This window comes from Pavona decussata, unplaced genomic scaffold, assembly GCF_977016875.1.
Source record: "Pavona decussata unplaced genomic scaffold, jaPavDecu1.1 SCAFFOLD_129, whole genome shotgun sequence".
In the NCBI taxonomy this organism is placed as follows: Eukaryota; Metazoa; Cnidaria; class Anthozoa; order Scleractinia; family Agariciidae; genus Pavona; species Pavona decussata.
Window position 1 is genome coordinate 195,491 of NW_028145543.1, and position 72,089 is coordinate 267,579.

The window sequence follows — 72,089 nt, forward strand, 5'->3', positions numbered from 1 at the left end:
CCGTCAAACAGCGGGAGAAAGAGCAAGGCGGATCGCGGCGGGAGAAACAAATCGACTCTTTTAGCAGCTTTTAGAGGCGGCACTTCATAAACAGCGGCCGAATCTTGAAGAGAAATTATAATTTTACTCTAATCCGGCGCGATGAAATGAAATTAAGATGCGATGGATTTTTCCTCTTGAAGTGAAACTTAACGTTGTAAACGAACGAAAAAATCAGCAATCGAATAAAAATACTGGTTATTCTCCAAAGAGGCGAGTATATTCATGTGACTTTGTTGACAAAACTTTGCTGTTTTTGCAAGATATTTTTTTCTTGTAGTGTTGACACTGCAACTTGTTTAAACTCAAGGCAGCCTTTTGAGCTCATTTTTCGGTCCATGCTCGTTATTTCCCTTGGAGTTTTATTTTCTAATCTCAACCCATTTTGCTTCATTTAAAAAAAATTGATTCTGAGCTAAAATAGTCAGTCAAACAAACGTCTCCCAACATTGTATCGTTGGCATAAACTACTTTCCATACATTTGTCTGTAAAGCGAACCAGCCGTGAACTGCTACTAAACAAAGTTCGCGGGAAAAAAATACAGGAAAATGTATGGAAAGTTCAAAACACGACTGGACACTTTCTGGCACAGTTACATTCCTCCAATTTTTTTTCTTAAAATCCTTTTCCTTATGCCAAAAGTTTCTAATTCATGAATTTTTCAGCGACAATGTTTTATGAAAATTATTTGCCATCGGATTTCTATTTCAAGCCTGTTTGCCTACTCGTCAAAATGGCGTCGAAAACCGTTATAAGGCCTATATTTACATGTCAGTTTTGATGTCGACAATGAGATTTCAGAGTTCTAGTAGAAATTTCCCTAGTTTATTGACGGTATAAAACTATTAATTTTCTTTACATTACAGCACTAGTATTTCAAGAATAACAATTGTCTCTCAAGTATTTTGAATCTATTTTTTTGTCAGTTAATGCGTCTTTTTCGGAAAGATTTCCAGAGAAATGTTCTACATTCCATTCAAATGCCGAGCAGTTACAAAGGATTCGAGCGCATGTTTATTTCATTCTTGGAAATAATAGTCACGCGTGACATGGATTGACTGTAACAAACGAGCACGATCAAGGAAGGCGGCGGGGGTGTTCATAGTAAGTTCATGCACATTCTAGTTCAAGAATTTGTTAGTTTAAGGAAATATATTGTCTCGTATCTTATATTTTTTGCCTCATTTCGTTTCTTAGAAGAATAAAAGGTGGTCAATTCACGGAACCAATGTCCGCCAGAATACGGAACTGCATCGAGTGTTGTCACCGATGACCTATCCTAAGCTAGTAAGCTTTAGAGACTTAACTGTTTTAAATTAGCTTTAATCCTTATTTGACCCACAAATGACCTGTGATGTTGAAAAGAAAAAAAAGAAAAAAAGAGACCCCGACCCCGGCCCCGGCCCCGCGTTTTACTGACACCCCAACGACATATCCGCGGCTCCGTCGTTGCTGATGCCTAGTTCCAGTTGTATGTACTCCGAGTCATCTAACATATTCAGTGTTGACATCCGAGGGATATATTTTCAAGACAGATCTTTGTTGTCGTCGATTCTAATCTGTGGTTGGTCCATTAACTGAAATGAAAAACATACTGTGAATATAATTGTGTTGATTTAATTAAATTATGCAGCCCGGCATTTGTTGTCTCTGCAGGTATTTAAAGATTATATTGTAAATGCAGCCTAAAGATATCTAAAAAATTATAGTGTTAATGCAGCTCATGTTCATAACAATCAAAACTAACTGTAAAAGACTTAACTTTTAATGGAAACCGACATCAAATTGGAATAAAACTGAAATTTTCGTCCCCTGAAAAGTGAATATGGGGGAATTATGAAGGTTAGATGGGAACTATTAAGAAAAAGCATTAATTCTTGACAGCAGTACTTTTTTATTGACACAAAAATCCTAGCGGATGTCCTATTTTAAAATCCAAAATAAAAATCGTATTTCCGACTTGCATGAGAAATAATTTGGGAAACCCCAAACACACTTGATTGAACTTATTGGTAGTTACTAGTAATGCAACAAATATTTCTCTTACGAGGACAATTCAATCAACGTACCCTTATGTGCTGTCCTGATGTTTTAAAATCTGTAACGCGTGGGCAGAAAACTAGAGAAATAATAAGCCTGTCTTAACTTTTGGTGCGATTTGGATCGTAGTCGGTCTTTGTCGTACGACCAATCTTAATGGACATCGCAGGGCGTTGGATGTTGATGTACTTATAGAAAGCTGTTGTTCGAAAAACAGCTTTTGAAAAACAATTGTTTCAAAGCAGTTTTGAAAAAACAACGTTGCCTTGTGCAACAATTGTTTTAGTCAGTATTGTACTGGTATGCGTACGATATGGGACTTAGATTTTTGTTTTCTTGGTTCGTTTGTTTTTCTTTTTATTGTTTGGTAATTTGTTTTTGGGTGCAGTGTCGTAGGTTTAACAAGTAATGTTTGTGACCACAGGTAATTCAGTTGTGTGTTGTTGCGGGCGTTACCAAGATGGACGAGAGCAGCAGCAATGAAGAGGTTTTTGTGACTCAAAATTACTTCTAGTAAGAAATCTTAGAACCCAAATCATACATTAATTGTATCGTTGATGAAATACCAGATATTGTCAAGTTTGATACAGGAAATTTATGCGCAGAAGATTTGAATGAAAAAGTGGTGGAGCAAAGGTGCAGGAGAAACTAATTGAATCGTGCGAAGCTTCAAGAGTCCATAGAAACATTTCTATCAATGATGATGACGAACTTGAGAAGAGGAAGGAATCGCGAAGCCGCGCAATACGCAAATTAGCTATCGGACGTCGCGGGCAGTGCACGCGTGGTGTATATGGGCAGAGGAGCGAAATGAGATGATGGGAATCATTAGAGACAGTGGAACATAGGCTCGATTACCAGCCGCTGGGAGCGGCGGAAAACGAGCGTAGGTGGAACACTTCCCAAAGTGAATCCCGACGTTTTTAACATCACTGAAAACGACTAACTGAACTATTGGCTGAGAAAATGGGTTGTAGAAGTTCGTGAGAAAAAGCTAAGGATCTGACATGGAGTGTTTACCCACCCAGAGCACTCTTTATCAGCTTTGCTGTGTTCTTCAGCGACCTCTGCGAGACAACGGACGGCCTGAGCTAAATGCCGGGGCTAAATGTGTTCACGGATCCATCATTTAAGCGTTTTTAGGACTATCTCGACGCCGAGATGAAACATTTGATAGGCTTAGGTGTTGGCTCGAAGGTAGAGGAAGCACACGCATTTTCGGAAGACGAAGAAAACAAGCTTCGGGATCTCGGTCTGTTAGGAGACTCATCACCTGAAATGAGGGATTTATTATGTATAAATCCCTCATCGATAGCCACAAGTTCAGTTCATCAGCCTCGCTCTTCCCTGTTACGTTATCAATCTCTCCCCAGACTTTCAGTTAGTTTAATGTTCAACGGGTCTGTACGTAAAATAAAGGTTGTTGAATAACAAAAGAAAACGTGTCAATCATGAAATAATTTGGGTTAAATAATATATTAAAACCGTCAGCTTACGAAAAAATACATTCTAAACACTGACATGCCTTCAGAAAACTGAAAATGTTTTCCCCCATAGAAAGCAACGTAAGGTTAATTACGGAATAACTGATTTTTCTTGACCTGTCTTCCACGAAACAGTTCGCGACACGAAGATAAAATTCACTCTCTGGCAAAAATGATCAACGCCTGTTCATACTGAAATGGCTTTTTCAATCTTAAAAGCCATTGTCAATAACTTTCGAGAATCCGGCGACAAAAGCGAAAATTCGAATTTCTTTTTCTTTGCCCAAAAACACCCTTTTGGTGAACTATTTTCAAAAATAATTTTCAAAAGTTCCAGCAAATTTTTATTTTGGCAAAAATTGGGAAAGTTCGAAATTGGCCAAAACGTGCCCAATGGCCCGATTGAAATTATGCAAATTAGTACATTTTCAAAACTCTCGTTCAAGACAAGGCAACGTTTTCTCGAGTTGATACTTTCACAATCGTTTTTACATCCCTTGTGCTTGCTTCCAAACTATATTTTATCTCGACCTGAACATTCTTCCATTTGAAGTTGTCCACGTAAAGAATACAATGTTTGCTATTCCTTAGATAGAGTGATTTTTGCCATATTTCAGATCACCATATCATCGGGGGTATACGAATATACTGGTAATGAAATAACTCTTTTGAACGGGCAATTTTTCTTATTCATCATGTTAAAATATTTAGTTTGGCCCGTGAAAAGCGAGCGCGCTAGGTCGAGATGTGTGGAATGCACTTTGACACAATTCGCCATTTCAGTACTTCATGTTCCTGCTGTTAGGCCCCGTTTATATGGAGAAAAGTTGTCCCGGGTAGAAGGGTCACCCGCCTACCCGAGCTACCCTGGGCGAGCCAACTTTTCCTACATTTCCTTACAAAACTTGGCGAACCGTTTACATGAGAAACAAAAAGTTGGCTCGGCTAGAAGGGTGACCCGCCTAGCCGGGTCACCCTTTTGCGATGGTAGGGCCGGGCCAACTTTTCTCCATATAAACACTTTGGCTCGCCTAGCCGGGTCAACCCCGTCAAGGCGAGACAATCAGAGCATGCGCGAGCTCTGTTGTCATTGGGAATGTGCGAGTTCAATGCCACCGACTTCAACGCCGACAAAGTCAAATTATATGAAAAGGTATATAAATCATTTGGCGTTTAGTGTTATCAAGTCATGCCACAACAAACGCTTGTATCTCAGTTTTGTGTGATTACGGACTTAACGACAGGCGAAATTCAACGCGAAAAGAACTTGAAGTGTCACGCGGTTAGATTCAGTCAACCACGACTTGTGTAGCCTTCGCAAACCGATTTTGCCCGGCAAGTTTTAACTTCAGAATTGTTTAACTTGGTTTCAAAAACCATAGGAACCAGAATTTCTTGGGTATAAAAAGGCAACGTTTGTAAACTTAAGAAAAACAACCGATTTGATTTGCAGACTTCGAGGCGGTTTTTTTTTTTTCGCATGTTTTCATGATCTCTAGACGGTCAGCTTGGCTCGGGCAAAAGGGTCAACTTTTTTCTCATATAAACGCTCGCTAAAGTTGACTCGGCTGGGAGGGTGACCCTCTTGCCCGGGACAACTTTTCTCCATATAAACGGGGCCTTACTTTGCACGTGTCAATACAGTTCACGGAAGCTTTTACATAAAAGCCAAGGTCTCTGGTTTCTTTTCATGCTTTTATACACTTAAATAGCTAGCTTTAAACTTGAGTGCTCCCCATATTAGCATTAAGTTATCAAATGATACTTTTCAGGTGAAATTTTCGAGTTTATATTGGGCCGTTCAGCGAGATGAAGGAGCCGTTCCCAGGGAAATAACTTGAAATCAGTGAAATTAATACCCTGTCTCTCATATCATGCTACACTTCCAAACTACCGTTATTTTTAAGCTAGAAAGGGTAAATGCTCCCTTTTTACGTGACCTAAAACAAAATTTGCCTAAAATATTACGAATGAAGTCCACCGCAAGAAAAAACTGAAAAAATCGCGCACCGACGTAAATGTAAACATCAGCCGTTTCTCAACTTGCCACATGGATGAAACGCGTCTGTTGTTTTACCTCTGTATACATTTATGACCAGAAAGTAGAAACAAAAATTCTTCTCTATGCCCATCTGTATAAATACACTTGCCAACCAAGGTTTTTTTTTCTCTGCGTGTTTGTCGAAAATACTGAAGAATATATAGTGCAATATTGTCAGTACTGACCACTTGACTCATTCACAGCCGGATAACACGACATAAAGAAATGCTCTTACTTGTCTGTTATCATTACTCACATTATTTCTGGCGATATCACATCCCCGATGCAAGGCTGAAAATTGTCTCAAATTCCGCATATTAGAAATTCAAAGTTTTGAACAACGAGAATAACTTTCATTGCGTGACAACTGAAATGTGATACACAAGCGCGCGAAAAGCACAGGAATAAACAGTGCGAAAATAATTTTTGAAATTACGAGAAGAAATTGAGGCAAGTCAAGGTCTGCAAGGTATATTTAATGGACTGAAACGGTTATTCAATGCAATAAGGACATTCACCATCAATGGAACGAAAAAAAAAAAGGAATTCTTTTCAGGTTAACTTGTTAAAATACAATTGCAGTCAAACCTAGCTTTAATTTCTGTTTGAGATGGGTCGCTGATGGTAATAAAATGTTAACTGGAAATACACAACATTATTCTGCATTATTGCTGACGGAAGGGCTGATGGAATACGATAAGAGTTTAACCTTAATTTATAGTCCGACTTTGAGGAATTTAAATGCTCTTACTTGCCTGCAGCCCAGATATTTGTAGTAGATCACATGTGACGGCGTCAGATTCTTTGTAAATCAAGCAAAATTTTTTGTCCTCTCCTTACTCAATCCTACTCTAAGCCAGTTGTCACTCGACTCAGGTTGCGTGACAAGTATTATCGGGGTTACACCAGTAGGACAAGTCCCAACATTTGCCCATGAAAAGAAAAAAAAAATGAAGTAGGACTAAAATTCCAAAATAAGAAAGGTAAAAATCCTGAACAAAACCACCGCAACTGAGATTTTTCCTTTGTCTTGTTTCATTTTATTTTCTTTTGCTGTGTTTTTGCTATTATTTGGTAGGATATAGGAGGGAAGGGAGATTGGGTAGGGGTAGAACATGGCAGTCAAAACTCAAGTTGACCAAAAGCATAAAGCAAATGCATTTGGTGATGATTGTTAACAAACACGCTACTAAGTATAGTATGCAGGTTCCTTCCCTCTCAGAGGTAGTTGAGAGAGATAGGTTTCTGAAACTCTAGTAGGCAGCCGCACTTACGTCGATAATGAAGTAGGTAATGAAATCTACTTTCAGGGAAATAAGACTCTGATAGCTTAATGGTCAAATTTATGAAAGGCAATTAAACCTAAATTGAGGACACGTCAGCACCTGAAAGAGGTTGAGAATTTTATTCCTCTTACTAACCGAGTTTGAGGTTCGTACTGTAAGCTACGGACCGAGTTTTTTTCCGTTGATTTATGGCCCAAGCGCGGACCGCGCGGGCCATAAATCAACGGGAAAAAAACGAGGATCGGTAGCTTACAGTACGGACTGAGAAAACGAGGTTAGTAAGATATTTATTATATCTCTAAGGTTAAACGGGCGCGCGCGAAATGAAACTAGTTGAAGTTTAGCGGGCCGTATAGTGAAATACGGCCCGCAAAATTGACCAATTACACAGCGCGTACTAACTGAGAGATGTAATAAAAGATCTTATTTTCTAGCACTCGCACTAGTGTCAAAGGACAAGGGGCACGACTGGTATTTCTCAGATTTTTGTGTTCGGTCATAAAGACGGTGTTATCTCTTTCGGACCGTCAGAAATCAGATAGCTAAGAAAATAATTTAAAGATCTTTCTTCACTTACCTTTATTCCATAACTTTCACTGCCCGTAAGCACGATCACTATCCGCTTAGAAAGAATGTTTTTGCTCCCTGTGCCTGTTCTCTATGGAAACACGGAATTCAAGGGTCACGTGATCAATGCTTTAACTCGTCACCAACATGGCGGCCGGAAACCAGCAAAAACATCTGGAGTTCACTTTGGCTATTTCAAAGCCTTTCTTCTCCCTGCTGAACTTTCACACATTGACATAGACGTTTCTATTACATGTTAGCTGATCAGACCTAAAAAATCACGAGGCAAATCGATGTTTTCATGTACGTGACATGTTTAGAGCAGCTGAATACTTCTGTCACGCAGTACGCAAAAATCTAAAATTCAAACTGCTCTATTTTCAAAACGAAGAATGCTATCCTGCTGAAAACAAGCAAGACGATTGAAATTTATATTTTCTTTTATGTGATGAAGATAAAAACCCAAAATTGCGTATTGTTATGAACTTCAGTTTTTTATGACGTCACGTGAAAACCAAGAATTGAATTAGATTAACCCACAGTTCATGCATTGACAATGAACAACCATTCTTTGCTGTTCATTCCGCGGTCTCCCTTCGTCGTTAAAGATTTCTGACTTTTCCATTTCTCACACGAATGCCTTACTTCTCTCGGTGGTGAGAGCATATAAAGACGAATGGAAAGTTTCAATCGTAAATCATTAATCGTGGAATAAAGTAAAGTAATGCAAAGCAGTGAATTTCTGTTTAGAAAAAGTAGGGGAAAATCAGAAAAGGAAATACAAAATGTTCTTTCATGCTCTCAGTTTCACTCAAATGAAAACGCTTTACCTGCCCTTTCTAGCAACAACACTATTTCGTCCTGAATTTCTTCATAGGCACGATCTTTTGTCCCTTTCAAGGTGCAAGCGTAACACATAGCAAATCTTGCGCATTTTTTGAGCTTGATCCGCACGGACAGGTGCCATGGCGAAAGAAAAACTTCACTCTCCTAAATAGATTAGCTTTTTGTTTGAGGATAGTATTCAAATACCGCATTGAGGTTTCGAAAGCTCTTGATTTCATTTTGGTTAATTTCGGTTTTAAAGATTGTTGTTGTTGTTGATGATGAGAATTCGGTACAATCCCCGTCATGGGCGGGGGGGGGATACATGATTCTCGTTTCAATCCGGCAATCAAATATACCTTGCAGACCTTGACTTTCCTCAATTTCTTCTTGTAATTTCAAAAATTATTTTCACACTGTCATCACAAGCGCGAAAATTGACATTGTTTATTCCTGTGCTTTTCGCGCCCTTGTGTATCACATTTCACTTGTCACGCAATGGAAGTCATTCGCGTCGTACAAAACTTTGAATCCCTGATATGCGGAATTTGAGACAATTTTTCAGCCTTGCCTCGGAGATGTGATATCGCCAAATATAATGTGAGTAACGATTGCTGACAAGTACGAGCATTTCTTTATGTCTGTACCTTTCAGTCGTGTTATCCGGTTGTGATTGAATGAGTCAAGTAGCCCAGTAACAATGTTGCACTATTCTTCAATATTTTCGACAAACACACAGAGAAACAAAGCCTGATTGGCGAGTGCATTTATAAGACGGGAATAGAAAAAATTTTTTGTTTCTACTTTCTGGTCATAAATGTTTACAGAGGTAAAACAACGGACGCGTTTCATCCATGTGGCAAGTTGAGAAACGGCTGATGTTTACATTTACGTCGGTGCGCGATTTTTTCAGTTTTTTCTTGCGGTGGACTTCATTCGTAATATTTTGGGCAAATTTTGTTTTAGGTCACGTAAAAAGGGAGCATTTACCCTTTCTAGCTTAAAGATAACGGTAGTTTGGAAGTGTAGCATGATATGAGAGACAGGGTATTAATTTCACTGATTTCAAGTTATTTCCCTGGGAACGGCTCCTTCATCTCGCTGAACGGCCCAATATAAACTCGAAAATTTCACCTGAAAAGTATCATTTGATAACTTAATGCTAATATGGGGAGCACTCAAGTTTACAGCTAGCTATTTAAGTGTATAAAAGCATGAAAAGAAACCAGAGACCTTGGCTTTTATGTAAAAGCTTCCGTGAACTGTATTGACACGTGCAGAGTAACAGCAGGAACATGAAGTACTGAAATGGCGAATTGTGTCAAAGTGCATTTCACACATCTCGGTCTAGCGCGCTCGCTTTCCACGGGCCAAACTAAATATTTTAACATGATGAATAAGAAAAATTGCCCGTTCAAAAGAGTTATTTCATTACCAGTATATTCGTATACCCCCGATGATATGGTCATCTGAAATATGGCAAAAATCACTCTATCTAAGGAATAGCAAACATTGTATTCTTTACGTGGACAACTTCAAATGGAAGAATGTTCAGGTCGAGATAAAATATAGTTTGGAAGCAAGCACAAGGGATGTAAAAACGATTGTGAAAGTATCAACTCGAGAAAACGTTGCCTTGTCTTGAACGAGAGTTTTGAAAATGTACTAATTTGCATAATTTCAATCGGGCCGTCGGGCACGTTTTGGCCGATTTCGAACTTTCCCAATTTTTGCCAAAATAAAAATTCGCTGGAACTTTTGAATATTATTTTTGAAAATAGTTCACCAAAAGGGTCTTTTTGGGCAAAGAAAAAGAAATTCGAATTTTCGCTTCTGTCGCCGGATTCTCGAAAGGCTCTTAACGACGACTTTATTAATATTGAAATTTGACTGTTTACTTATGTCAGTGGGGTTCTTTCCATCTAATTAAAGTAGAACTCTTTTCATCTGATGAAAGGCAAACAAAAAATGCCTAGTTATAGAAAATCCCGATAACTGTCACTGCGTTTTATAATTTCTCAGGCTTTTGCTGCCTCATTTTTGATTGGAAACGTTTTCGAACAGTCAGCGTATCATAGAGTCAAATCTTATTTCGTGTCAGTAATATTTTAACGGCGCCAAGATAGTGTCAGGAAAGGAGACCAAGATCGATCATTTTTTGTAGATTGAAACACCCATCGCAAGCAGCTGTGTTGTACTGTTTATTGCCCAGAGGGGGTCGATCCATTGTTAGAGCTGAATTGAATGCTATTCTCTCCCGAGAGCTTTTTGTGATAAATCAGGTATTCTCGAAAGCAGGCAAACAAGGCGAGAAATGCATATTTATTTCTGGGAAGAATGAATTGACTCCGCGTAATTTAAAATCAGATCTAAACAAATTATGAATCAGGAACTTTTTAAAAGATGCTGGATAAAACATTATTCTCTTCGGTGAAATCTGAGTAATGTAGTTTAGCTTTAAAATAAGGTATAATATCTTTATTAAATTATTTTTTCTATACATTTGTCTTTGCACTTTCAAGTGGATTGAGCATTTAAAACATAACTATTCACTTCTCAGGTTTACTACGTCGTTCATGGTAAACGTGCGGCGAGTGCAAACATCGAGTTATGGAGCACCTGGGAGGTTCCTACACACAAAAGAAGCGTAAGAGTTACTCGAGGCGTATCCGAGAACAACTGTAGCTTCTTGAGTGCTTAGCAAACCTCCCAAGTGCATGCATAATTAGATGATTGCACATCTGTGGAGTTTACCATTTCTTTTATAACATATATTAATCTGGAGGTTACCTTGATATTAATTAAGATACTGGTTTCGTCCACGTTAACTTGTTTCTCTGTTTAAAGGAGAAGGTCATTCCAAAATGGCACTTTTTCTCCTTTCGTCAACAGAAAGGTAATGTAGACATTAGGTACTCACCGAAGTTTCAGCTTCCAAAGGGCTTTCTTTCCTTATGAAATCCTTGATCAAAGTAGGCCAAAGATCGTGCACGGTCGCCGCCATCTTGAAATATACTTAGCATCCAGGCAATGCTTGCGTGACGTCATTGAGTTCAACCAAAATGGCTGAGCCGTGTCGTTTCGAGCCCGAGCGTGTAGGCTGTGCGCACGCTATTGCCTGGCACGGTCGTCACAAATCTGATGTAACGCTTTGAAAAACACGAAACATGGGGATTATAGAAAAATGTCAAAGACAAAAATAAAAACTAAATTTTATGTGCATCAACCTTTGTACACGCAAATCTCAAGAAAAAGTCAAGTTTCAAGTTCAATATAAAAAAGGGAAAATGCAGTCGCGCAAAAATGTGCAAATTCGGAAATAACACCGTGGGAAAAATTACACTCAAAATTACGATTAACTAAAATATCGCCCTAATTTTTACCTTTCTGAAATGCACATTAGTTGTACTCTCATATCCATTGGCTTTCACTTTGCAGTCTTCGATAATTGAACGATAACGATAACAGACTCAGCGTTACTTGTTTTAGTTCTAAGGCGTGAGGTGATAGACATTGAAATTTTGGTTTACATATCGTTTGCTTCGTGCGTTTGAAACGTCTGAAACAAGTGTTTCAAACGTTTCAAACGTTTTACTGTTTTGGCGCGTTTCGATCGTTTCATGTCTTTTACGTACCTTTCGTTTCCTCTGCATAATTTTACTGAAGTTATTAATTCTGACCTTATCGAATTAAACTGTCAACCAACCGAAGTTGTTTCCAATGAGACCCGTATTCTGAATCAAGCAGAGGAAACGCACAGTAAAGCGCAAATAACGATAAATTTGCAGTTCCCGAGAGTATTATTTTAATTTTTTTTATCTTGATCAGATAATTAAATTGATCGATCCGCTTCAGGAATCTATTATTGACATTATTGTAGTCATTTTAAACTCAGTCGATATTGCGTCTTTTTATACTGTTGAAAACCTCATGACTTTGCATCCTGTGTTATTAAAATGTAATGTTTCATTCACAAAATTTTGCTTTTACCCAAAATATTAAAGCACTGAAATATCTTGTGAGTATGGGTATGCCATAATTCACCAAGCGGCGCTGCTTCTTGTTGGCTTTCGTAGCTGTTGGGCGTGAGAAAAACTGATTGATCGAGATAAGTCAATTTCTATTTTTTTGCTTTATTTTTGTTGCATGTTATGTAGCTTTTGTTTTTCGAATATATATCCAGTAGTAATAATTGATATCTACTTAATATGTCCTTAAATTTTTTGTAGTTATGCCGGATCTATTAAAAAGTCTTAATTCCTTCAGTAGGTTTATTTCTGGTAAAAAAAGAAGGCTTTATCGAAAACATTTTGCCTTGACATGCGAAAGATAAGCACAATGTAGTATATCAACACTCTGAATCGCCTGAAGCGATCGAAACTAAAAATGCCAAACGCTTTGAAAGATCTAAACGAACGATGTCAAACGCTTTAAACCATCGAAACGCACGTTTTTTGAACGATCCAAACGCTTGCAAACGAAACAAACGTTATCCTCAAGTGTGACGGAAGTGACCAAAATTTGAAACAAATCGCAAAGTTAATTTCCATGTTTTCTCAAAATCGCTGTTACAAAGGTCCAATTGGAACGAGAACTTGAGTACTTTAAATGTGAAACATTAAAACGGTGTAATGACATTCCAAGAAGCTGGCATTGTAGTGACAAAAAAAAGGGCCAAACTTTAAAAATTAAGCTCGTTTGCGCGTGCCAGGTAATAGCGTGCCCTCAGAATGTAGGCAACGTTGACCAAGCAAACAATGGCTCTGATAACGAGCACGAAGGTGCAGAAAGACTGTTAAACTTAAATTGGTGCTTGTGCGGAAGATGCGAAGTGCGGAAGACCGCAAGAGAGTGCGTTGGCTGTGTTGAAGAACCGGAGTCAGAAAACAAGCTTGAAGGTACTTTGTCAACCAGTATCAGGATACGACGAGTTCTTGTTCCGCTTTTCTTTCTTTCTTTGTTTTTTTGTTGTTTTTTTTTTGTAATGTTCGCTGAATATGAAATCGTATATAATAGTTGCAACTGCGTCTGTTTTTTTCTTTCTTTTGCGAGAAGATTATGTCGGTGGTCCACTTCAAAACAGCCATCAGTGCAGTGATCGGAATAAACATACAAGTGTTCTTCTTCTGGAAAGAACTTTTTGTCCCGGCCATTGCTTTGCCAAGCGTTTTCTTTTTTACTGGTACACGATGAAAGGAAATACTTTTTTTGCCGTCTCTTTGAGACCTATTTGAGCAATACCGACGGTGCTAAACGAAAAGGCATGACTGAAAAAGGGTCGAGTCGAGTGTTCAAGCTTCCGGCCAAACTTCAGGTTGAACTGAATGACGTCATGCAAGCATTGCCAGGTGGCTAAGTATATTCCAAGATGGCGGTGACCGTGCACGATTTTTGGGCTACTTTAAACAAAGATTTCATAAGGATAGAAAGCTCTTTGAAAGCTGAAACTTCGGTGAGTACCTAATGTTTACATTACCTTTCTATTGACGAAAGGAGAAAAAGTGCCATTTTGGAATGACCTTCTCCTTTAACCAGTCTATCAAATTCAAAACGTTTTCTTCTTTTTTAATAAAATATCAAAAAATGTTGGAATCATGTTTAAAGTAGGGCAATTTCTATCTAAAGTAACAATCACACTCTCTTGTTACTACTCTCTTGTTTACCCATATATCCACTATTGTAATATTATTTGGGCCAACAATTTTCCCACAAGATTGTCTAGAATTGTGACACTTCAGAAAAGAGCAGTTAGGACCATAGCCAAAATTAAGTATAGAGACAGTACAGTTAATGCCTTCAAAGAGCTAAAAATATTAGCGGAGCTCCACGCGCCGGAGGCGCGGTGCGGAGCCCCATACCTAAGAGAATTTGGTAACCCGTGAAAGCGAAAAATTTTGGTTTGGTTATGACGACACTCGTCCACCCGTACGACCGTCCGTCCGACCGTACGCAATCCCACAATGCTAATGCGCCCGTGTTTGTTAGGCGGGAAGAAATGATAAAGAACACAAAATACAAAGTCAATTTATACGTTTTCGTTGGATAGGTTGACAAACGTAGAAAGAAGAGAAACAGAGAGTAACAGAAATCAGAAAAGCGGGGACGATTAAGCAAAGTTCAACGTGAAAGCGAGCGAAAGATAGCAAGTTAGAGCGGGCCGGCCGGAAAAGTAAGTTTAAAGAAGCCTCACATTTAGGATAGATAGATAGATAGTTTATTAAAACTGCATCGCAGCCAAAGGCTGAATTGCGCAATTATTTACAAATGTTTTATGATACTTTAAAAAATTACAGATGAATCCTTGATAATAAATAAAAAACTGATTACAGTGTTAAAAATTCTATATAAAGTATTTATATTAAAATATGTTAACTTATAAAGTATATGGGGTAAAACTACAGCCTCGACATCGCATATATAAAAGTGTTTTTGGTTCTGTTTGTAAAAAGCTTCGGTATATTAAAATGGCGCTGTCGTCTATATCACCCGTTTGTGATCAGTTATGGCAACTTTCAGAACTCTAAAATAGCTTTACAAAGACACTTAAATCGCTTTCGATATCACTGATATTCGAGGAGAAGTTAATTTTTGAAAAATATATTTCGTGGCCGTGTTTTTCATTTGCACCGCACGGCTCTCATGTGATTGATTGTCTCAAGTGATTGTAAACACACGCAAGTTTCAAAGTTCTCAAATAATTCTACCAAACACCAAAGAGTATTTTTCTGTATTCTCCTTTTGTTAACGTTTATTTAGAGACTAGAATTATTAATAATTAGGAGCAGAATGGACACAGTTTTGAATTTCCAAACATTTTTCCTCGGGAGCTATTTTAATAACTTGCTCTCGCAAAAAATACCATGTTTACGTAATTCCGACGGCCGTTCAAACAGATCATTTGTAAATTAAAATAATTTTCTCCAGGCAAAAATCGATAATTTATTATGCTACGTGTTTCAAGCTTTAGACAGATACTTTAATCGTTTATTAAATTCCCGATACCTTTGATATTCGTATAGAAATTAATTTTTGAACATTTTGTTTCATGACCGTTTTTTTTTTTTTTTTCATTCGCTCCGCACAGCTCTCATGTGTTTGTAAACACACGCAAGCTCTGAAATAATTGTACCAAAAGCCAAAGACTATTTTCCCGTATTCTCAATATGTTAACGTTTATTTAGATACTACAACTAATACTATAGGAGCAGAATTGACACAGTTATGAATTTCCAAACATTTCTCCCCGGGAGCTACCTTGCTCTCCCAGAAAATATCATGTTTACGTGATTCGACGGCCGTTTACAGGTCATTTGTAAACGAAAATGCTTTCTTCCAGGCAACACTGATCGATAATTTTTCTTTATGTTACGTGTTTAAGGCTTAACTGACAGATGCTTCAATCGTCAATTACAAAGCGACGCACTGTAAATTCTCGATACCATCGAATTTGTGTAGAAGTAATAAATCAGTTTTTAAAAATATTTTTTCATGGTCGTGTTGTTTTCATGGCACCACACGGCTCTCATGTGTTTGTAAACGCACGCAAGTTTAAAAGCTCTAAAATAATTCTACCAAACACCAAAGACTATTTTCCAATATTTTCCATTCGTTACCGTTTATATAGAGACTAGAATTATTGCTATAGAAGCAGAATTGACACAGTTTTGAATTTCCAAACATTTTCCCCGGGTCGCTCAGTTGCTCAGTACACCAAAAATATTATCATGACGTGTAATTCGACGGTCGTTTACAAATCATTTGAAAACGAAAATGCTTTCTTCCAGGTTAACAATCGATATTTTTTCTTTATTTTATGTGCTTCAAGCTTTACACATTTTACCCGTGATACCACCAATATTCGCAGAAAAATTATTTTTTGAACATTTTGTTTTTGAGCTGTGTACATGCAATGCAGTTGCGCCGCTCTGCCTTCATGCGCTTGGACTGTATAAACACGCACAAGTTTTTTTTAAAAACGCTCTGATATTTCGCTCTACAACCAAGCGTTAAAGTGTTAAGATTTTTGTAAGGTCCAGAATTATTTTAGTAGGAGCGATATTGACTAAGTTATGATTTTTCAAACATTTTTATCCGAGCGCCAAATAAGTCTGGGAACCCTGTTAAGCAACGACGACGGTAGCAACAACATTTGAACAAAAACAATATAAAATCACTCTGCAATTAAATTTTGATACATTTCTTTGCCATCCTCCGCAAAACAATAACGTCAAATGACCTTATTTAAGGAATTTGTGGAGAACATGAGCAAACGACAGTGAATTTTTCTTTCTCTGTAAACGTGAACGCAACTCCTACCAATTTAGGCAACTTGCTAGCTGTTTACTAGTCTAATGCGTTTCTGATCAACAAATATACTTCAATCGCTTCGATAGGATAAATATTCGTAGAGAAACTAATATTTGAACATTTTGTTTCGGGGCAGTTTCGTTCGCACCGTACGGTTCTCATTCAGTTGTAAACACACTAAAGATCTGTGCCAAGCCACCAAGAGTGATTTCCCCGTGTTGTCCTTTTCTTGACGTTTATTTGGATTTCAGTAGGAGCAATATTGACTGAGTTGTAAATTTTACACATGTAATGAAGAGAGAATATAAGTTTAATTCAGGAGTAAACTACGATAAAACTTAATGTCAGGTTATTGTTCACCTGCGCTGTGAAGCTTCCTACTGCTTGAAAATCCGCGAAAATAGATCGATAAAAATAGCAAACGGTGGATCTACGGAGTAATTTCTTCCACTGAATTTGACCTGCTCCTTCTTCCCATCAAAAGGACACTGTTATGCTCGGTTATCATTCGTTGTAAGAAGAGGTAGCGAGATGAAAGCACTTGTTCGCCATGACTGATTTCAGTTTCTCAGCTAAACAAATGTCAGTCCGATAAAAGTTTTTAGCTTTTGCTGTTTCTTGTAAGACCGGCGAAAACTTAACGTTTAGGAATTAAACGACTCGGCGTAAACAGTCGAACTCCAAAGAACTTGAAAGAACTCGTTGTTTTTGGACACAAAATAAAGAAACCAACGAAATGTAGAACTGGCTTGCTGAGCCAATCTGGAGCGAGTATTTTCGCCGTTCGACCTATCAGGAGTATGTAATTTTGCCCTCTGTATTACATTGTTGTTGTTATTGTTGATGAACAGTTTTTGCTGCATATGCACTAAAAATATATATAACTGCAGAAAGGATGAGGAAGTGGTAACGTTATTACGTTCATACGCTAAGCAGATTTCTATAAATGCTATGAAAAAAATTGGAGCTCCGCTTTTAGGCTTGGCTAAATATATATATTAAAAGTTAGGGAAATAACTGAGCTAGAAATCTCTTTCTTTATGTTTAAATTCTATAATAATCATAATTCCCAAATACATAGCTATGATACACGACATGCAAATGACTGTCATCTTCCGCGAAAGTCTTCCAGACTTGGTCAATACTCATTGGCCTATCAAGGTCCAAAAATATGGAACACCATTGATGATAAAACACGAAAAATCAAAGCATTACATTTGTATAAGAGAAAAATGAAAAAAAATATTCTTGACAAATCAGCAGTTGCAAATATTTCCCTCTAATTAAGTACAATGTTCTATTTTATTGTTTCGTTGATTATTTTCTTGAAATCTTGACTAGTAATAATACAAGATGTGTAAATATGAATATAAGAATATATGAATATTGTCAACAATTCTATTTCTCATCATTAAAACTATTTTTAGTTAATAATAATTATCTAGCTAAGCTGCAGTTGACCTCAATCGAAAGGGATCTATAACTTCAAGCATTTTTTTGCTTTTCTATAGACTCCCTCATCATTATTTTATTTAGTATTGTATAGTTATCATGAACAACAATGTATCAGTGATGGAAGCAATAAATTGAAATTGAATTGAAATTAATGCGATGCGTCTCGGTCCATAAAAACGCAAAAAAAAGAAAAAGAAAAGAACTTGGCCAATATCCAGCCATCTTGACCGAACAAGTTTGGTCAATAACGCATATATCCTGAAACTCAAGCCAGAAAGGATAACAATTTGTGGGATTATGTTCATACGATAACCAGACTTATATCAGTTATATAAATGCTATAAAGAAGGAATTGTGGAGTTTGGCTAAATATACATCTTATGCGTACCGCGTTCCTAGGAAGGCAAGCTTTAAATGAACAACTACTATTGTCTACTATCTCTGGAAAAATTACCTCCTGCCACGACAGAAAAGAAACTTAGAAAATATGGATTAGGAAAGAATAATCTGAGTAAGGTTTTCCTTTAACCCTTAAATATCACAAAGGAAACTAAATTGATGTGAATAGCGAAACGTCGCGAGGGGGTCTAGTTTTAATTTAAGCCAACTTAACAGCGCGGTAAAAAAAATTGATTCTTATTGATAGAAACGTGTTAAAAAAAAACCAACTAAAACGGCATCTTTTGTCAACAGAATCATCCCGATAGCTAAATCAAGATAATAAAAAACCTCCTTGTCTGGAATTTCAATTCAATTCAATTAACTTTATTTAGCTTCTTTTGCAGGATAATGTAATAAATTATGGAAACATCTAACGAACAACCGTTTAGTGTAGATAGACCGCATAATCTCCATACTGAAAATTTTTTCGTGTTCGCTGTTGATTTGTCTCTTAAGAGGAGTGCAGATACCTCAGTCTAAGTATTAATTAAGTTTTCGAGCTATGCCTTCTAACAAAACAGAGCACTGAGACAGGGTCGATGGAACATTATTAAATGGCCGCTTGCACATAAACTAAGTTACGTGCTCGGTTGGATAAAGACAAAACATTCCGACTTGATTTGGGAGTCAAATGATTTAAAGGCTAAAGCGTGTCCAATGATATTAAATGTAGCCTTGAAGTGATAATAGGTCGTTTTAATTTATTTGCTTGAGTTTCTGGTGGCGACTTATCTGGAAGGTAAGTTCAATTACCAATAAGAAACATTCAGTTATTTCTTTTGTCAATTTTTGGAGGATACGGAATGTAAGATTTGTGTCATAAGCGTTTAGTTCATAGGAGCTAGAGCGTGTCCAATTTTTACTTAACAATGGTATTAAATGTAGCATGCTTTAATGATAATAGGTTGTTTTATTTTAGCTTGAGTTTCTGGTGGCGACTTATCTGGAAGGTAAGTTCTATTGCCAGTAAGAAACATTCAGTTATCAGCTGCACTTTAGTCTATTTTTGGAGCCGTGATACGGAATGTAAGATTTGTGGCGTAACCGTTCAGTTCCTTACTCCAATGTTTTCGCAGTATTCCTTTGCTGTGCTTTTCCACTAATCGCTTCCATATTGATGTCGACACTAGTCCGTAGGTCTGGCGTAGCTAACAGAACGTTCGATAATCGAACTCAATTGAATTTAATCGAACGCAATCCGTGCTTCTGAATATGTAACAATCCTTTAATTTCTATCAGCTAGCGAATCCCCTTTTTTGCGTCACTTGTTTGTTTACTACTTATTTAACTTTTATTTTAGTCAATTCAGTTGTAAACACCAAATGTATTTGTATTTAGTTTAGCATAAACATACCTACCCGCCTCGACTAGCTTCAGCTATTTGCGGGTAGGTATATAACACCTTGTAACTGTCTATTGTTAATAAAGTGTGTTGTTGTTGTTTGGGTTTGTTAATCGAACAGAATCGAACAAGGAACTTTTCTGTGATTTCGATTAACAAACTAATAGAACTCAATTGAGTTTGGAACTCAAACACAATCGAACAGTATTTATGTTACACGTTCAATTGCCGGTTTGACAATTAATTAGAAGATTGGGTGCAATCGAGCGCACACTATGGTATAGCTACAAAACCATCCTATGAGACACAAAATTTTGTCGTTCTTTAATTATTAATACAAGATGCCCCTCTAATGGCATTACACGGAATGCTTAATGTAGCCCCAATTATTCCCCATTGTATGTTTCGCAGATATTTAAAAAATATCCTCCCTTGGCCATTGAAATAATTGTCTGAATGGTTTTATTCAGATATATTGCGTGATACTTATCGTTGTGTTACTAGAAATCATACCAGAAATAACTATGCAATAACGTCATGACCCCGCTGAACTGGTCTGGCCTCCTCTAGCTCTAATCCTTCGATCTGTTTTTTAAAGCGGATTTTCTTTGCTGGGAACTCTCCCAATTTCCGCCGTTTCAATTGTCGAGTACTACCTAGAAGTTATTATTTCGATTTACTGCTTGAAAAAGGTTGGTTTTCTCTCTGAAAACGGCAGATCCGGAGTCTTAAATTCAGACATGTGGCCGCCATTGAACGAAAACAACTTTTCCAAATGATGATTTGCTTTGACGTCACACAAGTAGAGATGAGTGGGTCCCCTCCCTCGTGATATACGCGCAGATAATGGAGTTTGATTGGGCCGCTTTTGTTCAAGACAATCAAAACAATAGATCCCTTCTGGGAGAGGGAAGAATTTAATCTAGTTTTAATGAATAAATCAAATGATGATTTGACGTCACACAGAAGTGATGAGTGGGTCCCCTCTCTCGTGATATGTGCCTGAAAAATAGATTTTGATTGGGCCGCTTCTGTTGAAGACAATCAGAACAATATATCCTTACTAGGGGAGGACAGAGTTTAATGCATAAATTAATGTGCACATTTATGACACCGATGAAGAAAAAGATACCCGACCGAAACCTAGACACGTCATGCCCTGCGGGCATTCCGCGTAATAAGCAAACTTTCAACAGTAACAATGACATTTCAAAACATTCTTTGGATTCCACCGCGCTGTACATTCATGATGTTTATAGTTCAGTTGCAGTCAGCTGCAAAGCCCTTATTACTACTTACCGCGATACAGGCAACTGCATTGTGCCTATCATACCTTTTGGAAAAAGTTTGGTTCGGTGATTCTTAGGATGAAAAAATGTGAAAAACGATGTACTCTGTAACATAGGAGGCTTTTGGGCATTATGCAAGCATTTTAGTGGGCAAAAGCACTAAGCATTATTCGAGCATTTTAGTGGCATTTTTCCCAAAAAATTTCCTTTTTGGAGAACAATAATTTTTTTTTAAGAGAAAATGACAAGTGAAACTCGATAAACATTTTTTAAATGAAACGCCAATCAAGGAAGGGCCAGCGGTTTCCGACTAAAATGACTTTTATTTTGTTGTGTTACATTGTATTGATTTTGCTGCATAAATAAATGGAGAAATCGTTGATTTATTCTTGTAGCAGTGACTTATACCCTGTTGACTTAATTACTAACAATTAATAAAATAACCCGTTGTCTGACTCATTATCCGAGCATTTTAGTGACTTTTGGGGGTTGAACGAGCATTTTAGAGATAAAAATGAAATATTAAGTTAGAGCATTTTAGCGGCGAATCAAAAGAATAATGTGCAGTAGCTTACTCTGCAAGGAGTTAGTGATTGCAAAAATAAATCCAATTTAGTACGAGATTTTGCCAGCATATAAGTTCTTTAAGTCGACTAGACGCGTGGATGAAACCAAAATCTTAATATTAAGGAAACCTCCAGATTAAAATGTTATAAAAGAAATGGTAAACTCGGCACAGCTGTGCAAATGTCGAGTTATGGATACACCTGGGATGTTTGCTTAGCACTCAAGAACTAGAGTTGTTTTTGGCTACGCCAAGAGTAACTCCTACGCCTCTTTCGTGCGTAGAAACCTACGGCGTGCATCCGTAACTCGATATTTGCACTCGGCACGTTTACCATTTCTTAAAGAAATTTACAAAAACAATACACAAATGAGCTTAAGACGAGTCAATTTGCTTACAACTGAAACGTTTAATTTAAAAGAAATTTAATAGTCCTTCAGGGACGTAAAAAACCTGGTAAGTGAATAAATTTTGCTTTAAATGCTCAATACATTTGCCACTTAATTATCCTGGGGACTTAAGAGTGCTTGCTTTACAGACAAATGTATGAAAAAAAAACCCTTTAAAATAGATATTATACCTTATTTTTAAGCTAAACTACATCACTCAGATTTCACTGATAAGAGAATAATGTTTTATCCAGCACCTTAAGTTCCTGATTTATAACTTGTTTAGATTTTAAATTTCGCGGAATTAATTCATTTTTCCCAGAAATAAATATGCGTTTCTCGCCGTGTTTAGCTGCTTTCGAGAATACCTGATTTATCGCAAAAAACAGTATTCAGAGTTTAAGCCATCGTGAGAGAATAGCATTCAATTCAGCTCTAACAATGGATCGACCCCCTCTGGGCAATGAACAGTACAACACAGCTGCTTGCGATGAGTGCTTCAATCTACAAACAATGATCGATCTTAGTCTCCTTTCCTAACACTATCTTGGCGCCGTTAAAATATTACTGACATGAAATAAGATTTCACTCTATTATGTGCTGACTGTTCCAAAAAATTTCAAAATTAAAAATGGTGCCTGCCGAAGCTTGAGAAATTATGAAACGCAGGCAGTGACAGTTATCAGGATTTTGTCAGTGACTAGGCATTTTTTGTTTGCCTTTCATCAGATGAAAAGAGTTCTACATAATTAAATAGAAAGAACCCCACTGCATAAGTAAACAGTAGAATTTCAATATTTAAGTCGTCGTTAAGATTGAAAAAGCCATTTCATTAGGGACAGGCGTTGATCATTTTTCCCAGAAAGTAAATTTTATCTTCGTGTCGCGAACTGTTTCGCGGAAGACAGGTGAACAAAAATCCTTATTGCGTAAGTAACCTTACGTTGCTTTCTATGGGGGAAAACATTCTCAGTTTTCTAAAGGCATATCAATATTTAGATTTATTTTTTTCGCGTGCTAACAGTTTTAATATATTATTCAACCCAAATTAAAATGTGGGGAGTTTCATATAATTACGTCGATATCCACCTCCGATGTCCATTAAGATTGGTCGTACCACAAAGGCTGACCGCGACCCAAATCGCACCAAACTTAATACAAGTTCATTTATTCACTAGTCTTCTACCCAAACGTTACACGTTTTAAAAGATCGGGAAAGCATATAAGACTACGTTAGCGGTCGAAGTAAGTGAAATATTTGTTAGACAACTAGTAACTACCAATAAGTATAATCAAGTGGGTTTGGGGTTTCCTAAATTATTTTTCGTGCAGTTCGGAAATAAGATTTCTATCTTGGATAAATAGGACATCTGCTAGGATTTTTGTGTCAATAAAAAAAGTACAGCTGTCTAGAATTAATGCCTATTCTTCATAGTTTCCATCTAGCCTTCATAATTCTCCTATATTCACATTTTAGTGGACAAAAATTTCCAACGATGTGTCGTTTTGTCAGAGTAGTAATTAGTTCGAGGATAATTTAGGTTTTATTCGAATTTGATGTCTTTTTGCCATTAAAAGATAAGTCATTTACAGTTAGTTTTAATTGTTATGAAAATGAGCTGCATTCAGTGACAATGTAATCTTTAGATATCTCCTACGTGCAGAGACAACAAATAGTAGTGTAATTTTAAATCAACACAATTATATTCACAGTCTGTTTGTCATTTCAGTTTATGGACCAACCACAGATTAGAATCGACGACAACAAAGATCTGTCTTGAAAATATATCCCTCGGATGTCAACACTGAATATGTTAGATGACTCGGAGTACATACAACTGGAAGGCATCAGTGACGACGGAGCCGCGGATATGTCGTTGCGTTTGAGTTTGCTCAGTGGAAGGAGTTCTCGGAGCCGAGTTTCTGATGCTAGTAACTTGCCAGAAAATGAGCTTCAAAGGAGCATCGAGGAAACGGTCGAGAGAAACCCTTGTAAACGAATAGGACTTCATCAGGTAGGAATTAAATTCAGACAGATCTAATGTAGTAATGTGCATTTCACGTAAGAAACAGAAAGTTCTAATTTACATCGAGAGCGATTACAAAACCTCTACCTTTTCGAAAATTACCTGGTTGAGCGAGGTCCTTGACATGTACCTCGTAGTTTCTAATTGTCGTGTTTTTCTCAGTAAAATGTTATCAAGCTATCTCGATATGAATTGTGCTGTGAGGGAAAACATAAAAGCGGCCCCACCTTAACAAAAAATATTGCTAGGGTGAAACGATGCTGAAATCCAGAAAGGTCAAAGTTTCGGATTGTCGTCAAAGAGATATATAGAAGTATACGTTTAACCTCTTGCAATACAACAAAACGTCAGGCTTTAAGTCATTTATACCAAAATAGTTTTTTTCAATTCTTAAGGAGTTCTTTGTTTTCTTTGACAACCCAGATGAAATTTAATTCTCTCTGAAATGCAAATAACATTTACTTTATACTCACCAAAACCACTTTGAGGTAAAATTACGTTCTTCTTCACGTGTCCAAGTTCACACATATTTTTTAAGAAGATCCTTCAAAATGATGAAAATGATGCTTTTTATGGCTGACGCAGTGTCAGTTTTTTCTCAATCAGAGTGTTTTCTGTCTAATCTTAAGTCTTGTAATAGAACCTCTTCAACGTTTTGAATTGACCTTCAAATGCAGGTGTCATCGTACTTCAATTTAATGTTATTTGTTAGTAGGTCCACATCAGTCTTTGGCTGCCATTTACCTACTTATCAAGTATGTACGTATGTATACTTTAAAAAAATAGAAGGAAGAAGAAAGTATAAAATGGAAGACATTATTATACTGTTTTCAACATAATTAATACTTTGGCAGATTAGAAGAATCGGACATCTTTCTCCGGTAAGGTGAACAAATATAAGACAAGTTCACCACAGATTAGGAACCTTTGTTTAGCTTCTTTTGATGTTTATTTGATTTTCGTGGTCAAAATGCTGCGATGAATCGGAAGATGATGTAAGTTCTATAAAAAAATATCTTGAAAAAAGCGAAACACGTTGGCGTTTGGGGTTTTTATTTAGGTTTTATAAAACTCGTTCAATTTTTACACCAAGTGAAAATAAATTTCTTCATCAGACAAACTCAGTGCTGTTAGTGCCCTCGCAAGCGAAGTAACCCGGCGTTTCAATATCATTCGACTCAGTAAATGCCGTACATAATGACAACATTGAGATATTTCCTCGGCTTAGGCAAAAATAACTGCAGTATTAACTCTGCGTTGCCCGAGCTGTTTTTCACGACCCTGGCCTGTACGTGCTAATTGTCGGAGTAAGGTCTCCATTTATGCAAAATTACTGGTGTCATAAATACATTTAAATTAAAATTAAAAATAAACGTAACGTGATGACCTAACATCACACCTAAATTTAAATTCAAAACTTTAAATAATGTTTTAACTTTTTTTTCTTTAATCAGAATGAAAAGCACAATAATTGAATCCAAAGCTCTTTGCAGGAGTGATTGTTTACATTTTGCCCCCTTAGCATATATAAAACAACAAGTTATGAACAAATGGACACCATAAACGATACAAGAAAATGCCACTCTTGTTAGTCAGTGTGAAAATGGTGTCATATGTCGAATATTTTCAAAGAAATAAGCTTTCAAAAACTGCAAAATTTACAAGGAATGTATGTCTTGCTTAAATCTTCATCCTTTGTTTCCTCAAAACCATTACACATTCCACGCTCATATTTTCAGAAAGTACTTAGTTTTTCAAGCTCTGTGAATTGAGACCATTTAGTTGTAGCTACGTTTATATCACAGAACGAAATGCCAAGAATCTGCAAACTAAAACGTTGCGTAAACGCATTACACCCTTACGGAAAGACAACGGCTTAATAAGACGTCTTTCCAGTTGCGAACACTTGTCCTATATTTGACTTATTCGTGTTTCTGACGCTGCTGCTGTTACAGCAGAACGGGATCACTTTTTTGTACTTTTCCGTCAGGTTTCCGTTCAGGTGCATTTCCGTGAAAGCACTTGCGGATACTGACTGAGCAACGCTACGGAAACGGGTTTGTTTTATGTTTCCGCCAACGTAATCGGACCTTAAATATTCATATTAAAACGCGATTCCGCATCAAGATGATTCGACTGTTTAAATTAGTCAGTTTAGCCTTTTCAGAAGTTGTTGTTGTTGTCGTTGTTGTTGTTGTTGTCGTTGTTGTTGTTGTTGTTGTTGTTGTTGTTGTTGTTGTTGTTTTTGTTGTTGTTGTTGTTGTTGTTGTTGTTGTTGTTGCTGTTTTTCTCTTCCAGGTTCTTTTTAATTTACATTGCCTGTAAACACCATCTTTCTACCATAAAAGCCACAGATGAATTTGTTGATTGTAGACAACAAATGTATAACCGTAAAAACCAAATGAAAAAAAAAATTGTGCAGTAGGGGTTACAAAAGCTGAGACTGCTTGATAAAATTATAAAAAACGGAGTAATCGGCGTTTTTATTATTATTTTATTTTTGTTTAATTGGTGATCCTTGTATTAATGTTACCCTTTTCAAGCGATTGCTTTTCTTTGCTTGTTTCCGATGTCAGTCTTTGTACTTAGAATTGGTTCTCCTAGTTTCTGTCGTCCCTTGTTAACCGCGAGTGTTGATGAACAGCAACTAAAATGCTAAAATGAGTCGGTATGTTTAAATCAAATTGTCATAATCAGTTTTTTCCTCCAATGACTCGAAATTATTGATCGAAATTAAAAGAAAACTTTCACTGATCAATTTCGGAAATTATCACATGCTGTGACGTAAAATTTTAAAAGTTCTACATCCTGTGAAAGACGTCCTTGTGATTATTTATAGCTTAAACTTTTTTGATAAGGTTTAATCCATCTGTCATGATCAGCGGGTAAAATTGTAACTTTTCGGTTCCTTTGGCTTGAAATCTCGTCGAAATTCAAGACAGTTTTCAACGGATTTTCTTTGACGGCTGTCCACCAAAACTAAAAAGTGTAACAGCGCTTCTTTAATATGCTTAAAAAGCTCCGGCATCATATCTGTTATGCGATCAAAAAAATTAATATTTTCAGGAATTTAATTATGTCGTAGATAAGAGATTACGGTAAGAGTGGGATTATACCATACAACACCATGTATTATATTTCCATAACAAACTACAGGCCTTTGAGTGGGGCACCCAACGGTTTATCTCGGTAAATATCTTTTCGAAAGAACTAAATCGCCTTAGAAATACGGATTGGATTGTGAAGAAGAACAACTGGTGTCTTCATCGGTGTTTTGTCACCTAAAACTTCAGCAACATGGGAAAATTAATTGTTGTTCTTTTAAGATGGCGAAATGAGCTTCCCAGCTCCGATTTTCGAAAAGCCAAATTCGGGGGATGGGGATGGGGATTTTATTTGCGACTCAACAATTTAGGTTAATAATCCGAACAAATCAAACTTTGGTAACGTAGACAAGACATTTTTTTTTTTTTTTTTTTTTTTTTGTATTCTTTTCAATCAAACTCCAAATTACATCTCATTTGCACAAGACAATCCAATAAATCTGAGGTCGGCTTAAAACAAAATGCGAGATTTCTTTGGAATAAACCGCCTAACCTATCATAGACAATCATTAATATCTAGTTCTATATGCACAAAGAGAAATTAAACTGCAATAAAAAATTTGCAATAAATTTATCATAAAAGAAGGCAATCAATTTCTTACGAAAGACTGACAAGGTGTTCGACTCCCTAAAATTAAAAGGTAATCCATTCTATTGGCGGCAAACTCGAGCAAAAAGGATTTCTTAAAAGCTTCTATATATCCTACTGAAAGGGGTATCAAATGTTAAATGATTTGAAGTATTTTCTTTAATATATTCTCGTTGGATAGCCCCGATTTAAGAACGCTCGAGAAATGAAGAAAGCACTTGCCTTAACATTTTATTATTTCCTGATCTCAGTAACGGTTTTTGTTTTATGACAATATTTAACTTAGATCTGCCTCCTTTGTTCCTAAAACAAACGGTTGTGAAATTGTGTACTTTATAAACGAAAGCCTTTTCCAGCTGTATGGATATATTTTTGTCAAGTGTAAAATTTAATAAAAACGTTATGGGAAAAATAGTCCTACAGGGTTTCAAAATATAAGCACAACTTTTAACCAGCACCGCCATTTCAGACAAAATAATGTCTAGTTTTGGCTATTCTATCGGTGCATATACTTTTAAAAGGCCAAAAAAAACTTACACATTAAAGTAGTCGAACAAGGTTGGTGTCTGGTTCTATACAGGGTTTCAAAATATAAGGACAATTTTTAATCAACTCTGCCAAGTGCATCACCTACAGTACAAATTACTATCAATTAAGCATTACCTTAGAAAGGGAACGTGGTCCATATGAGTTAAAGACAACATCTTTCGATCTCCAAAAGGTCTTTTCGCTGGGTCTCAGGTTTTCCCTTCTCATCAGAAACCAACATTTCCAATTTCCAGTTTGATCCGGAATCCGAAGGTTATTACAGGTTTGTTAGCAGTGAGACTATTTTAAACTGAAGTGCGGTGCTCGATAAACAATGTCAATATATTTTATTTTATTTTTCTTAATTCTTTCAGGCATGCCGTGATGGCATGGTCGTTGTGGTAGAGCAATTGATTAAAACAAACCCTGCAAGTTGTAATGAGCTGGACAAGGATGGACTAACGCCACTTCATCATGCAGCTCGAGGAAACTTTCTACGAATCATCCAATCTCTACTTGACGCGGGAGCAGGTGAGACCACGAACCGTGACTCTTCCTCTTTTTTTTTTTTTTTTGTAACATTAGGTTGAAAAAAACCTTCGTATCCATTATTATTTAACTTCAAAACAAAATATCATAATTACCAGTAAATACTTGGAAGAGAAACGATGAGTAAGCAATATTACCATAACCCAGTGCCGATCGCTTATTCATCAACCTCGCAATCTGATTGGCTTCCCGATGGTGTTCTATCAATCAATCTCGCAATCTATGGAGGCATGTGGAAAAGAATTTGTTACACTCAACCCAACCATTGCATAAAATTGATAATTAATTTAAAAAATTTCTCTAGCGCTCTTTCCACAGAGTGCTTTACAATATTTAAAATACACATTCACATCAATTACCCCACAGACTAAAATAATTTTTCATTTACAATTAAAATCGCGATAAAGAGAAGTAAGCTTTCTTAAATAAAAAGTCTTGAAACGTTTCTTTAAAAGAGTCCAATGGTAGACTACGCTTAAATATCCAGTGGCAAGGGGTTCCATACCTTTGGAGTACACACCGAGAATTCTCGAAGACCGTAAGACTGGATTTTATTAAAATCATTAGATGGCTCGTGAGTCCCTTTCTATCAGCCATTGGAAGATGGCTCGATTAGCCTCATCTCTCGCCAACTTAATCAGCCCATAGAAACACCGAGCTTGTCGTGTTATTGTTAAACAGTTGCCTATCTTTGGCTAAGCTTACTCTATAACGGATCCGAAGGGTCAAAGATTGTCTGAATAGGCCTTTTTTTCGGCTCTACCTTCTATCTGGACCGTCTATCTGTGCAAGTTTTGTCCCTGTTCTAGAGGCAGCTACTGAATTTTCGGATGTTTGCTGATCTCAAATCTGTAAAGCCTTGGTTTGATTACATGAATTTACGTGAACCGTACAAATATTGTTATGGATGTAAATACTGTCCCTAAGCTATCGTTAGACCAGTGCTCGCGGCCCTCATCCATTATCTCTCAGGACCTGCCATACAGATACTGCTTAGCTAGGTTTGGCTTATCCACTCTGAACGATAGGCGCAACGAGCTATGCAACAAGATATTTAGAACTATTTCTGAACCGTCAATCACGCTGTCTAGTCTCTTACCGTCTAAGTACCAGGCTAGATACAATACAAGGCGGAAGCCCGCATTCATCATTCCGCGCATTCGCACAGATCTTTTTAGGCGTACTTTCATTCCTGCATTGTGCATCCGTGCGGATAGCTGGCCTTGATGCAGTTACCTAAATTTTTACGATGATACAAAGGTGTACACAGTTTTAATATATGTTTATATACATTTATATCCTTTATTATGGCTCTTTATCCTCCTTGAATTTGTTTTATTGTTTTGTAAGTTACGCAATTCAGCCTTTTCGCTTCGAAGTGATTTCCCAATAAACTATCTGTCTCAGGATCTAAAAAAAGGTTCAAAATAAACAGTGCCTCTGAGGGCAGGCTTTTCAAAATGTTGGCCATTTCTAAGAGATTTTCTAATCTGATAAAGAAAGTTAATGGTTAAGCTCGACATCAGATGCCCGCTTATAAACTTGAAGTTTCCCTTTGGCGTTTTTAGACGACCCTTTGTACATTCTTTCTCAATTTAGTTTCAAAACATTTTCTTTTTCCCTAAACTCTTGTGCCGGAAGACTTCCAATAGCAACAAGCTTTTAGGGACAGAACAAACATGTTCAGTATATTATTCAGTTATGTCTTCCTTGCCTACACAGATATTAATGCCAAGACTTCTAAGGAGACGTTGTTTATAACACCGCTGATATGCGCCAGCAAGTTCGATGCGTACGAAGCATGTCGTCTCCTCATTCAAAGGGGCGCTGAAGTCCTGAAGAAAACCTGCAATGGCCAGACACCACTACATTACGCAGCTCGCAAAGGACATACTAGAGTATTAGAGGTAAGTTGTCATCAGCGAGTTTATGTTGCACAATCCTCGAAAACTAAACCTGAGTGAGAATGTCAGTCGCAAGGTACTTTGTCCAATCAATTTTTTTACAATAACTGCAGAAATTCTCGCTCGCTCATCGGAATGACATCAGATGTAACACGCGCGCTTTATGAAACGTCAATCTGTCACTTTTCAACCAATAGAAAGGCTCCCCTTTTTCCATTTACCAATAAGAGAGCGAGACAAGTTTTTGATTTTGGTTGCGTCCGATTTGATAAAATTTAAGTTTCTCGCATTTTTATCCCGCGTTTTGACTTCATTTTGACTTCTGGCTTTTTGTTATCTGAGTCAAATTGACGTCAGTTTTTCATGCGTCTGGCCGGTTTTTGACAGTGAATTTTCAAAGTTTTTGACATTGTCAAAGTAGTCTACGGATCCACGAGGCGTAGAAATTCATGATCAATAACAGGACAGACGCATTTAAAACCTGACGTCAATTTGTTAAATTCACCGTGGATTGAATTCAAAGTACCCTGTCGTTGCGTTACTATCACTGATAGGCGATTCAGGTGAAATCTTCAATTAACCTATCAATCAATCTTCAATATTCGTAATACAGATTAGTCACATACAGAGGGTATGATTAGTGTAAAGCTTTCCGACAAATAATCCTTTTCTTGGGGGGGGGGGGGGGGGTTGTTGTTTTTTGTTGTTGTTGTTGTTGTTTTGTTTTTTGTTTTTGTTTTTTTTTTGTCCTTTGTTGCAACTTGTTAAAAAAAAAATACAAAAGAACAGTATTGCATAGTCTCACCCACATTTGGGTTATAGATAGCCAGTCAACCATGCCAGTTAATTTCCGCAGAACTTGGACGAAATGCGACTATAATATACATTTCTATACAAAATACCCCATTAGGAATGTGAATCCAGGCCTACATTTGAGCAAGCATCAGTCTTGTAATCAATTTAATATTTTTTAGGTTCTTTTGAATGACGGAGGCGCTCCCGTTAACTTGGAAGATAACGACAGAGCCACACCACTACACACTGCAGCTCAGGCAGGACAGACAGAAGTTATTCAAAAATTGGTCAGTAAAGTGTTCATCCAAAAATTTGAGCGGTGTACACAATGGGCAATTAGAATAGATTTTAAAAAGCTGGAATCTGTTCCTGCAGAACGTCCTGAGTCTGCAATTTTGTAAGAGCTGTTGCCAGGCAACAATTTCATCTCCCGGTGACGAAGAGATGAAGTGCGATTTTAGATGTGATAAGGAAAACCATTAATTTCCGCTTATAGGTCGGTAGAATCGAAAATGGTTCTAGTTTTTCAACAAGGATTGCTGATCAGGTAGTGATAATAGTATGAAATTAGCTGAAAAGAAAATAAGTCAATCGTGTGTTTGTGAAATTAGAATCTACTGTCATGTTATTCGTGTTTTTTTAATCCAGGTGAAAAACTAAATATATCTTCTCGAACAAGAAATGCATTTGAAACACCAAAAGGAAGATATCAAATGATATTCTCAAAGGATGAACAAACCATGGCCGTTTTTTCTCCAAAAGACGCTAAGAAAAAACTAGGAAAAATTGGCTTCATGAGTTTCAAGTTTCAACCCATTTCTATCTTGGCCATGCCAAGCCAAAACAAATTGTACTTCATGATAATTTCATAAGACTATAAGAGAAATTTTAAACGACGCTATGAAGCATTTATAGTTCGTGATCTTCCTCAATTTCAAAGTCTTTTAGTTTTCTAAAATAGGGGACACAGTCCGTTTAAATTTGGAATACAGGACTGTGTTAATACAAACTAAAAAGTGAAGAATTGACAAGATTTATAGCGCTTTTTCTTTTTAGGTTTTGTATGGAGCAGACTTGTCCCTACGAGATAACGATGGCTATACTCCATTTCATTTAGCTGCAAGAGAAGGACACGTTCAAGCATTCAAAGATTTGCTGAAAAAAGGTATTTTTCCCCATCTAGAGAATTAAAAAAAGATTACAAATTAATTACAACAAGTTTCCATTTTAGGATTTTCCGGAGGTTTTAACTTATTATTCTTAAAGATTTTCTGAAGATATTGTATAGTCAAAGGAACTCTTTTGATGAGATTTCTGTAGAGATGGCTTAAGCATTTCAAGACAAGTCAAGCAAATGCATCATACATGTACCTTATAAAAGGATTTCAAACGTGCATTTTCACAGGGCGACAGGGTATTCAATCACGGCTTTCATATGTTACTCTCTCAGAATCAACCTGCGTCCTTACCATTGTCGTATAAATTGAGATTCAGATTCTAGATCTCCAGGCTTCTTTATACGTTCAATTATGACGCTAAACAGAAGTCAGGCATCGATAGGAAAGTATTTCTTACATTTATCGATATTTATTTTTTGTTTTCTTCTGTTTTTTGTTATAAGCCAAATATGGTGGATTGTCAACCCGTACACTGCTGAATAGTCCAGACAATTATGGAAATGTGTGCCTACATCTGGCCGTTAAAAACGGACACAAAGAGGTGAGTACACCCAATGCTATTAAGGTGTACCCAGTTGTGAAAGTAACTTCCAGACGGAATCGTTGACTGATTAACATGGCATATATTACCTTTTAACCTTAAATAAGTAAAAGCATTCCGAATAATATGAAATGAAACCGAATCCAAGGTAGCAAACAAGTTTGCCATTCAATAAAACAAACTTCCGGAGAGATTGCCTATGCATGAAAAAAAAATGACCCTGCATGTGATACTGATGAATCTTTCTCGCATTTCTTCTGGGGATTTTAACAAGGTTGTTGTCTTCACTTACGTCTCATATGTTTTCAGATCGTGGAACTGTGCCTGGAATCAGGAGCTGAGATAAGCAAAACACAGGTGAAATGGGAGACATTAAAGTAAAATAGTTAAAATGTAGTCTCCTGTGTTCCCATATCGCTTTGTTCCGTTTAAAGAGATATTGCGTAAGCTAATGCAGACTGATCTGTTGGGATGCTTTGATTGAAAGTTCCATTTGCAGGAAGTTTTAGGAAACGGAATCTTAATCCCTGAATTTACTATCTGTTGTTGGCTTTAGGAAAATACTACCTGACCTCCGAAAACGAAAGGAATTAGTTACGAAATTTTGAGCTGACATTTTGCCGAGGAAAACTTTAGCTTTTGATTACGACTAAATCCAACTTTTTGAGGCGATAAGTGCCTGCCGAACAGATATCCACAGAAATGAACCGTGGGATGTTCCCGTTTACCATGATGATTTAAAATGGAGATAAAAGTGCGCCTTTAAGTTTTATAATTGAAAAAACCGCGAAGTGAGTTTGGAATCGAACGAGAAAGAGAATAAACCACAATGAACGATTGATTGATTGATTGATTGATTGATTGATTGATTGATTGATTGATTGATTGATTGATTGATTGATTGATTGATTGATTGATTGATTGATTGATTGATTGATTGATTGATTGATTGATTGATTGATTGATTGATTGATTGATTGATTGATTGATTGATTGATTGATTGATTGATTGGAAGAACGAATATACGGAAAAAATGAACGAAAGAAAGACTGAGCGAGTAAACGAAGAAAGGAGCAAACGACCGTTCGAATAAACTTACAAACATTAATAGACAACACAGAACAGTAAAGTGCCACGTACTTTGCATCAACAAGGACGATTTTGGAATTGATATGTGAAGCATTTTTAAGTATCACAAATTAGATTATACTCTGGTCCGTTACATACCGATGTATAATTTTGTCAACTTCCTAGGAGGATTTTTCGACTCCACTTCACTTGGCTTGCTCCCAAGGTAACTTGGACATTACCAAGCTGTTGGTTAAACATGGAGGAAAGATTGAATGTGAAGACGGGAATGGATTGACTCCGTTACTAAGGTAACTGCAGGACAGGATGAATGATCTTTGGTGTAACCATTTTGTACTCCAGCACCTCCGAAAGTTTTTTGAGTCTAGGACATTGTATGTATTCTTATTCCGGAATCTGACCAGTCGTATGCAGCCTTAGGGTACCAGTGCAATCTGAGACAAACTTCTCGTCCCCAGTACTACACCTTTTCAAGGGTCCGAAAACAATCTTGCCTGATGTGTATTTCTCAGAAGTCCCGAACAGCTTTTGAATGCTGGTAGTTTTTCGTGCAAACTATCCCAATGTATCTCGTAATCTTTCTTTAACGGCTAGTAATGAACATCGTGCACGCAACGTAAAGTAAAGTTTTCGGGACTTTTAATTTGAGAAACGCACGCCTGGTTCGCCTGCGTATCCTTTATGATTGGTAACATGGGAACTAGGGCCTTGGGTATCTATCCTTTGAGACTAAGAGGTTTAATATGGAATAGTGTTCAGGTGCTTTTATTTACATCCGTCTCCTACCTCTAGTCTTTCTTTGTATAGGTATAGCCTGCAGGCATTCACTTACTAAACACTTCTTTAATCTTCTTTCTCTTCAGAGCCTCGCTTGAAGGACATGTACCAATTATTCAATACCTTCTTGACCAGGTAATAAACTTCAACACAGATAACACGTCCGACGCCCTAACCAAGTGATCCACGCTGCCTCCTAACACAGGCTTTCAGATAATAACGAGTCGAAAGCTGAAAATAAAAAAATGGCTGTAATATAAAGTAACTTATTTTTAAATGTAAGAAACGAGGTTTGAAGTGAAGGATATGAAATATTCAAAGTCCTTAGTAGACTTAAGCAACAAACTGTATTTGTATTTCCATACCGAAGGAATTACATTTTCACGCCAGTATCTATAAACCAATTCATTAGGGAGCACAACTATACCCTACGACAGAGACTTGCAATCCATCCCCCCTGATGTGTGCAGTCAAGCGGAGCCAGTACGCTGCAGTCAGGTTTTACATGGAACGCAGTTGTCCAATGAAATGTAAGGATTACAACTGGCGAACAGTACTTCATGTAGCTGTGGCATGTGCAGACATTGAGACTGTAAACTTGATTTTGGCGGTGAGTAAAGTAATAAACCGTATAGTATTCTTGGTATTGAACTGTATTTTACTTGCAATGGAGGCTCTTGCGGCGAAATATATTTAAAAATATTAGCATGTGAAAATATTCCCTCGCTTAACCCGCCGCGGACAACGGTAATCATTGAAAATAGTCCGTGACTTTGCTCTGCTGACATTTTCAGCATGTGGTTCAGCCAGTGGGTCTGAATATTAGACATTGCGCAGACAACCAGAGTCCATAAAGCGAGTTTAACTTTATGTGAGGGCGTGTCACTAGGGCCACAGAAAAGTGTCCGTTGTCCACATCAACCGGTGTCCGTATTAAGCGGACTAATGTAAGAGAAAATATATGAGGTTTTCGTTGGGGCAAACACAGCTGACTGTTATAAGAGGGTGTCCGTATAGTGGGGTTCCACTGTCAATGAGTTCTTCAGCTTTCTTTGGCCATTTGAACCTTTGAAATAGTTGACGTTTTTTGCTTTTGCCTTAGAACGGAGGCAGCCAACTTTTGGAGAGTAAAGATCAGTATGGAAAGACAGCAGTTCATTATGCTGCGGCAAGGTGCAACGTGGATGTAAGTTGATTAAAGTCTCTCCAAAGATAAATTGTCTAAACATTGTCTAACACATAAAGGCTCAAGGTTTGCTTGTCATAAATCTCAAGATAACGACGATTAAGGTCGTGTTTAGCCTACAATCGGACCAGTTGCTTAGGTTCTTGGTTTATTGGCAGGAGTTTTACTTTCAAAACTGGCATGCCATAGCCTTACTTGATCTCGCCAAGCCAGGTCAAAGTTAATCGTAGCAATGTACCAATTTATCTCTTATCATAAAACAATTGAGCCCTGGGAACCCCTCCCAATTTACAATGGAAAAGACCTGGGAACGAGTTTGCCGGGTTTTGATCTCGAAAAACGGCTGATCGCGAATTCGGGCTTGTCTTGTCACTGATAATGATCCCGATTCTACATACCTCTAAAAGACCCTGTCTCGTGTCACCTTTTGGAGTGCTTGGCAGTTAACGTTCTTTTGTCTTTTTCTTTGTTTGCTTGTTTGCTTTTTGTTTGTATTTCTTCCTTCCTTTTTTTAGTCAACAGCAAGTAATAATGATTAATAACTTAATTATACAACACTAAGATTAAAAAAGTAAACAAGCAACAGAGACATTATTATTCTGAGAAAAGGGTACGGTTTTTTTAACTCCCAGATAATAAATCGTCTCATACTCGTCGGAGCAGATGTCAGAGCCAAAGACAACGAAGAAAGAACGGCTCTTCACTTGGCTGCAGAGTATGTATAAGTATCAATTTGATTGTATTTAATTTGCCACTCCTATGATATACACGTTACAGATACAAACACAAAGCAAAAGAAGAAAAAATTAATAATAGTAATAAGAAAAAGGAAACGGTGGTAACAGTGGTGAGGAGGCCAAAAGGAAATTATAAAGCAAGGCATTCAAATCCTAGCAGTATGCAGGATGTTTAACCCATGAACCTAGTTTAGTGGCCTTAGCTCCCACCGGTCTCCTGTTGCTCAGTGGTAGAGCATCCGATCAAGTAATCGGAAGGTCATAGGTTCGAAAAACAAAGGAAGTCACTACCGTGAAAGAATTGTGGAAATGAGGTGTTATATCAATTAATGGTAGAGCATCCGGACTAGTAATCGGAAGATCAAAAGTTCGGCTCCTGAACGGAGCACTCCGAGTATGCCTGTGCCACTCACGGAATAATACATCATTCTTACAAAGCTATGTATGACAATTACTCTTCCTCTGAAATACAATATTTTACAGAACTAATACAGAAAATTCAAAGTTTTACAACAAAGTTAAGAGATCAACAGTCATTCACCATAAACTACAGGAAGGCTGTAGAGGTAGAACGAACGATTACGGCTTTAAGGGAATTGTAAAACTTGGGTCCTTGATTAAAGACAAGAAAATGTTTGATATTAGTCCGGCAGAAATTCAAACGGAAGCCATGAATGTTCCTTGAATAATAAGTATGTATTTTGTCCAGTGTTTAAAACAAGTTCCCTTGCTTACTTCTAAGCAAACTTGCTTACTTAACTCACTTGATAACTTGTTTTACCTTCTTTAAGGAAAAATATGTAATGTTGTTAAAGTAACTGTTTATGGAAGAAAGGAATCGCTCGGAACAACATGTCATGTTCTCCTTCTTTTTATATTAGGAACGGCGTCATTGGTGTGGTGAGAGTGCTGCTTAGCGCATGCCCAGAATCTGTTAATGATATTGACTATGGCTCTTGCACTCCTCTCCATTACGCTGTAAAGAAAGGAAGAGTGGAGGTGGCAACGCACCTGTTGCAGAATGGTGCTGCAGTAGACTACAGGTAACATGTCTAACCACTTTGACTCGCGAATGTAACCAGAAACCTGATTAAGTTTGAAGACTTCCCCCGCCTTCTTTTTCGTCTTCTCCTTCCTTCTCGTTTAAAAGTCCAACCCATTTGTCTTTTATTTTCTTTTCATCTCTTTTAGAGATGATGACCGCCTCACACCGTTGTTTCACGCCGCTATGGTTGGGTGTTCTCTCACAGTTGACACTCTGCTTCATTATGGTGCAGATATAAATGCTCTTGACAAAAATAGAGTAAGTGAACTCATGTGGAACACTTTCCAACTGTGATACGTCCAAAAAAATCCCATGTGGACATGGTCCTCTGATTTAGTTTAGTTTAGTAAGGTAGAGGATAAGTCTCACATGGCCAGAGATTAACGCGGTGTCTATGGCATCTGAAACTACTAGGAGTATTAGTACTCGCCCTGAATGAAATGTTTGTCCTTCTTAGGGTTGTTTCTGCCTTTTGGTCAATTTTTTTTATTCTTCGTTTTTCGTAGGCCTTTAGGTGGACACCATGCGCTGATAGTGCCTCTCCGTGGATGAACACTATCACCCCACGTGATAAATTTAAATCGATCAAAATTGGGAAAAAAATTAGTTGTTAACTATGGCTTGAAATAGTAGCAAAGGGGCAGAAGACGTCCTTTGATTGCAGTCAAAGGTTGTGCGTCCAAGGGGAGGATGAGCTTGTCTAATCATGCTTTCAAATATTGTGTCAGTAAGTGTGGTACCCTACGGCCACGTGATGAGCCAAACACAATGTGAAAAGTGCTTTAACATCTCTTATCACCTTACAATAATGCGCCGTTCAACTTACTGACACCTTTAAAGTGCATCGAATGTGTAAAGAACTGACTGTCTGTGTAGTGAGGCGCAAAGGTTTGAGACTCATCATCATCATATCATCATCATCATCATCACCACCCTCATCAATGTTATCATCATGATCACTATCATCATTGTTATTATTAATGTCTTAATTACAGAAACCTCCGTTAATATATTCAGCCTATCTTGGAAAAATGTGTGTTTTGAAAAAGCTGATCCAGCGTGGAGCGGATGTCACCATGGTATCAACGATGGGCTACAACTGCTTGGATGCGGCCATCATGGCTGGAAATTTTGACATCTGCATGGAGATAATCAAACACGACAAGTATGAATAATTTTTTTGCAGCGATAACACATTGCTGTGAATTTTGTTTGCCATAGAAAAGTAAATATTATTATTATTATATTATTATTATTATTATTATTATTATTATTATTATTATTATTATTATTAATCCCGTCAATTATCTGCCAAGCAGCCGTCTTGAGCAGGACATAGCGGCGAAGTTTGGTTCTATGGGCTAACGTTCAAAAGTTACGATAACTTTTGTCCGCGTCACCCGTCGTAACTAACATTTATGAATTGTGAAAAGGCAATCATTATTTGGGTTTCGTGTGGTAAGTAAATGGCTCCGAAGCAAAGAAAATCAACCTACAAAACCGGGAATCGCCGTTTGTAAACAAATTGAAATACCGTTAACATCTGGCTCAGAACCGGAGAAACGTTCACAGAAATGAATCTTTTTTTCTATTTTTTTGGTAGGGGGTGAATTTTTATTGCACTTCAAGCAAAATAGGCAATTACCAGGGGCCCGATTTACGAAGCACTCCTAGGTTAGATTTTTTGTATGTTCGTTTCTGAACAATAGTCTGCTGTTATTCCATTGTCAAGAAACAATGCTTGGGATGCGTCTTAACTTAAGACGGCTTCTTGAATCTGGCGCCAGATTTTTATTTTAGTGTAACGTACTTAGCTTCTGACCCGCTCAGTTGAAAGGCGCATTATATGCTTTCTCGTTTTTAGGTGGCGAGAACTTCTAAGCAATTGCAAGCACGAAGGTGTGACTCCCATGCGAAGACTCATTGAAAAGTTTCCAAAGGTTGCCAAAGTAAGTTTAATGGTCATGTTTTCAAATCTGAACAGATTTGTCACTTGTCACATTACGACTTTTTCTATTCGTGAAATATTTAACGGCTATTGAGGCAATGAGCTAGACTACAGTTCACATGGAGGTCGATAATTCACTGTAACAAATTTCCACTAAACCTAATAAGTCGTGTTACTTTTTGAGCGATACCGTGACTTGACGAGAACTTGTCAAGTTAGTAGATTTCTTTGCAAACAAGAGAACTCTCGGACTTTTTAAAAATCCTTGTAGGCTTACGTGAACTCAGTTTAATCAATATTTTCTCTCGCTTCGTTGTCTTACTCTCAGCATCTCATAGGTGTTTCAATGGACAAAAACGTTCTGTAATTTAAAGGAAACGTCTCTTTTTCGCTTTTTGAAAGATTCTAAGAAAAATTGAGACGGATTATTCAAGCACGGGGTCACGCATGGCCTACTGCGCCACCCAGGCCTCGGATGGACCAGTTTTGGTTGATTGTCCAGCTTACTTTGTTTTCGCACCCTAATTTAAGATTAATCAATAATAAATTTTATCACTTAGTTTCCTCTTCATAATTTGGCATAATTTATTTCCCTCAGGTCGTCTTCGATAAATGCATCGAACATTCACCACATTTGGACACGGACCCAAATTACTCTGTAAGTTCTAAGTATCCAATGAAGGGAATAGAGCCATCTGAAACTTCCGCTTTCCACAGGAGAAACCTTTCCTGGCTTTCCATAGCTTTTAGTTGTGATTTCCACCCCTTCCATAGGTAAGGTCCTGCCTAGCTGCTATGTTTTTGCCATTGCAAGATATTTTGCAGATTATTTCCTTGTTCCTTTTTATTTTAGCCACCTTACAAGTGCCCTTTTCATTCGGCTTCCCTTCCCTTTGTACACAATTGTTGGTCACTTCTTCACGTTGTATTAAAATATTACTTAAACAGTTGATGCTGATATTCGATAACTTCAAGTCTCTTTTGAACCTCTTTTTCCATTTATGTATGCCTTTTCCTGTCTCAATTAAGTCTTCTACTTGCGAATACACGCTACCTTGTATTTAACACTTTAAAAACATAAAATTAATGTTCCAGTTATTGTTCTTTCGCCTTTCCAACCTGGAATCAGACGATCGATATTTTACTGCTCAAATTAAATTTCGAAATACATAAGAAATCAAGTCAACACAACTTAATAGAGACAAAATGCCATTTTTCACTTTGATTCTACAATCATTAGGTCCTGAGAGTGAAAAAATAGTTTGACTCTCTTAATCATCTTTTGCCAAACAGTTAATATAAGTGAATGTAAATATATGAAACATATATTTTGAGTAATATTATAAGTGACACGTCCCAAACTTCGAAGAAGACCTTTGAGTAAGCTAATCTAATGGGCCAGCGAGCTTCTTGCATTTTCCGGTGATTTTTCCGTTTCACTTGTACTAACGACCTTTTTATTTTGTACAGGTTACGTACGATTTCAGTTTCATTTGCCCTAAAATCGGTGAGGACGTAGATTTTAACCAAAAAAGATACGATGGAGCCAAGGTAGGTCGGTCACGATCACGAAGTTTGACGGGTGGGGAGGGGAAGGGTTTATAGGTGAAGCTTGAAAGAGGTGACAGGAAGAACCGCGGAGTATTCATAGAATACTTGGCCCCCTCCCCGTATTCCTCTTCAGGGAGGGGGGTGTAAACCATTTTCAAAATGAACTCGCATGTCACACATCTCGCACCATTGAACACAGATTATCAAAACTCACTTTACTTTTCATTGAGCTATATAATAGTAGTAAAACAAAGCTGTCAATATTTTTTTTTTAACTTCTTTAGACAGCAACTATGTCGAAAACGAAAACCCACAATACTTTTGCCCATATTCCGTCGTCAGAGGAAGCGTCATAAGTGAAATATACTTTTTATTTTGCGTGTAGACGATGTTAGACTGTGGCCGTAAAGATCTGCTCTTCCACCCTCTCACCAGAGAGATTGTACGATTGAAGTGGTATGTACACAGACTCACAATCATTGTGGTTTTACCCTACGCAATAAATAATTATAATTAATGCAACTGATTCTACGTTTTTGATGTTTAAAACTACACAGGCGGCGGATTGGTCTAACCATTTTCTTCTTGGGTGCTGTGTTATACGCCATATTCTTGGGCGTTTTTTCACACTATCTCTACTGTGGTCATAGCTTTATGAAGCCAGACTACGTAAACCATCAGATTCTGACATTTGATACCCCCTTGGTGAGTAAAACACAGTTTAGACAGCCATTGCCAGTTCAGACCTGGAACTCTAACATGTGATGACCTTACAACTCTCTTTTTCTCAAGCTGTGATGTCACATTTTGTAAACTTTATGCTAAAGCAGAAGGTTTTTTTTAATACTTTGCTCCTTGTATTTCTTGATAAAACGACATTTTTAATGCAGTACATGTTTCGATGTGGTTCACATTATGATTATGAAAAACCGTTAGAATATATAGCAACAAAAAATACATGCATAATGAACTAAGATTACAAATGCTGATAACAACGAGGGAATGAAAATATATAATTGTGTTAAAGGGAAAGTGTTAAATTAACATGTTTAACCTGTTGGCTTAATTAAGTTGGGTTGTCCAGCTAATGTGCATCACCTCTTTGAGTTTAAGTTGGAATGTGGTCGAGGCAGAATCTATTAATTTCAAAGCAATCTGGAAAATAGGAATTTCGGCAAAATTTGGAATGAAATAAGTGTTTATAAATGTAAGAAGACTTGTCGAAAGAGAGATGTTCACGAATATGCGTAGAAAGATGTCGACGGGTCTTGCCGATGTAGCTATCCCGACCACAGAACGTAGAGTTTTTTACATCAATGTAACGCAGACCCGTAGCGAGACCAAAATTTAAACCGCAGAATCTCCTGAAACGTTTCCCGCCTCTTTGTCCCAACTCCTGACATTTTATATTTAACTTATCATGGAAACAACAGAGCGCTACATCTAATAAAAATTTGCACTTATTATCGATAATCGCAGTGAATGGAAAACGTTCATCTCAGCGCCTCTGTCCTCTATTATTAAGCAACAACCGAAACTAACTCCTCAAAAATTACTGAGATGTTGACATCTGGTAATTTGGGTAAATAGTAAACCTGATGATAACATTTAAAAAGTGGTCTATTTGTATTTTTTTTTAGACCTGTGATAAGGAGCTTCTGATTCCTCAAGAAATCGCACTTATCATCTTTTGCTGTGTGAATCTTCTCTTCGAAGCTTACCAACTATACAGTGAGGTTCGTGTGAACAGAGAAATTTTAAAATGTGTTCATACATTATTTAGAGCATTTCATTCATGAAAAATAAACGTCATAGAAATTAACACGCATGAGATGTCCTCATTTAAAGCAATTAGGTTATAACATGAAAATCTGATTGGACCCCTGATGGACCCCTGAACTGCCTAAAAAGAATGCGTCCGATAAGACGATTGCAATTAGTTGAGCCTTCATCCAATGTCTATTAGGATGTATAATTGCCGGAATCCTTGACGAAACAATGTGCTCTTTGCATATTAATAGTACTTTAAGCACTAAACGGAGTGATGAGGCAGGTACGTCACTAAACAGAAGTCTAAATGGAAATTGCGAAGTGGTAAAATCAGCTTCTGGGCTTTAGTATTTGGCTAATTAACAAGTAAGAGTTAAATCCGCATATTTCTTGGATACTCTCAAAGCGGACACCATGATAAGTTGGGCACCTCTACGAGATAGAAGATTGCCACTCTAAGGCAGACACAGCTAGAACAGGTCCCAGTATGGCCGACCACCTTCGAGAGAGTTGGCTGCACTACTTTTTTCCGTTTTCGACGTCTTTCATTGAACCAGCTAATTGGTTTAAGTGTTATTAGCCTTATCCTTCGGAGTACAGCAGAGGTGAGGTGGCCTTAAAAAATTCTGTCTTCTCTGGTAGTATCTTAAACTTTTGGAAATGACTATTTTTGACACATTTGTAACAAAAATCAGAGAGATGTCTAACGCTGATTTCTGTTTGTTGATCTTTCATTGTTTTTGCAGCGCTGGATGTACATTGACGTGGCAAATTTCTTGGAATTGTCAACCTACTCGATGACACTCGCCACCGTTCTCCCAGCAAACGGAATCATCGATGACATGAACCAGTGGGCGGTTGGCGTGATAGCTCTGCTGCTAGCCTTTGTTGTCATGCTAGTCCAGCTGGAGTTGTAAGTCTATTAATAACCTTCCTAACGCCAAAATCTCAAAATATTACTCTAAGTAATATTAGAATAGGGTAATAAGTCAGTCAGAACCTGGGTCGAAACTGAAAAGTGAGCAAAAGTGCGGAAAAGAATTCCACTAACGTCAAGCGCGGGAAACCATGCAGCCAGTGTCAAGCGCGGGAAAATATGACACCGGTCGTCACTGGTGTCAAGGACGGGAAACAATTTTAAATTGCAATAGTTTTCAAGTAATGGAAATCATACAGCCGATGCCAAGCGCGGGCATGTACGGTAACCATGCTTCGTCGGCGACCGTTTTTACTGTAAGTGCTGTTAAGATGGCTATTTTTAAAGAAAATAATTTCTCCATGATTGATCATGGTTTTCACCAACATACTGTCTTCATTCAATACTCTCGTAATTCTTTTCAAATCGACGGAGTTGGACATATTTTAAAAGCTTCCAATGTTGTTGTTGTTCAGTTTTTGTTGTTGTGATAATAATGTAAATGAGAGTTACGACTTAAATCTAAGGAAAGTCGTGGTCGAAAACGTTTTAATGAAATTAACACAGAAGGGTTTGTAATTAGTATAAAGGCAGAACTTTCACGTTAGTTGTCAGTACGTTATTCGTTGCGCTAGTGACAAGGTTTTAAAATTCTCTCAGTTTGCGCCGTCTTCACGTCTACATTCTAAACAGTCAAGTGGAACGTCATCGATCAATCCCGTTGGTATGTCCCCCTATCCTCCAGCAAGGGAGACTGCTGACTGGTGAATATTGTTGTTACGAAAAAAGCTAGCTCGTTTTAACCGACTGGTGACAAATAATCCAAGATAAATCTTTAAACTTCTTGTTTCCGCAGACTTTTCTGTTCCGGTATTTATGTGACGATGTTGATTGAAGTCCTTAAATCTGTTTTTAAGGTAAGTAACATTAACACACGGTGATTCCGGTGTGTATCAAATATGAAGTTTTCTAATGGAGCATGTATTTAAGGAAATTTCGTTCATTGCAATCTATGTTTTGAACAAGAGTCATGAAAGGCTCCCGCAGCCTAGTTCCCAGGTCTCAGCACATTTATCGAGAAAAACGAGCTTTATGCGGTAGAACATCCAGCCTAACAAATCAAATCCTTGAAATTATTTGGGCAGAACGAGGACGAAGGAATAATCCACTTAAGCAAACTAAGCTGCTTAGATTGCCACTGGAGACCTCTTCTCTTGCAGGTCCTCAGTTGTATGTGGTACACTAGCTAATTCCCTTTATGTTCTTCATTGCTACTTTTTTCTTTCCAGGTGATTTTGGTATTTTCGATGCTTGTTATTGCCTACGGATTGATCTTCTTTCTTCTCTTGGGGGACGAGGTAATTGTGTTGTGTGTAGGCTGTGTGCGCAAGGGTTGGAGAGGAACACGAGTTTTCCAGAGGGGCTTGATTGTAGCACTAAATTATTACACTACCCCTTTCCGTTCGCAAAGGGTTGCGGAACAAGCCCCACCCACACTTTCTCCCGTGGTAACCTAATTTCGTGGGGAAGGTATATGACAGCACTTTCGATACCAGAAGTCCTTTAAACTGATCGAGATCAGCGAGTTCTGCACACTGTTGGTTTTACTCTCGGTTCAAAAATGTACGTCAAGATAACATTGAACTTGTAGCAAATACATTTTTTTTTCGCATTCGCTCTCTTGTGTTCAGTTTTTCCATGAAAAGCACCAACCCTGAGATCAATTCGTCTGACGCAATTAACCACCTGGTCATGGCTTCCCCGCTGACTAGTTAGTTTGTATTGCAATCTCTGGAAGCAACAAAAGATTGACGATATATCTTTCAATTGCAGTTGTCGTATCAGAACCCTTACATGTCAGTTCTCAAGGTATTTGACATGATGGCGGGAGGCATTGAGTTCAACCATTATTTTGTCGAGAAAAGGATCCCTATGCCTCATCTTGCTCGCTTCATCTGTTTTACGTTCATTATTGTCATGTCCATCTCGCTCATGAATCTTTTGGTGAGTATGCGTTCACTCTATCCCGGTTAATACAGAGATCGTTAACGTTGTAAATATTCGAATACGACTTCCACTTAAGCGTATAAGGTTTGACCTTGATGGCACACATTATTCCGCATGACTAGATGAATTCAGTCCACCCTAACCACCTTCATTGAAAAATCCCCCACTTCCAAACTACCTGAAGGGTAAACGATCCCAGGAGTCTATAACTAGGAACCTCTTTCTTTATTACTTCGAATTCCTTGAGTCAACCCCTCACGCGTCAAGGTACTGGTATGACGTATTACAATTTAATTGTCATTGTTCTTCTTTGTTTTGGTATTAAACCTGTGGGCGTTCCAAAGGTCCCCTGAGACTCGCTCTAAAAATAAATCTAGGCTCCAAGGCTTTAGTATGAGAGATCAGAACTCCGGGTCATGGGCTCCTAACATCTCTCTGTCGCTGTTAAGGCTGATGTACGAGTTTGAGTCATGCGACTTGCTAACGACAAACCTACGATACCACGATACCAACTGTTTCCAATTGTTTTGTGTAAATTACACCTACAACTTGTTGCACACAACAAGTGACTGACGCGGTAATATCATGAGATTTGAACTATGGTTTAAAACAATGTTGAATGGCGCGAGTTGTGTACGAAGGTTTTGCCTGACGTGAGCGTCGTGCACTAAAGAGGTCGCAAACGACAGTCGTAAGCAAACATCACACCGCTATATATACTAAATTGGCCTTTAGTCTCCCCCCACCCCTCCCACCTCTATACCTCATATTTTCCAATTATCTTAAAAGACTACGATATTCTGAAGTTCTCACACTTTTTCCATTATGTAAAGAATTTAAGAAGTAACTTTTTCATTTTGGTTTGGACTATCTCCCTTTTGTTCTTAGGGGAATAGCTGTCAATGCACATCTGTGCATTCTAGTTCTATTCCAGTCTATTATATTCTATTCTATTCTATTCCATTCTATTCTATTCTATTCTATTCCAGTCTACTCTATTCTATTTTCTTTTCTATTCTATTCTATTCTATTCTATTCTATTGTTCTATTCTATTCTATTCTATTCTATTCTATTCTATTCTATTTTATTCTATTCTATTCTATTTTATTCTATTCTATTCTATTCTATTCTATTCTATTCTATTCTATTCTACTCTACGCTATTCCATTAAGTAACCCCATCGATTGATACTCCTCCATCACTCTTTTAAATTAACCAAAATCTCATGGCATTTTCTGAATCGTTTTCGGACGAAACGCTTGACAACTGTTGAGCAATATGCTTATTTGTTTCAGCAAGGTCTCACCATTTTCTCTTGGCTTCAACCAAGTCACTTGGTTCGACGCTGGCTAAAACGTTTCGTTGATCAACCAGACCAACCACAAAGATTTTTCCAGTAGCATATAACAATGAAATTATCCTAGATTGATTGTAGACTCCGTTGAGAATTTAAATCAGGTTTGATTTCAAATCAAGTTTCTTTTCCCTCGAGAACTAATTACCGATCCTTTGACTTTTGGATTCCATACCTTGATCGTCACAGTGAGCAGAGCCGATTTCGCTAAGATGACAGTTGCCTTTATAGATTTAGTTATCGTGTAAGTATTTCTCGCACCACTTTTGTTGTTGTTGTAACTCTTTTAACACCGTCCTGTTTTTACAGATAGGCTTGGCAGTTGGAGACATTGAAACCGTACAAAAGAATGCAGAGCTAAAGCGTCTTAAAACACAGGTGACAATTACTTCTTCCCTCTTTCTAGTTGTTCTATTTGGAAATACTCGACCTCTTCTTTGAATGCCAGACATTTCGAGTTTGAGCAACATTAAGTTTTTATAAAATCAGACAGGGTACAGAGGGCATACAGTGTAACGAGCGATCTTGAGAAGGTTATCTTTAACTTCGTTTCGGTGAGAGCAAATATCGAGCCAGCCCTAACTTCTGCAAAGTTCAAACTGATAATCTGTTGTTGAGTGGGTTATTTCGTAATGCGTATTACACAGAAACTCTAATGTACCAATTGATGTTCCAGTTCCATTCTACTAGAGCTAAAGGCTATCAGGTTCAAGAGTTCGGTGGTTATACGGATGTAATTTCCGTCTGTGCGAGGATATAAATATAGCCTAAAGAACAGGAGTTGTAAATTATTATACTTATTTCAATGCGTTTTATGAACGAGAAGTCAACGCGAAGGACGCTCCCGGCGCACGCTTTGTGCTTAGCCCTTACTTCTTGTCCTAAAAACGCCTACAAAAATGGCACCTTTTCTCCAGGGACGAGTTGCATAAAACTTAACGGCGGGAGTAAATGCTATCGTCAGACGTTAAAATGCTGAATGTGACTGGGATGAAGGTCTGGCGTTAGCAGTTACGCACGACGTTAAATTTTATGCAACTCACCCCAGGCTAATATAAATACAGCTGTACCTTTTCCATTTAACAGATCACCTAAACATGCTACATCCCTTTATTAATAGACAGATGAATTACGTACTTATAAAAACATATGATTTACGTTGTCTTACAGATCGAGGCAATTCATCAGTTTGAACAGAAGCTGCCTGTGCACTGTTTGGAAAAGCTCTATGTGCCTCGATTAGTGATTCATCCAAACTCGGGTTCTATGTCTTTTATAAGGAAATTAACGGTGAGAGTTTACTGGTATCTTTTGTGCATTGCATTTGAGGCTTTATTGAAATGGCATGACCGCACGAATTTCATTGGAACATGCGGGGAATCATATACCTAACTCGCCCTCGTATATATCAATACCAGAGTGGGACATCTATAGGTTCCCACGCAGTCGTTTTTATACGACTTCTTTAAAACAACTGCCTGGGATATTACGGAATCCTTTGCCCTGATATAGATTGCAGTTAGAATGTTGACCTCGTAGGTGCTTCCTTTAACAAACCGACACCCCAGTTGGCTAGAAGGACGAGTGTTACATATGAAATGACTTAGGTCTCTACTCAAATTATTTTTGTGGCTCAGTGTTATAAGCATTCAACCATTGCGCGGAAAGTTGGGACCCAGGATAAAAGGGAATGCAGTTTACTTATGAACATCTTTCGTTTTTGTTTCTTGAATGAAGAAACAAACAGCCAGGCCTAAACTCGCTCATCGAGTGAACCAAGCTTTGTCCAAGAATTGCGGCTGAACATGATCAGCGCGGATGACGTCACATTCATTTCCGCGCCAAGAACGTCAGGGGACGAGGCTAAACAAAAAACGTGCCTTGAGAAGACTCACTAAAAAGCTTTTTGCAGCTTTACGTTTAACAGTAGTAGTTAATTAAAAGTGTTTAATAGGCTATTTTCGAGTTTCTGTGAACCTCATTATGAAAGCGAGGCTAGGGTAAGAGCTTTTCATATGAAAATTTGTTTTGTTTGGCTTTGTTTGCATATGAATGAAAACTAATTAGGCGCAATAAAAACTTTTTACTTAGCCTCACTTTCATAATGAGATTCAAAGAAACTGGGAAATGGCTTATTTATTAATAAAAAAATACTCTCATTGTAGCTTAATTTAGTAAATTGTGAGCTATTTGAGTCAATATGGTGAACCATTCTCCTTTTTTTTTTTATTTCAGTGGTACTTGGGCCTGATAGACTATGCCCAGTTACAATTGCCAGCTAACACTCAAAACAAAGATGAAGACCAGATGGCGATCATACAGGGGCAATTGAACGAGCATAAAGACAGGTGAATAAGCCTCAGATTGTGCCTTAAGGTGACATTGGTAACGGCTATCTTGAAACACTCAATCAAAACGATATTTTCAAGTTCATGAATGCAAAACAAAACCGCATAAGAACAATGAACTTGAGTGAATGGATCAGCGATGATTGTCTAAACTGTCTTTCATGCAGTTATTAGCTACTATTTATTATACAATGAACAAGGTAAAGCTGGCGTTTTGATTGGTGTAGCGGAGTTTGTGATTAGAGTATAGACGCAGATAGACGCGTGATTGACGTCATCGAGGGCTGTGACCGGGGCACGTGATCAGAGTCTAGAGACCAACCAAAGTGGCTGGTCAACAAAGTTTTGCAAACTGTTTTGGCGATTAGCGGACAAACAAAGGCATATTTTCGCAAGAAAGGAAAACTGTCCGATAAAAAATTAGACAAAGACCGTTGAGAGTGACCTCAACCAGGATAAGAAAGCTAGAACTTTGTTGTGGTGGATTATACTCTAATTTAGAGGATCACAATTGCACGTGTGTAACAGTCTAAAACTGAGTTTGCTGGAAAGTTTTTGACTCCGCTCAAGCAACGCGATGCTCGCTCATAAAATGTGTTGAAATGTCTTGGTTATTGTATAAAACAAATAGATTCCAATTTGCCGTGGGTCTGTACTCTGATAACGCACAGAGGCCGTTAAAACGTGGTAAGAACATCGGTCACGCTACTCGCCTGCGGCTCGTAGCGTACTTCTTTGTTCTCACCACGTTTTGACGTAATCTGTGCGTTCTCAGAGTACAGACGCACGGCAAAATGGAAGCTATTTGTTAAGTAGCGAACAGTAAGGATTCACGATTTTAATTTATACATTATATAATTACTATTGTTTGTAAATAGCGATTTTTAGCAATGTTTTGTTCGGGTTTTTATTTTGTTTTTCTGATTATATAGCACAGAGTCAATAGTGCTAGAGACTTTGACACTTAAATATTAAGTCATTATTATTATTATAAACAAACTACCCCTTCCCTCTTTTCAACCGCTGTTGATTTCTGATCCCACAGGCGATATCTCACAGGTGTAAAAAAATATATATTTAAATCAGTAGGGAAAATTATTCTACTAAGCACTCTGATGTTTTTCTTAACTGCTGTCATCAAGTCGCTGGTCGTTAGTCCGGATTAATTTTAGGTCCTACATTCATGAAGCCCTCTTAAGTTAAGATATTGATATTAAGTATTGTTTCTTAGCAATTGGCCATTGTTAGTCCAACAATAGGCTTTTGTCCAGAAACAATACTTAATAGGATACTTTTGAACTTGGAGGAGTTCGTGAATTTGGTCCCCGAAGAAAAGTTTCGTTGATCTTTCCTGGTTTCTTGAACTAACAATTGCCCGTTTCGAAGTTCCTAAAGTGACTGGGCCCTAGTTTATACATCGTTCAAATTGCATCATATGAAGAAATGAACCCCATCACCAGAAAGGTCACATAAAAATTAGTAACTTTACCAAGTTTGGTTATGTTTCATTGCGTAGTAACCAGGCTGTGACCTATCAAAGGTCGCCCAAATTCCATACAAATGTCTCTAATTATGAGATGGCGTCCCCCATATCCATACAAAGTCCCTTAATTTTTTCGACATGGTTGCAATCTAACGACAGAACCCCAAACTTGGTAAACTGGCTAATTTTAATGTTATTTTTCTTGTGATGGACTCCAATTTCTGATTGAATGAAAATTTTTAAAATAACTCGTCTTCATTTTCCATTTGAACTTCGGAACGGACAATTTATCATCAGTTGCATGGTGTGCTAAACCGCCAACTAATTTGAGCTGCAACGTAAAAGAACTTTCAATTCATCAACTCACTTCACCTTCCCTCCTTTTCCCTTTTCAAATTCCGTAGCACATGCACATAAAGCAGTAACTTGAGAAGTTAAAACAATGACGGGTTGCCCACCGATGTAGTTCAATTCATTATGGGATGCATATCATTAAGAGAAAGCAGACACATGAAACCCAACAATAGGACATTTTCACTATGGCGTCATTTGACTACAACTACCAGAATCCTTCAGTTTTTTGTTTTCTCATGCTAATTAGAGCCATTGTTCTTTGCTGTCCACTGGGATTACAAAATTTGAATTTGAAAAGAAAAACCAAGTGAATTCTGGTAGTTGTAGTCAAATGACGCCATCATGAAAATGGCCTATTAAGCCTTACTCTTGAGGATAGAGCAATAGCTCACAATTTTCGGTACTTTTGTCTTCATTTTAGTATCTTGACGTTAAGGACGGAGCTGCAATCACAGAGGGCACTACTTGAGAATATCTCCTATCAGTTGGGAGCAAAGCCTCTTTTGAATAATCAAAGGACTCTACTGGACGACATTTAGGATTGTGATTGTGTGTTCCCAGTGTTTGAACGCAATCAATTCTCCACTAAACTATCGAATTTGGGGAGTCTGGGGACGATTTCGGATCCTCATGGCTCATGCGATTGTATGCCTCATATTAGACAGAGTTACTTGTCGTATGTATATGACTTCATTATTCACAGAACGTTTTCGGTGAGAATTAGGGCTAGGGGACACTTTATGATGTCTATCACAAGTGACACACATCTCATTGCAGACCTCTTCCCCAGTTCACAGTCTGCGCTCAACACGCTCCGCTCAGCGGTTTCAATTTCTTGCGCCGTAAACATATTCGCCGCTTAAATAATTTACAGGTATCTTTGATCTAGACATTCCTAACACTGATAATATATAAGCTGTAGATATTCAACGCTGTAAAATAATCGATTGAAAAATGCTTGTTAATATAAGTTCGCCTATTTAAAAATATCCTATCCAAGAGCTGTAAATATACGTACTGTACTTTGTTGCAGACATATCCTTGAAATAAGCAGCTAGCCATAGTATAAGTGACAGCCAAACTAAGTTGACATGGTTTCAAGGAACACAATAATTAAAATGCGATTTAAACCGATAAACTGTTTATTTCATTTTTTTTCATTGACTTTGACTTCCATCGATTGAGGTTTTGTGTCCACCAGCAATTCAAGCACAAGCGTAAGTATAAGGGAAAGCAGACAAGTCAATACAAGCTCTTTTATTTGTTACTTCTCAATGTTTGTGTGAACTTTTATGACAGTGCTTTCTATCGCGGACCTTCTTAAAACTAGGCCCAGACCTCGACGCGCTCAACGGTGCATAGGAACAGCTTATCGTCCGATTTGCGGCAAGCACAATCACCAGATGATTTCTGTCATAACCTATACTCTTGTAGCCTCTTTCAATGAGTAATTGCATTCTAAACACTCGGCATTCATTAATTTCCAAGATTTAGATACAGGTTGAGACTGCCAAATTTTTTGTTATAGGTTTTTGTTCGTATTTTTGGCCTTGACCGTACACAAACCACAATTGCAATAGATTTTGAAATATGTTGGAGCAACTGACCAATAGAAACGTTCCTGTTAAGATATTCAACTCTAGTGTAAACATATAAACAAAGCATTGTGCACAGTTGCGGCCCTTCCACCATAAATTGCAGCACCATAGTTTTCATGGCCAGGTTTCATGACCAGTCGTTCAATTAACTATGCGCAAAAGTTACTCTGTTTTGCAGGTTGCGAGAGCAAAAACAAAAAGAAAGAAAAACACACCCACTCAGTGCTCTTTCTTGTATCGTATCGTATAGTAATTTAATTAATATAATCTGGTTTTTGTTATTTTACCACGGTTGTTACAGTGCGTACTTAGTCTTTACAGTTTACTTAAGTCTGCATAAAACATTGATGACATCATTGATGTGTTAAGCGTAATGTGATCTTCCACAGCAGCAACTGATATCAGTTATTTAAATTATTATTAGTTGCTTTATCAGAATATGAAATTTTTTATTGCAGAATTGCGGAAATTTATTAAAGATCTGTTTGCCAGTCGCGCAAGAATTTTGTAACTCTATTCTTTATTTTTATTTACTAACCAAGAATAGGCCTTTTCCTAGTTGCTTTGAACCTCATTATGAAAGCGAGGCTTCGCGAATATTCTTTATTGCGAAAATTGGTTTTCATATGCAAACGAAACTAATTTTCACATGAAAAGCTTTGCACTAAGCCTCGCTTTCATGATGAGGTTTAAAGCAACTCGGGAAATTGCCTATTTTTCTATTGACTCTTAATCTGAATAACGAATAAGTGAATGTTCATCACAGTTTTTCCTCGCAAAGCGAGTTTAATAAATTTGTCGGGCCGAAGGCCCGATCGGGAGCTAAGTCGCGGTATCTATATATATATCGTTGAAGGTGTCCGCGTTGTTGCCTGGCAACAGTGCAAACAAAGTATAAATGACGTCAGACAAAGGGAAGGTTGCTAGGCAGCAACAGGTTGGAAGACAGGCTGGCGTCAGACGCCGGCAATTTGTAGTTGCACAATGGCGCACTCTCATGTTTATTCATTGAGCGCTGAACGTGTTTGTTCATCGAGGAGTGAAGGAGTGAAAATGTTTACTATTGGTGAAACACGACCAAATTGTGATGCAAATGAACTGCAGGAGGACGAACAAGGAACAAGACATATTCCCCGAGGGAGATTAAACAACGAAATCCCTGAACAACGTGAAAGGCGACTTCAGATTCAACGCGAGCAGCGAAGAAGAAGAAGACATCAGGAAACCACAGAGCAAAGACAGCATCGCTTGGCTTAGCAAAGACAGCGCCGTCAGGAAGAAACAGAGGAGCAGCGGAACCGCAGATTGGAATATCACAGGCAGTACAACCAATGTAGGTGTGCATTAGAAACTTTAGAAGATAGGCAATTTAGGTTACATTTACTCGCACTCACTTTAATAACGAAATCCCGGTTCAACGTGAGCTTCGATTACATCGAATTCGAAGAAACCAGGCACAACGACTGATTAATGAGACTGAACAGGAACGAGATTTGCGATTACAAACGCAAACCAGGAACAACGACTGATTAATAACACTGAACAGGATCGAGATTTGCTATAACAAACGCTTCGAACAAACCAGGCACGACGACTGATTAATGAGACTGAACAGGAACGGAACTTGCGACCACAAAGGCTTCGAGAAAGTCAATCCATACAAGTACAAGCGGAAACTGAACAGCAAAGATATGGCAGATTACAAAATCGCTCGTGGCAACACTGCTCGTAGAATAGAAGTTGAAACAAATGAGGAACTACAAAACAGACTCCAACTGCTTCAACAAAACGGTGCAATGTACAGAGAGAACGAGAGGCTATAATATGTACAAGATCACAATTTTCTTCTTGAAAGCAACCACATTTCATGTAATCAGCACATATTCCGTTTATGCAAATAAAGCAATTGCAACAAAACAAATATTGTACTTTCTGAGTTTCAAATAATTATTAGAATGGAAGGTACGGGGGGTGACAGGGAAAAGATTAGCTACATCTATGTGTACTGTCTTCTAAAACCTCTCTGTTAAATATCATTTGTAAAGTATTGTACACTTTTACTAACCCTTTCACTACCAAGATCTGAAGGCTAATTCTCCTAAGTAATTAATATTCATCTATTTGTTGCCTTTTCCCGACAGTTTGGTGTCAGAGCAAAACACTATCTCCTTATTAATTTTTTTGTTAATTCGTACTACCTGTCTGCTCGAGAGTGTATTAAAATTGTAAAGAGAATTTTAAATAATGCTGCTCACTTCCAGGAGTGAAAGGATTGGTGACAAAGGGAGACTGTTGCGCAGTAACACTAAACCATGTCCATGGTATCTATTATTTGCCCTTCTGTTATACGCTTACCCACTATTGAGTGACTACTTCTCAAATCATTGAAGATAAATCCCTCCCCGTAGTCTCAATTAAGCAATCACTTGGCTATTTCCCCAGAGTGACCAATTAACAGAGATTTGGAAGGATGACTAAGGAGATCAAGGCAACATATAGAACCTTCTGGTCAGGAACTGCACCATTTCAAATGTGAAGGAGGGGAAGGACTTTCTGGAAAGGTATGCTATTTTTTCACAACCAGCGGGGGTGCAAGATTTTATTTCGAACCTTGAAAACCTTTTATCTGCTTCCTTTGCAATGTAGGATTCTTTTTCCTTACATTTTGGCTTTGCACGATTTTTTTCCTGTTTATGGCCTCCCCCCCACCCTTCAAATTTCTAATGGTGCATCCCTAACATCCTGCTAATTCCAGTGTACCACTCCCACAGTATGTGGGGATGACATGACACAGAGTGGGTGTGATCACACAACTTGCACAAGGGTGGAGCTATTCAAAGGGCACCGACACTATCCTCTCGATCACTATCACAAAGAACGAGACAATTCATACTTTCTAGCTGCCTTAGCCCATTCCTTCACTTGAGATCAACTGTCCACCCAGCCCTAGATTCGCGAGGTTTTACAAGTCACGTATTTTTAGTATATGGAACGGCTTAAGTTGCAGTTCAAATGCATCGATTTTCACATATTCACTTTCGTTTGCCGGCCATGATATTGTTTTTCCAACGATCTCATTTTAACACCAAAGGAATAACGAACAAAAGTAACGCCCTTATTACGCTTTTATGTCTTCTAATCCGTGCCAGTGGGACCGCCATAGAAGTAAACATAGGCCTTAAGCCGTGACTGTTATGATCCGTCAAATCATTTTGCCCTTGGTTTTTGCTCAGTTTCTAGGTATAACTAATCAATAGGCCTTAAGCCGTGACTGTTATGATCCGCCAAATCATTTTGCCCTTGGTTTTTGCTCAGTTTCTAGGTATAACTAATCAATAACGTGGTATTTAACTAGAAATCTTTAATCACCGCATTAATTATCCACAACCTCTCCAACGTTAGTGATGATCATTGGATGATGATGATCACTGGTGATGATTCATTGGAAAAAGAACCCGCAGCTCTAAGAGATCATCATGCCCTTTACTGTATGAGTGAATTTTCCGTCCTTTCGACAAACAGTATTAAGGAAGCAGACAACAAAGCTCGACTGAATAAGGCGTGGTAAGACTCAATTGGAGGTTAACGATACCGCCCTGTTTTTGTTTTTTTCCTCACTCATAAGTTAGATCGACTTTAAGCACCCACGACGGAAACGCCAACGAAAACATCACTTGAAACTTTACGTTATTTAAACTTGAGAATGATGTATTAATCAGTAAATAGCACAGGCATACTCGGAAAAAAATCCAAGTGCCCTTACCAGGTTCTAGATAAACTCTGATAAACTAGGTTCGTGGTACAAACATCCTGCATACTGCTAGGATTGGAAAGTCAACCTGTGGCATATGCGCAATGGAAATAATGTGATGGAATATGTTAAGCCTGGTGAATATATGAGAACGATGTATTAATCAGTAAATGACACAGGCATACTCGGAAAAAAAAAACACTTGTTCGCGATTATTTCAATTCGTTTAACGTGTACAATGTGGCCAAATTATCTCGGTACAGAATTGGTAAGAGCGATGTTCAAGTTAAGACAGCGGGAGAATAAAAAAATTATTGTCATGTGCTCACGTACTCTACAAAGCCTTGTTGTTGTTTGGCATAGAATTCGAACGGTAAGAAATATATCAAAATCTTTAAGGCATATGAACAGCCGTTGTTTTTCATTAAATCCTCTTGTTTTGTGGTGTTCTCGTTGTCATCGCCACAGTAGCTCCTTAAACTCCTTATTAACGCAGCTTCAAACACAGCATATATGTATCCGCAATCATTGTTTGCAATAAATTATTGCTTTTCATTATCTTGCTTTTACCCGTCGAAGGAAACAACGGGGCGTTTGTTCCTTTTGACAAACAAATAAGGGAACAAACAATAAAACTCGATTGAACACCACACCTGGCCGCACCCTTAACGAAAAGGAACCGCAAAGGAGTCTTAAGCCTTTTAAAGGGCGGCCCCTCTAAAAGCACACCATTCTTGATTTCTCAGAGCTCTTTGATTCAGTAAGATAACATGGAGGCGCAAGCAGATAAACGGAACACAGTGACAGTACCTCAACATCCGCAACTTGCAAAGCGGTCATCGAGCGATGGTGATCTTCCTCCCAAAGTCGGCGAAATGGTTAAAGGGCCATTAAGGAAAGATCGACACAAACCCATGTCCTGCAGCAGCTACTTCCACAACGACGAAGCTACCCAAAAATTCCTCAACGACCCTCGAGTAGTGGCAGAAAACGCCAAGCACCTGTCCCAAGAGGAGATGTGTTCCATTTATTTGGACATCCTCAAACCTGTGGATTTCTTTAAAATCTTCTTCGATAGATTGAAACAGGAAGGCAGTGAACAAGCGACGCTGCAGCAGGAATGAATATTGATTCAGAGGCATGATTTTAAGGTGTACCAAGATCTCAAGATCTCTGACGGACTGAAAACTCTATGTGATTGCTTATATTGTTAAACACTGTTACGACGTTGCTTGGTTTTAGGTCAAATATTATTTTATTCGTCCCACTTTAAAGCGATCTTACATCTTTACCGCGAAGATTGCCTTTTGGCAAGGTCCTTGAACTCAGAAAATCAAATGATTATGTAAATTCTAACGCAGAAACCGTAATCACTTGGTATATGTTATTTAAGATCGATAATGTAAGCCTTTAACGGACGCAAAGCATATCTTTTAGTTCTTTTCTTTCGTTTCTTTTCTTACATAATCAGCTAGTAGGTTAGGAATTTCATAATACAGTCAACTCTCTCGTAAGCGACCACCCTTGGGGCACGACAAAGTGGTCGCTTACGGGAGGTGGTCCCTTACGGAAAAGATCAACAAAATAGGCCTAACACTGGATTAATTAATTAATTAATTACATAAAAATATTACCTAAACAGCTAAAATTAGGCAAATAGAGACTAATTTGTTTGCTTTTTTCACATCTGTTCATTCTTCTGATGAACCTTTGTACGACATTTTAGAACAGATCACTGTAACAATTCCCGTTTACCTACAAATCTAATTAAAGCCATCTTCTCTGTCTGTAAACTGTTATTATCTTTCAGCAGTCCGGGGTAGCGTAATTAAAAATTGAACTTTTGTCACTTCTGAGTAATGATTTATTAACGATCATACGTGATTATGTTGGGTGATCGCTTACCGGAAACAGGAAACAAAAGAATGTGTAATTTCTGGCCTAAAACGTGGTCGCGGCCCCTTAAGAAATTTGAGTGGTGGTCGCTTACGAGAAAGCTCTTGAAACAGTATTTAACTGAGAAACAAAACGGTTGTTTACGAAGTGGTCGCTAACGGGAGGTGGTCGCTTACGAGAAGTGGTCGCTATGAGAGAGTTGACTGTATAAAGCACAGCAAGTTCATTTGTACCAAGAAAAATATTGATCCCAAACGTGCATGTTACCTAAGTACGTTTAGTAATAACAACAACAACAACAACATTTATTGACATTTCGTAACTTAAACGCAAGCCGATAGGTTCCACCCTCAAATAGAAAAAGCCTTATCGGGGAGGGGAGAGGACACATAGCAAAATAGAAAGGAAAAATATGAGTGTACTACTTCTCAAACTCATTAATAATTACCAAATTTCCGTAAAACCAGCAGGCAGGAAATAGTTTTCAAGGTAACAACTTTTTTAAATGTTACATGTTTTGGTTGAAACTTCATCCATCTTTCAACGTACAAGTAACAAAACTAGCTAGTGAGTGTGATTTTTATGCAAGAAGGTTACAATAGTTTTAAGAATATAACTGAGTACAACGTGACAAGAAAAGTAAAACATATATAGCTAATTACGGCGTGCAGTAATGAAGAAACGTAACAGAAATATGTACTGAGTAGACAAACTAAACTAAATAGCAAGTCAAAGATTGACATGAAAAATTTGCCTGTTGATTTTGAACCGGGAAGGGGAGTGGACCGGAGGCGATGGAAAAACAATCTTCAGAACATAAACTCGTCAGTTTTCCGAGCTTTTAATTTGTGGTGATGTGAAATGTGGGAATTCTTGTTAGTGGAAACGGTGCTCCCAGATTCGTGTAGCCGATTAGTCTCGACGACAAAACAGGCACCACAGCCTCAGTCCACAAGAAAACTTGTAAACTACACGAGATCGCAGTGACTTGGCTATAGCATCTCTCAAACTGAACAAGTTCCTTAAATTATAGAGGGGAAATCAACTGACTGGCAAAGTTTTTCAAAACGGCAAGTAAGACGCTTGATCAATTTACGTTGAACCGTGTTCGTAAAAGGGGCAACAAAAGGTCATTTATAATAGTGGGTTGATGTCTCGCTGGGGCTGATTGTGGTGGATGTGTCGGTAGAAGTAAGGGACCTTGATGTTGCTATGGAAACCGAGCTAGGTGTTGTTGATTTTGAAATCCTTATATATTAAAGTGGGTACTGAACCCAATTTGTAAGATAAAGGTACAAAGGTGTAAAAATTGGTGAAAAGACCATTGTAGGTACTTTTGCGAAAAGCTGATCGATGTAATAAGAAATTAAAGCTGGCAAACCTGTTCATGAGACACCATAAAAAGATCTAGCAGTTGAACGGCATTACGGTCCTAGTATTCACTAAACAACCAAACCTCAATCCAAAGCTGAACAACTAACCCTAACACCCACTGTGACAAGAGGACAGTATAAGGAAAACTAATGGCCAAAGGGGCAGAGGGAGAAGGACAAGTGGAAGATAATACAGAATGGAAATGGATGGAAAGATAAGAAAAGAAAAGAGAGATGAAAAAAGGCGAACGTAAGAAAGAGAAGAAACAAAGAAAAAGAGGGGTGAGGGAAAGAGAGGAGGAAGGGAAAACGGGACAGACGTAAAAAGGAGAGAAGGAATAAATGCGATGGGACGCTACAAAACTGGTAGGCAGGTAGACAAAGAAATATAAAAAACCCAATATGCCAAAAGCAATGACAACGAAATAAAAGTTTCCAATGTGTTGGAATTTTAACATTTTCTTTTGTCAGTACCGCTTGAAAACATGCAACTATTCTAAAGTAACGCCGTCCAAAAGACAAGGTATTATTGCAAGAACCTTTGTGGGAGGCTCTTGTGAAATCCTGCAAGGGTTGCCATGTTTGTAATTGTAGTATTTGAAGATCACAACAACCACAAGACAAACCATGTGCTCGCCGTTATTTTAATGTCCAGTGCGCATGTACATAACAGCCCCTAAATCTACGGGGGTATGGACCCTAATATATTACACTCCTGCCCAAACAAAGAAGAGGGATCGTGTGCAAAGGTAGAAACTATCAAAGAACGTCTGAAGAAAGCAATGTTCAATGTTCCACAGAACTTTCAATGTTCACAGTTCACAAATAAGTCCTTGCGGTGGCCTCCTCTCTTGACTAGGATACCTTCGCACTGGGTCTGGTAAAGGCAATGGACCTGGATAATTCACTTTCTCTGGAGTATCTTCCGTCACTGGTACTTGCGTCTCCTTGGGAACTGGCAAATTCTCCATGTTTTCTGGCCCAGGACATCCCCCAAGACCTGGAGTACTGGGAATACCTCGAGGTTAAATGCCAGGGGAACACCAGCATCACATCTTCTTGGCCTGGGACTCCTCAACCTCTCTCTCGCAATCAATGGCGCTCTCCTCAAAATCAGAACTTGAAGACCGGTTTCCTGTCCTCTTCAAGTGATCTACATGGACAAAACGTACTTGGTTCCGGCAGCGGACTAGATAAGTGGGTGGACCTTACACCTGGGTAATCCGCCCTGGAATTCACCTCTCAACTCCGTGTCGCCAGTTGCGAACCCTTAACAACTTCATATAACTTGAATGCCCGGAGCTCCACCCTGCCATTATCATGGTGCCATTTCTGGTTCCACTGTTGCTCCTCTACTGTTTTGTTGACAGTTCCTAATTTGTCGTCTCAGGAAAAGTTCAGCAGGTGACTGTCCTGTAACAGTGTGGGGTGCGCTACAGTGAAGAATAAGGAGATTGGCCAGTCGATGTCCCAAATTAAGTTTACCTGCTTTTCCATCTAGCACTTGTTTAGACAAGGCCACTTTGGCAGTCTGTATTAACCGTTTAACAGCTCCCTTTGATGCCGGGTGGTACGGTGGAATGCGATTGTACTTGACACCGTTCTTTCTCATGAACTGAGGGAAGTCTTCCGGTGCCAGATGCGGCCCATTGTCGGAAACGACCTCCTCAGGATACGGTAACCTGCAAACAAGGTACGCAATGCCTCAATGGTCTTCAAGCTGGTTGTGGAACTCACAGGAATCACCTCTAACCATTTGGAGTAAGTGTCAATGACAATCAGCTTGTTCTTCTCAAAGAAATAGATGTTCCCACGGCTTAGCAGGCCACTGTAATTCACAAGGATAGAATGCCAAACCAAAAATCCAAATGAATAACACGGGTAGAGTAGTGCGTAGCGTAAAAAACGAACTCGACAAGAAACTCTGACTAAAACGCAAACAAAGTTTAATAGACAGGTCAATGTTCCATACAAAGTTCAACTGAGGTAGACAGGTCACGTAGCGATTAAGCTGAGTGTCAGTTGCGAATTTGCAGAGTAACGATTTGACAATTTGACGATATGATATGTCGATATGTCGGTTGTGTCGGTTAGAACTGAAATACAATAATGAAAAAACAACCGAACTTAACTAACGCATATAAGCATAAAATTAAGATAGACTAGCAATTAAAAAATACAATAACAAGTAAAACTAAAGATACTAATCTGCACTTACTACAGTGCGTAACAAATTGAAGTAATACGATAAAAACTGTGTAGTGATAGTCGATCCTTAAACAGTTTACGACCAATAAAAACTAATTACTTGATGATATAAACCTAGCGAAAATAGTAATACAGCGTTCCGAGTATACGAAAACTAAATTGGCAACGATACTCCTAAAATCTAATAACGAACAAAACCTAGACTGAAACTAGTAACAATAAACCGAATTACAGAAAACTAAAAACAAGAAAAAGACAGTACTCACTTTGGTTTGCACACGCACTAAATGAAGAAGACTGATACCAGTGTAGATAGAGTTGAGTGGCCCGATTGCCGAGTAGTAGTAGTTGACACCGTAGACTCTACACCAGAACTGATCTAACTGAATTGAAAGCTTGCTTATCTAACAAAGGCGTACGTGCGCAGAAAAACCTAGAGACTTTCGCATTTCCCTAACGGACATAGCAACTATGGGCTAGTCAACCACCGGTAAGGTGTGAGCGCTAATCTAATTGATAAAAGAAACAATTACGCGGTAATATCTAAAGCATAGAATCATCCAAAAATAAAGAATAAAAAATTAAGTAAAATACATCACGTTTCAAAACCAACAGCCACTTCTATGGCACACTTTGCCACGAGCGGCCTACCTTACATACGGGGTCTTGGTTTACCTAAGCAGTACCATTAACCCTTTCATATGCGCTGCTAGGAATAGGCACTTCAGGCAAGAATATAAGGCGATTTTGAGGAAATGTTGTCGCTTCTAAAGTTGCAATAGTTCATAACTGGCTTCATGAGTCTTTTACACATTGCTCTACCACAAGGAAGAGTTGCTTCACAGCGATGAAGTTATAGAAAAGGGAAAGAACCGAAGCATCTTCTAGTAATGTTAGCGAGTCCAAGTGACAATTCGCTGCACGCATCCTTGAACATCTTTTTACGGACAGGGCCTGTTACGTTTACAAGCATCTTCAGAATTCTGAGAAACGCCACTAGGCATGTTCGGATTCTTTCTCTATTTTAGGACATGTTGCCACTAAATTCCAGTTCAAAATCAAAGAAGCCATTAATATCCTTTGGGAAAAATTCAAATTAAACCAACAAATACAGCATGTTAATTTAAGTCTAGCATATTAATTTGTTATCTTTTGTATCATATTTTTTCAAGCGTCGCATCTCTTTTATTTGTCATTACATTCCTTGTTACTGCTTTAATTAGCCCCAGCATTTAAATACTCTATAGCGCGTAATATTCAACTGACCATGGCAGATAAAGCTGCCGAAACTAGACTTTAAAAATAAAAAAAATTGACTTTTCGTTAAATTGCTTACTAGTCTGCTACTTCTTAAGGCTGGTTTCCATATGATCGCAGATCGCAGATCGCAATAAGGTCCGCGATCGTCTGCGATCATATGGAAACTACTTCTGCGATCGTCTGCGATCCTGCGATCGTGATCGCAGACGATCGCAGAAGATAGAACCATGTTCTATCTAAAGGCTGGTTTCCATATGATCGCGGATCGCAGATCGCAAACAATCGCAATTGATCGCAGACGATCGCAGGAGATAGAACATGGTTCTATCTTCTGCGATCACGATCACAGGATCGCAGACGATCGCAGAAGTAGTTTCCATACGATCGCAGACGATCGCAGACCTTATTGCGATCTGGGATCCGCGATCATATGGAAACCAGCCTTTAGATAGAACATGGTTCTATCTTCTGCGATCGTCTGCGATCACGATCGAAGTGCGATCACGATCGCAGGATCGCAGACGATCGCAGACCTTATTACGATCTGCAATCTGCGATCTGCGATCCGCGATCATGTGGAAAGCAGCCTTTAGACTAGGAGGTAGAAGAGCAAGGTTTCAGCCAGGTCTGCATATACTTTTCCGTTGAAAAAACATTAATACAAATATTAAAACACTATGTGTACATGTACCTTCCAGACAAGCTTCTGGAAATGTTCCTACATATTGCAATGAATTCGAAGTTAAATTAAATTGTCTCTCATATCATTAAATTATACGTATTTTCAGTGTACTCTGTTCAGACCTTCCGTTTTCTCACAACATCATTGAGGGCACAAGTGATCAGATAAAACCATGGCGATTTTAATGAACCCAAATAATAGCGAGCATGGCCAGCTGTTTCATTGTGGTCTACTTTTCTTAAAATTAAATTTCACTGCATTTCTTTTTGCAACAAACCTAATTTTTATGGGACAGTTAATACACTAGTGCAATACACTTCACAGGATGTCGGGAGAAAATTAGAAATGACGTGAAACCACAAATGGAAAAGATTTTTTCTACCATGCCTTAGATCAATTGGCGAGACACACCCGATAACAAAACAACTCTGTAGTTTCTTCTTATCAATTTCTTAATTTGTTTTTAAGTACATGTTGCACATGACAAAATCCCCCCAACCCACCCAGGGGCAATATGTGTTAAGATAAAAACGGGTATCGGATTCATTTGATCACACCCAATACCAAACCGTGACATCTTTGGAGTAAATATTTTCTCAAGCCATTCGAAAAAACGGCATGCTTTTTTCACATCGACGTTATATGACGTCTGAATTGTGTTCCACCTCACATGACCAATCTCCACACCATCAGAAGATTGCTTCTTTGAATCAACCTCCATCTTCCGAATGTCGTTTTTCACCATGGGATGTTTGTGCATTTCAGGATGAAAGTTGAACATGGAGAAAAGATCCTCCGCAGAAGGGAGAGTATCTTTGCTCCAAGGAAACAGGCAGACTTCAATAAGGCCAACACCCTCATTACCCCACGCAGCTACCGAAAAAAAAAAACATTGAAAACCTGTTACTCGAGACACCCACCAATGAATTCCAGACCTGTGAATAGACTACTCAAAAGCTACTTACTTCCTCAGAAGTGTGGATTTAATTGTAATTAAAACCAGAGTTATCTTTGGAAAAATGTCACCTTAACCCCATCTAGACCGGGGGCGAGGGGATTAATTTTGCCCTTGGCGACTTTCAACATGCATAGCTTTTTTTAACATTTGTGCAAACGTCATGAAACTTGGGGACTTTTTCAGACATTTATCTGGAAACAATTTGTGTTTAGTGTTCATTCACTTTTGTTGCTATGACAACCAATTTAATTTTTGACAAGCCTTTTTTCAGAAAATGGAAAATCTTATTTTTAAATGGAAAAAAATTACTTCTCTTACAATAACTTTTATGATTTCACCTCATATTAGTCTTCTTTCAGTTTAGTGGTTTTGGTTACTTTTCGTTCAATTTTGGCACCTTTTGAGAAATCCAGAAATCCAAGATGGCAGATCCAAGATGGCCACCATTTGCCAGTTAAGACATAATTACCGCGTCATATGACGTCATCAATTTTCATTGCAAATTTCATCTTTGGACATCCCCAGAAGACAAAAGAAAGCCCAGTCTAGCTAGGGCTAAACGTTCATTACACATTAAAAGGATTTATTGAAAAAAAAAAAAAAAAAAACAGCAGCAGGAGGTTGCTTTTTTTTGGAACATTTTTATCAGAAATTAAGTTTTGCCAACAGATTCTTGTCATGAACACTGATTGTCCAAGCCGTTTAGCAAAATTGTCTCCTTTGTTTTTGGGGGAAAACAAAAAGCAAAAGACCAGCTAGAAGTTTTAGAAAGCCAACAGCAGCACAAAAAAATTGACTGGTATTGGCCCCTCTCACAATTATTATTATTATGGAGAATTACTATTGTGAGCTGCAAACAGACCATTAAGGTGATTCCGTTGAAAAAGAAGGAGTATTAAAAATTGTCTAAGACTTGGTCCAGTTCATGACTATGTTATGAGCATTACAAAAATGCAATAAAAAATGGGGGTCACCGTGCTCATTTTTGTGCAACCTGGATGGCTATTATAGTAAATAGATGACCCACGAGGTTTATATTAGGAACGCTAGTAATCAGAAAAGGGAACTATCATATCTATAAAAATTAATTTCTTGCATTAAAATATCGAAGTAGTTCAACAAAATTTACTTTAACCTTACACAACAAACTATTTTAATTGAACTGGAATAAAGATTATGAAAGAAATTAAAGATTTTGCTGCGTGTGCACGTAAGCAGCACTACCTTAATACGTGCTTTTTAAAGCATTCAAATAAAAATATCTCAAAGTAGAGTATTAAACTTTTCTTTAAATCGCGATATATAGTGGTCAACCGTATGACATTTAAATTGATGCATTAAAAAATGGGGGTCACAGTGCTCGTTTAGAAGAAAAGGACCATTTATTTTCCTGCCGAGTTTAACCTCAAGGAAATCCCGTAATGTTGTGCGTGCGCGCGCTCGTGCGCGCGCTAAATGACGCAAAAAATTATGCGCAGCAAGGATGCGCAATGCAATTCAACGGAATCACCTTAAGTTGTGTACAGGTGAAGAGCCCGGGTTGTGAAATTTTGTCCTCCCAAGTGTAATTTAAACTAAGCCCCTTCAAAAACCTTTTTCTTCTCAGATGAATTCCCCCCTTCCCTCCTCTTGACAAAACAAAGGAAAAGAAAAGAACATGGGTATTAAACAACAACTCAAATCAAATTATTAAAGTTGTTTTTGTTTTGACAGCTACATGTATAGTGTATAAATGTTTCCAATGACCACCATGCCATCTTACTTCTTTCTTTTTCCTTACTGTACAATGTTGGCCCCCTCAAACTCCCTCAGCCCACCCAACCTCATGTCAAAAAAGAAATAAACAAATGTTTCTATTTGACTGAAACACTCACAACAGTCCAAACGTAGTTCATCTGGTTCTGCAGCTTTCAGTATTCTGCACAGGATGTATACAGCTCGCAGTAAATCTTTATACTTCAGATCCGTGTGGGTCGCAAGTTCATATTCTGCCAAATGAACTATGCCACATTTCCATCGCTTTGGAGGATCAGAAAACACCCAAGCATCTGGTTCATCGTATCGTGCCCAGTAACAAAACCAGTTGTCATTGTTAGACCACATTCCTAGCAGGCCTAAAAGCTGTTCTTCAACTTCAAGGTTGTAATTGCTGTACAGATACCTTTTACAAAATTGTTCTGATGACAGAAGTTCCTTTAAACAAGAAAAAAATTTCATAAAGGCATGTTCAGTTTAATACCACCACTCCTTTTAGTCGCACAAAGTAAGATTTTCAACACAGTTTGAGACCAATGGCATCCAACTAGCCATGCAGAACAAAACCGACATTTTGGCTGTTATAAACTATATATATATAAGGTAAGTTTTAATTTCTCCACTTGTCACTTTAAGCTGGTGGAAAGCAAACAATCTTGACAGTCATTAACACTGTTAAGAGTGGCAATCCTCTGGGATGAATATTCTTGTAGAGTTTCAAACTCAATTTTTCCATTCTGTTACTTATTCTAAAAAGAACTTTGTTCGATTGCATTTTCTGTCTTTGTTTTTCTCTTTTGTTTCGTATCCTTGGTTGTGACCTGGAATAGCTTGCACGTGAGACTTATGCTAATATTTTTAATAATTTTGTCCCACAAGAGCCTCCATTGCAAGCTAATGCCATTTCAACACTGAGAATATGAAATTTGTTCAGTACTCACCCTTAGCTCAACTGATAATTTCCAATAATTTATGGACAGTGCCTCCTAAATACAGAGGTATTTTTGCACAGTTTGTGACTCCCACAAAAAGTAGATCTTCCTACACTATTAGCTAGAGCTGTTTGAATCCAAACAAATTGGGGGCAACCATAGGTTTTTCAAAGATAATTATATAAGCAACAATAGTTCTGAAAAAGCTTTAATTAAAAATACATAACAATGTATTATGGCTTTTTGTTTTTTCAAATTAATGCTTAATTATCTCTATAGAGAATGCATGCATGGTTATACCGCAATTTTCTCTTTGCATTTCAACCCAGCTTGCTTTAAATATCTTCTTTCCCGCATAGTCCTAAACCATGCAAAAATACCTTTGAATTGGTACATGCAGTACCATCCCAAGATAAGCAGAACGTATGCACAGTAGCAAAAGGAGACACTATCCTTAAACTAGCTGTGAGTCACCTTATCGTGAACCCTTTAAACCCTAAGGCAGTGGAGGCGCAGTGGTGTAGCGGTTAACGCATCGGACTTTCGATCAGACGGTCGGAGGATCTGAGGGTCGTTGGTTTGAGGCCAGGTTGGTCTCTTCATTGCTGTTGTTTCCTTAGACAGGAAACTTTGCTCCACCTTGCCTCTCTTCACCCTGGTGTATAAATGGGTACCAGCAACATACTGCTGGGGGGTAACCCTGCGATGGACTAGCATCCCATCTAGGGGGGAGTAGCAATAAACCGGGCTAAGCTCCGGCCGTGTGGGCCACTTAGGCTCTTGTGCGTCTTTACCTTACCTTTACCTTAAACCCTAAGGCAAATGAGAGCTTTTCCAAATCGGTAAATATACATTAGTTCTATCACTGTGTATAACAAAATATACCAGTTGAAAGATTATACTGATCAACCTATGTGGAAAATTATTTTGACATTTATGAAGGAAGTTTTGGTTTTGAGTCAGAAATGGGTTTAAAACACAAAAATACAGTGAAATGATTACCCCCAAATGCATAAGAATACACCATAGGTAATTAGTAACAGTTTTATCCATTTTATTGAAAGAATATTTAAAGTTCAGAAAATTGACAATATTTTATTCCCCATGCAAAGTATTATTAAGAACACGTTTAAACTCTCAATGGCCACCTGACTTAACCTAATATTGTTTGCACTCAAAGGTCATCTTCCAGCTAGTAATTAATTTTTAATTGCTCTCTAGTAAAGTAAGCTTGGACTGCCTGTGGTAAAATTGTCACTTTCTTGGCTTCGTTGCCTTGAAATCTTGTCAGAATTAAAAATAATTTCATCAGCTTTTCTCTGATTGGCACTGATTACCAAACCACAACTTTATCTGACTCTTTTGGAGGCAATAGGTTGCGTGATATTGGCAACCGCAATAATGATATATATCACTCACCTTCCACAGTTTGCAGACTTGCTTACACTTGCCAACATGTGACAGTGGCAGAAACAGAGCTATCTTCTGAACAATCTCTGGCAAGAGGATAGGTATTTCTTTAGAAGCCATGATTCTTAACTACAGTCCCTCATGTGCACAGCTTACTAAGCTGAAAAAAAAAATATGAAAATGAAATTACCATTTTTCTCCTTTGGCCACAAGTCTAAATAAATATATTGAAATATGCAGTCTTTCTGGTTCCTGGACCACATTATCACATTTTCCAATAATTTTTGGACCACTCAAATTCATCCAGAAGATGATACCCACATAAAAGAGATCACACTTGCAGGGATCTTATTATATTTTTTTAGGATAAAATTCTTGGCTTACTGATATACGGGTTAGGGTACTAAAATCTAATACAACAACTATAAAGGTCATCCTGCAACAATAATAATAATAATAATAATAACAATAACATAAACAACACAACAACAGATTCTACAGTTTAGAAGCTTTACAGTGATCAATGTATAGTTCTCTAGGGTTTCTATAAAAACGGCAGGCATATAAATTTTTTGTGAGGAACACAAAGGTTTGGATTATAACCTTAAGGAGCAGTCTACACTTGGAGTTTGGGTGTGATTAGTTAATTGGTTTGTAAGCTGCATGTAGTATCTTTTAAAGTCATGGCGAACACAGTGTTATTCCAGATGTGCATACCTCCCAAAAGGTTTTTGGGTTGGAGCCCCATCCCACCACAATCTTGAATCCTTTGCTTAACTTAATGGTGCAGTTTCATAACCAAACAAAATCAGGCAGTCAAGCATCAGGTTCCTCTTTTGTGTAGGTCGCTTGCACCTATAGAGCAGTTTTCACTTGATCGAGTGCCGAAAGTAATTAATGTTAGCTTAGGTTGGTTAGAAAAATTTGCACCCCTTAACCAATTAACCAATGAGAACCAAAACCAAAACCAATTGTGACTTGCTCGCACACGCCTTCCCCTGTGTTTGGTACTAGTTATATGTATTATGGCCTTAAATTCTAATTGATTCATTGTGTGGTTATGACTCAGAGCAGAATGTTTGCTTTAGTTTTGGTTTTGCGACGCTCAAATGAAATTGCTATAAAGGAAAAGTCATTTATAAGCTTATTTCTTTGTTTTTGAGCTTTTGCTCAAAAACTAAAAATTATGAGAACTATTAGTTTCTTACATGATAACCAGCCTCTGTACCAAAGTAGCGCTTATCTGGAGCAATTTTAATTTCAAGGCCCAAAAAAGACACATACAGTTCTCTGCATAAAATCCTACAACTAATGGCTGTTATCTCAGGCTTAACCCTTGTCTAATTTTGCATACACTAGGGCAGTTTTAGTTCTAATATGCCATTCCTTGAACTCAACCCTTTGTTGTCAAATTAAACTAAAAATAAATAAAGTCAACCCCACACAACCCTATCTTGGTAAGGACAGTCCAAAAAATTTCAAGACACCAATAGACTATGGACCATGTTAGCAATTGATAAATCTTTATTCATCTACTGTTGGACTGTATGCCACAAGCCATGAATCAAAACAATGCCTTCCAGGTGACCAAGTGTTGTAAAGTTTAGCCAAGCGGCAGGCTAGGTTAGTGGTATATTTCCCAGCCAGTTGTCCATACATTTGTAATTTTTTCTGCAAATCTCTTGCACAAATATAAATTTTAAAAAAATAACTACATGCAACCCAGTATGTGAGTCAGCTACCTCAAATTTGATTAGATGACACAGTAATTTAAACTCTGTTTCTAGATCTACTCAATTAAATTGCATAATTTCAAAGCATATGGTTCACAGAAAATTAATGAACATGAATATAAAATTGACATATATTTAATATATTAATTATAAAGGATTAATATGATCTACATCAAAAGAAACTTGAAGTTTCTATGTTGGTTTGCAATTCCTCGTGGATTACTTTTATTGATTTATTTTCTTTAATTATTATTATTATTGTTGTTATTTTAATTAGGCTTAATTGTTAAAAGGTTTCTAACTATTGCTTAGAATTGATGAACTAAGCTTATTTATGTGACCTCCATGGGCCATTATTTATTTAAAATCTGATTTACTTTCATTTTTAATTCGCTCCTTTGTATGTCGTAAATTTCATGAAGTATTATATCAACTAAATAAGCTAAATTCCCATAGAAAACTCGGGTAATTTGTAATATTGTTCGCTTTATTTAAGCTTAATTAAGTAACTATCAAAACGACGAATTGACGGCCTGAAAGCTTCGTGTGGGTATTAAAAAAGAAAGAGGGATTTGTATTTACGAGGCGAGACCCAGTTTTTAATTGCTATAGAGAACTATTAAAAGAAAATTGTCTTCCATTACTCACCTCGTTTCGCTTTATTTACCCAAACACGCCAC

At 37.9% G+C, this 72,089-nt stretch overlaps 2 protein-coding genes and 1 long non-coding RNA gene across 7 annotated transcripts in view; 1 reads left to right on the plus strand and 2 right to left on the minus strand.

Annotated features, from left to right (window-relative positions):
• The first annotated feature begins 8,220 nt into the window (after positions 1-8,220).
• Positions 8,221-54,008, plus strand: LOC146468764 (transient receptor potential cation channel subfamily A member 1-like). 5 transcript variants are annotated; one of them, XM_085124134.1, is made up of 31 exons: positions 14,284-14,452; positions 19,406-19,436; positions 23,802-24,086; positions 28,694-28,850; positions 30,591-30,775; positions 31,747-31,854; positions 32,624-32,732; positions 33,189-33,286; positions 33,596-33,643; positions 34,542-34,666; positions 35,240-35,288; positions 35,566-35,763; positions 36,256-36,339; positions 36,972-37,054; positions 37,958-38,119; positions 38,268-38,379; positions 39,117-39,286; positions 39,986-40,070; positions 40,668-40,727; positions 41,540-41,620; positions 42,006-42,076; positions 42,178-42,325; positions 43,261-43,356; positions 44,137-44,303; positions 45,163-45,223; positions 45,596-45,664; positions 46,140-46,310; positions 47,978-48,046; positions 48,839-48,958; positions 49,904-50,016; positions 52,275-54,008. In XM_085124134.1, exons 3-31 carry the CDS (start codon positions 23,868-23,870, stop codon positions 52,390-52,392), a joined length of 3,336 nt encoding a protein of 1,111 aa, XP_084980260.1. In that variant the 5' UTR covers positions 14,284-14,452; positions 19,406-19,436; positions 23,802-23,867; the 3' UTR covers positions 52,393-54,008. The 5 variants fall into 5 exon arrangements, with proteins under 5 accessions (XP_084980261.1, XP_084980260.1, XP_084980262.1 ...); XM_085124135.1 differs by lacking the exons at positions 14,284-14,452; positions 19,406-19,436 and adding an exon at positions 8,221-8,883; XM_085124136.1 differs by lacking the exon at positions 19,406-19,436.
• Positions 54,009-62,394: 8,386 nt separating this feature from the next.
• On the minus strand, positions 62,395-63,287 carry LOC146468765 (uncharacterized). Its single transcript, XR_014867403.1, has 2 exons — positions 62,946-63,287; positions 62,395-62,567 (listed from the first exon to the last, which is right to left on the minus strand). It is a non-coding gene; the product is annotated as an uncharacterized LOC146468765 (long non-coding RNA).
• Positions 63,288-64,781: 1,494 nt separating this feature from the next.
• LOC146468766 (uncharacterized) overlaps positions 64,782-72,089 on the minus strand; it is a 7,359-nt gene continuing 51 nt past the window's right edge. Inside the window, exons 1-4 of the mRNA XM_085124156.1 lie at positions 72,058-72,089; positions 69,686-69,836; positions 67,454-67,772; positions 64,782-65,494 (exon numbers count right to left, since the gene is read on the minus strand). The exon at positions 72,058-72,089 is cut by the window's right edge and continues 51 nt beyond it. Coding sequence (XP_084980282.1) covers positions 65,085-65,494; positions 67,454-67,772; positions 69,686-69,796 — 840 coding nt within the window. The 5' untranslated portion in view covers positions 69,797-69,836; positions 72,058-72,089 and the 3' untranslated portion in view covers positions 64,782-65,084. The remainder of the gene's footprint in view (positions 65,495-67,453; positions 67,773-69,685; positions 69,837-72,057) is intronic.

Bases quoted from the DNA above. Each gene is read 5' to 3' on its own strand.
- LOC146468764 (XM_085124135.1), top strand. From the start codon at position 23,868: ATGTCAACACTGAATATGTTAGATGACTCGGAGTACATACAACTGGAA. The intron at 33,644-34,541 runs GTGAAATGGGAG...TCAACTTCCTAG, and splicing joins CTGAGATAAGCAAAACACAG to GAGGATTTTTCGACTCCACT. The intron at 44,304-45,162 runs GTAAGTCTATTA...TTGTTTCCGCAG, and splicing joins ATGCTAGTCCAGCTGGAGTT to ACTTTTCTGTTCCGGTATTT.